The sequence below is a fragment of the Cupressus sempervirens genome, chromosome 7, assembly GCF_028749045.1.
Source record: "Cupressus sempervirens isolate cs-2001-9-10 chromosome 7, ASM2874904v1, whole genome shotgun sequence".
Lineage (NCBI taxonomy): Eukaryota > Viridiplantae > Streptophyta > Pinopsida > Cupressales > Cupressaceae > Cupressus > Cupressus sempervirens.
Window position 1 is genome coordinate 397,801,245 of NC_143124.1, and position 72,089 is coordinate 397,873,333.

Consider the following 72,089-nt stretch of genomic DNA (forward strand, 5'->3'; position numbering starts at 1 on the left):
TGTGTGTGTGTGTGTGTGTGTGTGTGTGTGAGAGAGAGAGAGAGAGAGAGAGAGAGAGAGAGAGAGAGAGAGAGAGAGAGAGAGAGAGAGAGAGAGAGAGAGAGAGAGAGAGAACTCTTATCTACCTATTTGATCCATGTTTGGGAAATAATGGCTACTTATTTTAGATATTGTTCAATTCAAATGGATGACAAAAAAAACATTGATTTCATAGAATTATTTCTATTCCATGACATTATATATCTCTTCAATACCTTTCCAACTCATTTTGAATAGAGTCAATCAGACTCTAGATGTGAAAGTTACAGCCTCTAGAGTAGAACCCATTTTTACTTCTTGAAAACCTAATCAAGTTTTGAAGAACTTGATTGCGTAATAAGACTTGATTGGGTTTTGAATGTAATGTTTTTATTTTCATAACTTGATTGGGTTATTTTAACATTTATAACCCAATTGAGTTTTTTTATTTTATATATTTTGGCCAGGCTTGGTTACCAAGCTTGGCCACTTTTCAATTTTTAAATAGCCTAATTGTGTTATTGACACTTTTTGTGTTTTTTTGGTGGTATTCACTTTTTTGTACACCATCTTGATACACTCACCCTCTTGTTGATGATTTTACTAGGATCACATGGGTATAATTTCTTATAGATAAATTTGAATAATTTGATAAGTTTAGATGTTTAAGAATAGAGTTGAAAATGAATTTGGATTAAAGATTAAGTGTTTAAGATTAGACAGAGGTGGAGGATTTACTTTGAATGAGTTTAATTTTTTTTTGTGAAGTACCTAGCATTAAAATATAGATTTCAACCCCTAAGACACTTGAGGAAAATGGTATAGAAGAGAGGAGAAATATGTTAGTCATAGAGGCAACAAGAGCTATAATGCTTGAGAATAATGTCTCAAAGAGAGTTTGGAAAGAAGAAGTTAACATAACAATATATACAATGAAAAAAATGAAGTTTAGACAAAATAATGTAGAAAACAATTTATATTTAAAGAAATTGAAAATGGTTTATTTATTATTGTATTCTTTGTGGATGATATAATTTTTGGAGGTGATCATGATGCAAGTGAGAAATTTATTGGTTAAATGAAGAAGGAATTTGAGATGAAAATTATTGGTGAGATAAAGTATTTTTTAGGTCTACAAATTTTGCAGAATAGGGAAGGTGGTATGGATGACAAAAAAGTACAAGAAGGAGAGCATTTTTATTAGGAGCAATATTGGTTTCTTGGATAAGTAAGAAACAAGATTGCATTTCTTAGAGCACCAAAAAGGTAGAGTATATAGCAAGAGAAAATAACTATAATTAGATCATGTGGATGAAGCAGATGTTGATAGATATTGGAGTTGAATTTATACACCCTATTATTATACATTTGTTGATCTCTAAGCCTTGTTTTCTATTAGTGTCTAACACTTAGTAATTTCCTAAGAAGTGTTGGTTGGTCATCACTATGACTGAGCCATCTAGAGAAGCTGAGCTACATGGACTTGTTTATATTTAACTACATGTTGAGCAAGTCAAAGGTTGATGAACACCCCATTAGTGACCAAGCTACTAGACATGGTGAGTGAAACATATGGAGATCAAGAAATGTAAAGATAGATTATGTTGAGTGAGTTAGTATATGTTGAACCTATATATGTCAAGCCTATAAAAGCTAAGAGAAAACATGAATGTTAGTTATGACCAAGCGTCAGGACATTCAATTTATGAGTAAAAAAGTTTTGGCATATGTGTTTGTAATGGAACAAATACTTATTCAAATAATTTTAGCCAACTTCTATCGTCAATATTTATGGATTGTAGAGGCAACCAAGGATAAATTTACATATTATTTCAGAAGGCATTAATCCCAAGAAAGGAAGATTGACCAATCAAAAAATCAAAAGGGCTAAACCAAAAAAGAATGTATTCTTGATCATTGATCATGTTCTAGAACCTTCCATGATTGTCTATTTAAAAAGGGATCAAAACCTAAATTAATATATAAGAGAAAGAGTAAGAAGGAATTTGAGGGATGATCATGAATGTGCAAAAAAAGGATAAGGATAGAGTGAGCAAGGCTAATTTTTTATATATAGATTAGACATAAAAACCTAGTAGTGTAAGGAAGAACATAGAAAATTAGAAAGCAAGATTAGATTTAGACATTGAACAGAGGAGATCTATAATAAGCTACATAGAGAAGACCAAAGGATAAGGTATTAAGACATTCTAACCAATGTATTAGGGAAAAACTCTTAACAAATTGGTTTTAATAGACCTTGTTAAATCTCCTAACAAACTACTTACTTCATGGTAAGTTTAAATCCTCTAATCAAGGTATACTTAAAATTCTTGTATTGATTTTAACCAAAAAACCCCTCATAGAGTAGATCATCAGAAGTGATCAAATTGTATCCCTAATAAGAAATTTTTTTTGTTGCACCAGTAAATATTTGTGAGTGTCATTCACACCCCAGTTTTACCTTTACCTTGGAAGGTTTCTAGGTTACCAAAATCTTTGAGTTACATGTTGCTATTTTCATGGATGACATGCATAATTAGATTCATTTTGGTTTTATAGTTCATGATTATATGATATCTGATCTAAGATATGTGATGGATTAGGAGTGAATTTAGTTAATCTATTTTTTTTTAAGGATCTAAAATTTCTATAGATCCTAATTCACCCTTACAAGAATTTTCCTTGGAGAAAAATTCACCCACGATTAAGGAACTCAAACACAAGCACAATAGCAAACCAACAAGGTATGATCAGAATAATAATATTCACAATTGATTTATTGTTATTCAATATTCTATGATATCAAGTAAACTAGGAGAGCCTATATATAAAAGCCTCTAGAATGCATAGGAGTCAACAACATGATAAGTCATACAACCAGGCACATGTCCACTAGATGTAGATTATCCTCCATTAAGCATAGTAGTAAGTGTGATGATGAGAGGATAAACCTACAAAGGTGTAGCATGCAAGATAATGTTGTAGACACCATGTGCTAAATTAGGAGTGTGAATAACTAAGTTGTCTACATGAAAACTCAGTTAATTATGCAAAATCCTGTGTTGTAGACATTATGTGCCAAAATAGATTTTCTTACTTCTATGTTGTCAACATGACAACTCATAAAAGTACACAAACTCCTAAGTGTCTCACCAAAAAAATAATAAAATAATGCATTAACCTAAGTAATCTTAAGTAAGTGTAAATAGTGAATAATTATTTACACCAACACACCCCCTTAAATGAAACTTAGGGGAATGCCCTTAAGCTTATGAAAACTAGGATGAAATGCATAGTGGGTCCTAGCTACTAGGCCATTTTAGGTACCCATCTACATAATGAAATGTAATCTCTCATAAAGCAAAGAAAGAGGGAAAACCTCATGGGAAAAACTCTCCCCCAAAAAGAGATAAAAATACAAGATGCATGGATGGATGGAGTAATCAAAACCCCCCCATTATGACATACATCAAGTATATGGGTATGTGCAGGATCATGGTGTACCAAACTATGGCCTTAAGTGGCAGTGAAAAACCAGCAAATCAGGGTTATGTCAACTTGACACATAATTTTAAAGTGGTTCTAGACTTTATATCAATAAGTTATAAGAAAATAATCGGTAGGAAATTGAATCTAGTTTCTAAACTACAAGGCCTTATCTGGAGAAAAAATTATTTGATTTGTCAAAAGTTTGGATTTTAATGTAGTACTACAAAAATTTCAGGGCAAAAATAAAAAGTAGGTGTATGTCTGACCACCTTAATCATAATCAAATGATAATATTTTTAAATATAATTTTATATTAAAAAGTAGACTCATGCCTGGATGTGACACATATTTTTGGCAATTTTTATTCCAAATAAATAATTAATTATGAATTTTCTACTATACTATTTTCAGAATTACAAAACTCCCATGTCTGGCCACCTTAACTAGTTCAAAAAAAATCAAAATTAAGTTTTTAAATTTTTTTTCTTATACTAGTCAAAGAATAGAATGTGACACATCTTTTGGATTTCACAAATCTTATACGGTTTGAAAGTTATAGCTATTTTTCAACCAGTCTATCAATCAGCACTTTGTAGCTAACTCCATTAGAAAATAAGTAATAATTACTTACTGAACTTGTAATTTAACAAAACTTACATTTATTAAAAGCTAAGAACATTCTTAAGAAACCCTTTTCATTACATCAAATTTTGGTTCAAAAAAAGTCATCAGCTACATGCTTAAAGTAAAAAACACATAAGAACATGCCAAAAACACATTTTCGGGATGTTTTAAAGATGACCATATAAGGTTGATATTGAAAGATATAGTAGGAATTATAAAGGTATTAATTGTTTTCATTTGGTATCAGGATGGGTGGGAAAAAAGTGGAAATAGATTTTGAAATTCTTTGAGGCATTTCAAAACTACATATTTTTCAGATCGCCACTTTTTGGCACACCATGATCCTACACATACCCATATACAAAAGAGAAGAATGAGAAGGATAAAACCCCATAAGAGGAAAAAGCTCCTCCCATAAAAGAGAAGAATAAGGAGACAAGGTAGTCCCCCCCTAAAATGTAGTGTGCCAAGTAGTGAGAAATGCTCCAAGGTACAAGTTGATCCATGAGCACTGAATAATGTTCCTTGTCTTTGGAAGAAACAATGGAAAAGGTAAAAGTGTGGTGCTTCCCCTATGTGTAGAAAGAATCTCTATGATGAATGGTGTCTCTAAAACCTACGTAGTTGTCCCCATGTTAATGATGATGGTCACTGCTTCCAATACTGCTAAGAAGAATGAGTGTAGATCTAGCAAGGATAGATGTAGAACATGGTCCAATGAACAAAGTGTCTCCTAAAATGATAAAGAGACCTCCTACAATTGCTATACATAAGGATCCATAATCATATCAACCTGTGGAGGTCGATCATGTAGAGAATGGACATGAGGGTCAGAGTGAGCTCTCATAACAACTAGAGAAGGATCTGCTTCATCAAAGAGAAGCTATATATCATCAAAGAAGTCTCCCAAGTCTACTATGTGTGAATCTACAAATAAACTTGAAATGTCTACCAAGAAGTTATCCATTGATGTTGGAGTTGGAAGAAAAGGTGTACTCTACTATGCTATATCAATCACTATGGAAATGGATGAATTATTCACCTCAACAAAGAGAAGACAAATATCATTGATGATTTCTCCTACATCGTCAATGTGATATTCCATGAATAGCTCTACAATATCTTGAAGGAAGTCAGCCCATGGAGCTAAAGTAGGAAGACATAGTTTTTTTGCTACACTAAATTTGAAGCGTCTATGGCTAGAAATATATTAGTAGTAGCAACAGGAGCATCTGGAGGTTTGATCTCATTTGGAGAGGATGCAGCTACAACTAGAGGTAAAAGATCTTTTGTTAATAAAGGAATGTGTGGGTCTCCATACAGCTCCCAAAGATAGATCTAATAATCATATAAATTAGATGACTTCATTTCATCAAGTGAATCATTGATCTCCATATTCGTATAGAGAAAGAGTGTATGAAAAATGAGGGAACTAGTGTCACTATCATATGAAAGTCCTTTCACATATGACAATGCATCATATTGACTAAGATAAGTGATAACCAATTGACTCCATTGTTGATAGTTTTGTGGTGTCAAGGTAATTAAATCTTCCTCTTCCATGATGAACTAATCAATGTAACCCCCAAAATTTAAAAAAGAATAAAAGAAACACCCCCTACCCCCACAATGTATGATTCATACACTTTATAGGTAGTGCATGTAAAATTGCCAATTTAGTGACTATTTTTGAAAGTAATATTTTTGTCCATAGAACCTATAATCTGATTGTAGATCTAGAAAGTAGTAAAAAAAAATGGAACTTGATTATGTGTCCAGATGAGCTCATACTAAGCATTTGAAGTGGCAAAAATTAGGATTTGCAAGTTTCAAAAAAATTTAGGAACAGAGATCTCAAACAACCTACACCAATGTGTAGATCACAAAATTCTACTCCAAAACAAAAAAAATTCTCACAAAAAGGAGTCTATATGAGGGAGATATCATTGTTTGAAAATTGATGCTATAATTATTTTTCCTGAATCACTGCCATCATGCCTCCAAAAATCAAATGGCTCTAGATTTTGCCTCAGATGTCTGATTTGGATGAAACAAAATCTGATTTGGGGGTTTTTTGACCTTCTAAATGTGATGCAAATATCTGATTTGCACCAAAAAGCTTCAATCTCCACTTCTAAAAAATCTCTCCTATAGGCCCAATGGCCAATTTTTCCAAAAAAAATAATTCAGATCCAAAAAAAATTGTAGAGATGTAGATGAAAAAAAATGTAGATCTAAAAATTGAATACAAAGATCTGAAATGATCATACCAAATTTGCAAATTGAGCCTTTGTGTTGCCAATTTGCAAAAAAAAAATTGCCTCAATTTTGACTATGGCCCAACATAGGAAAATTTATAGTCAATTTACTAAATCAACATTCTGGAGGCACTAGAAAGGTCTGCTTTGGCTCTAGATGCTCCTAATGATTGTGATATTGTGGACCTAGATTAAGTTGCTAAAGCAAGAATGATCTTGAACAAATATGTGAAGAGAATCTCCCCAAGCTCTGATACCATGTAAGAATTTTCCTTAGGACAAAATTCACTTAACATCAAGGAACTCAAGAACAAGCACAACAATATAACAACAAGGTATGATCAGAATAGCAATATTCACAATTGATTTATTTTTATTCAATATTCTATGATATCAAGTACACTAGGAGTGCTTGTATATAAAGGCCTCTGGAATGCTTCTAAAATGCTTAGGAGTCAACAACATGATAAGTCATACAACCATGCATATGTTCACTAGATGTGGATTATCATCCATTAAGCATACGATTAAGTGTAATGATGAGAGCATAAGCCTACAAAGGTGTAGCACACAAAATAATGTTGTAGACACCATGTGCTAAATTTGGAGTGCGAATAACTATGTTGTCTACATGACAACTCAATTAATTATGCAAACTCCAGTGTTGTAGACACCATGTGTTGAATTAGAGTTTCTTACTTCTATGTTGTCAACATGACAACTCATAAAAGTATGCAAACTCCTAAGTGTCTGACCAAATAAATAATAAAATAATGCATTAACTTAAGTAAACTTAAGTGTAAATAGTGAATAATTATTTACACCAACAACACACCCCCCCTCCCCCAGTATCTTGTATCCCAATAAGACTTCCAACAATTTGTATTAGAGCCTTGTTCTCATGGAACAAGTTTAATAGCTTGAGATTTTAGATCTTGTAGATGGAGGCTTAAAAAATTGGGAAAGACTATTGAGAATAAGGTGACTGACATCCATCTTGTAGTGAACAAAATTGAAACAACAAGAGAAGAATTGAAGAAGTCATTAAACAAAAGAAGAGAGTTGGATATTCAACAAAATGACACACTTTATAAAAAGTTGATACTCAAGGATTGTTTGACAATGGAAATTCTAGTGAAAGTGATGCATTAATAGAAGATCTAATAGAGAAGAACAACATATTGAGTGAAGAAGTCAGATGATTAAAAAGAGAGCATGAAATACAATCTATAAGGATATGTGAGGTAACTAAGAAGAACAATAAAGTTGAAGAAGACAAAGTTATGGTTGAAGAAGAAAAAAGACAAATAGCTATCTAACTTGAAGAAAGGTGATCTGATGTGCAAAAGATTACAAATACAAAGCTAGATATGATGAATCAACTACTACATGCAAATCAGGAGCTAAGTAGGAAAGACATTAAAATCACAAATATAAGATCACAAAGTGAACAACTAAGGAATTAGTTGAGATCTAAGAAAGAATTTCTAGAGAGGATGAATAAACCAAGTGAAGTTATAAGATACTTTGAAGAACTGATGAGTTCACCAAGGTCATCTAGTGATACTTCTAGTCTAAGGCATATAAATCATCCTTGATCTAATAAGGAATGAGAGTCATCCAAGAGTGGAGAGTGAAGAAATGGAAATTCAAAAGGAAAATCTACATGCTACAATTATGGAACCTTAGACACACAAAAAAATTTGTAGAAGAAAGAATGGTATGCAAAATCTTTAACCTAAGTTTACTAGGAACTATTTTAATTGCAAGAAACAAGGACACCAAGCACATGAATGCAAGTCAAGGGAAAGTGATACACCTACTACACCTAGATTTGAAGAACAATGCTACATCTATAAAAAAAATATGGTTATAGAGCTTAATAATAGTAGAATTCACCTAACTTTTTTTGATAAAATTTGGTTTAATTTTCTACTAAGATTGGTTGAAAGTTCAATAATTGGTCTTGTTGATATTTTTCCCATAGAAAATTTGACTAGTTTCTACTTAACTCACAATTTCTACATAGAGTTTGGTCAAAAGTGGTCTCAACAATTGGTCCAAATGTCACTTCTTATTGGTCAAAATTTCAACACACCTGATGTTAAACTTTCCATAAGCATGACAAACCCATGGGACCAGGATGCCAAATGCAAGATGTTTTTTTATCAGTTCTCATCAAAATTTAGATGAATAGTAGTAAAACTACCCACAAGCATGAAAAAACCATGTGACTAGGATGCCAAGCCTATGATGGTTGTTTTCTTGACTTGTTTAAAAACAAATAAATGAAATGGGGCATGCCCTCATCAGCAGGGGGCCTGCCCAATATTCTTTTGTCATGATATATGTGTGAATATTCTCATGGTGTTTTTGAGTGCTAGTTGCATCCTACACCATCTCATACGAGGTTGTGCAAGGATGGGACAAGTTGTGCATAAAGAATATGTTTCTTTTCCCAAGTTATGCAGAAGAGGAATAATGAAGCTATCATATATTCTATAGGTTCTATGAGATAAATAGCTCTAAATATTTGTTTACTTGATGGTATAATGGATGAATCAATAGGAACCTAGTAAGTTTGATGGTATTACAAGATGTTCTACATTAGCTACACAAGATAATGGGGCACGGGACTAAACAGTTCCTTTGCTAGCTCTAAAGAGAAAACACTACACTAAGTTTTGATGAATCAATAAATGGTCATAGCCGAACACACTAACTACACTAACTATTACATATTTCCCTTATGTAAAAGTTCTATATCACTTTTCCCACAAATTGGATTATGAATAGAGAGAAACAAATTATGGATCTAAGTCAATGAATTCCACAACTAGATTATATTCATTACAACCATAGTTAACTAGAGATGTAGATATATTACATGGCTATAGTGGTTCCATTAGAAATGCCAGTATAAAGACCTCAATAATATATATATATATATATATATATATATATATATATATATATATATATATATATATATATATATATATATATATATATATATATATATATATATATATATATATATATATATATATATATATATATATATATATATATATATAGACACACACACACACACACACACACACACACACACACACACACACACACACACACACACACACACACACACACACACACACACACACACACACACACACACACACACACACCATTTTTGGAGACTATGGGATAATAACTTAATTAAGTTTCCATGCAAACTAATCGTGCTTGTGAAAGGAGCCTTACCAAAATTATAATTTTTAGATCTTAATAGGATTTATATAAGTTTAGAGTCATCATACAAAAAAAAGTACAAGTTAAGATGTTACTAGCATTGTTCACTAGAGAAATTCATCTTTGTACTCTTGGCTATGCTATCCCACATTTTCCACATCACAACCCTCCTACCCTCATAAGTCACTAGGAAATGGCCCTTTGTAGTACTAGTCAAGCTCACTAGATTTGTCATTTTTTGAATAGGAAGAACAAATCATGATAATGTTGATGGAGGTTAGCCATTTCCTCACAATAGTTGGCATGAAAGGATTATCCATACATAAGGATAGCTTCCAGGATGAACTTGTTATCTTAATAGCCATTTCCAAGAACAAAAACCAAGGAAGAACGAAAAAACAAAAGATCATATAAGGAAAAATAAAGATCTTGAAAAATATAGTATGCCCCATCATTGGGAATGAGTGTTGACTTTATTAATCAATCCTCAGTAGTAGTTCTCTAACCACAAGCCAAATTTTTTTAGTGGTCTATAGGGTGTGGTTCCATTTTACCCATTTTTATTTTTTTTAAAAGTTTGTTGGAATAGAAAAGAAATATTTTGTATCTATTCCATTATACTAGGAGAATCTTGAATGTCATACTAGGCCAAAGGGAACATCCTTTTGGTATTATAAATCCAATCATAAATACTAATTCCTTGATCATTTGGAAACATTATACTAATCACATAAATAAATGAAATTTTGAACTCCATGAACAAAAATGAAAGCATGCACAAATAATTAGACCTTGTGATAACATACAAAAAAAATTCACCATTGATATAACTCACAATTGCATTAAAAAAAAAGTAATATTAGATTCAAATTTCCAGTCCTTTGGAAAACCTGGTCTTTCACTCCTTCAAAGCAATCCAAATGAAAATGCTCACAATATTCTAGTTTGCTCCTATCTTTAAATACTAATTTAACTAAAAATAAACTTTAATAATTTAATTTAAAAAGAATCATTATCACCAATAAGGACTTAATGGAAGATAAATTTTAATTGATTATATGCACTTTTATTAGAATTAATTAGCTAAATAAATAAACCCACTTCAATCCCAAAGGTGGAATACAAGATATACAAATTTATACCACACACTCACAATGAACATGTGCAGAAGTTCCTATTTAAGCTAAAATATCAATACATGGTTCATTAGAAGGAATACTTTTCTAGTCTATAATAGTTGACAATAATTTTACCGCTCAAGTCCATCTCTAGGTTGCACTTGGACAATGTTGTCTTCTTAGAGAGACCTAATTCGTTTGTCAACATGGAATTAATGAAGTTTAACCTAGGTTACACAGGAATGGGGGTACTTGGGTACATAGGGTGGCTATTTTTCAAAATAGGTGATGAAGGTACTTGGGTATGTCAATATTTTTTTTTAATATAATTTAATATTTATAGAAAATCTGAAAAAATGTGTCATGACAATGGTTTTTCAAAACAAGAACAGTGATAGAATTTTTGCAAATGTAATGTATTGCTTTTAGTTTTAGATTCGCAATATCTTTGTAAAAAATAGTAATAATATATGTTAAATATTTAGATGATTAACAAAAAAGGAATATTTTAAGCATGAACAAGAAGATCATAAATCATATAAGTTAGAACAATGACATATTGCCAATGATAAACTTCTGACTTGAACAATGATATACTTTATTGTAATTTAGTATCATATCAAATTTTTAAACCAATTACATTTTGAATTAATCTTGATAAACAACAAGCTGATCCAATCACCAAAAAAATTTAAAAATATTAATCAAGGTCCCAAACAATGATGCTCTCCACTAAGTACCCAATACTTGGGGTATGTGGCTACAATGTCCATGCAACCTCTAGAGTTTAACTGAAATAAAATAAAAAATGATGATGAAAATAGATTTAACAATTATTTCCTTAGTTACTTTGCATGACTCCAAAGTATTACTAATATTTTATAGTTGATCACATTCCTAATAGAAAAGATCATAAAATTATATAGCATTACATTAATATTAACTCATAAACATTGTCAACTAGGAGCCTAATTGATGAAATAAACTTACAAAGAGACAAATTCAAATCTTAAATAAAATAATTAGGTTAGGTTGAGGTTTGAACTACTAGGTGAATTTAGTAGAAAATCTACTCCCAAATCAAACATATATATTCAAAAATATAGTTTAATTTCTATGGATTGTAAAACAAGAGTTTTGTGTGCATTTGAGCAAGGCAATGAGAAATGCCTTAAACAATGAACATAATTGTTAGGAATTATAGGAGTTATATATTATTCCAATACACTTGACCTTAGTAAATGAACATAGACATAATTTTATTGTTCTTTCTTTTCAAACACTTTCTTTTATTTTGTCTGTGTGGACACTAAAATATGAGTTTGCAGTTTGTAATCATATCAACCATTAGGAATACTAATCATATTGTGTTTTATATGTTGAACAATTGTGATCTATTTGGAAGTATTTCATGGTGATATACATTCCTCACTTAGAGTAGATTTTATTTCAAGTTGTTAAGTATAAATTTCTTTGAATTATGAATGCATCATTGAGTAACTCGATCATAGACCAAAGCAATAGCCGATTTGGCAGTTAAATGCAATTAACTTCAATCTATACATGATCTTTGATTTACATCCATACATGAGATTAATGAAATTTTATTGATTTTAAAATCATTTGAGGACACCTTGAAAGCTTTCACTAGGTAAGGGGAGTAGATAACAAGACTACATCTATTATAATCCAAGTTTATTCACTCCTTGCATCCTTATATAGAAGTACTAGTTTATATTCACAAGTTCAAGTTGTATTTTTTAAGTTAGAAGTTCAAGTATATTTTCAATGCACAATGTAAAGCCATATTAATCAAATTTAAGTAAAAATATACCAATAAATCTTACCTATTTCCTTTTCAATGTTCCTGATATGTCCCATCAATTGTGGAAGGTAAGCTTGACTTAATCTAACAATAATTACAAAAATTACCATAATACCAATAAAGATAATCATTGTACAATTAAAGAAAAGATATATGGTATTTCTTAATGTCATAATGTTTATATACAAATAATTTAATCTCAATGTCAAACGGTAGACTTGATCTCTGCAATAGGAACTATGCATATTTGATGCATTCAAGAAGAGAATACTTACACAAAATGAAGCTAAATCATGTCAAAAAAGTTGAATATTGGCCCTTATATTTTTTTATTTGATATTTTCTTGATAATGACACATTAAAAATGAACTTATGAGAAAATGCCTAGAACAAATGAAATTGATTAATTAATGAAGGTATCTTTGTCTAAGCTTCACCTGGTTTCGAGAATACTTTAACATTCTATACTTAACAAGGCCAACCACATGAAGGTGGAAGCTCATCTAGCCTCACCCCCCTCTCCCTAACATCACTCCAAATTCCTCATCAACATCTACTTACATACTTTATTCATTCATTCATCCATTTATGAACTATAACATCCAATCAATACAATCATATAACATTGCTTAATATGACATAAAATTCATTAATATGCAACAATAATCATTAATTCATTATCACATAAAAATATTCATTAACATGATATAAAATCAAATATTTATATGAAAATTTCATAAATAATCCATTAAAACAATGCTCTTTCATTATCCAACAAAATTTATCAAACAAGGTTTATATCAAAGAACATTAAAAAAAAATTCTTTTTTTGTTTTTTTCCCTAGATATCTTAAGAAAAAGGCTGATAGGAACATCAATATCTTCCTCATTCTCCTCCTCTTGTGGTTGTCATGTCAAATTATGATGCTTCTTCCTGTTTTAAGGGGCATGAGGCTACTATACTAAAGGGGGTATGTTCCAATAACAAGTAAATGGGTTAAATTCAAATAGTATTTCATTAACCAGTAGAATCATAACATGTATTTTTATTTACTTGACAATGTGACATCATATACAATAAAATTTTGATTAACCACCACATCAACATGCCAAACACTAGGAACATGCTCCACTCATTCACCATGATGTTCAACATGCTCTAAAATATTTAGAAAAAGGTTACACCAATTGCAATTGAAGATGTTAAATTCTATCAATAATTATGCAATTCATTTCCAATAGAAATTAATTCCTCCACCATTGTCATGCACATCATGGCCTTTAGCATGTGTAGGCTCTATGATAGGATTTGAAGGCTACAACGAAATATCATGCACATTGTTATCATTGTTTGATATAAAATAGAAATAGTCAACTTATGTTTAAATTAACACCAAAAATGAAATTTATCAACTATTCAATTTGATTTACTTTTAATTTGACCAATTTACCCATCTGTCATCTAGTGCACAAGATTCTTTGGTATGGATTTGGGATTCTTGGCATAGGCATGTAGCCATGACTTTATAGTCTTTCTTCAAGGAAAATTTTTTCCCTTTATCCATGGGCTCTATATTAAATTCTTTGGCTTGCATTTTTAGCTTAATATCATTAGTTTTGCATGTATGATTTGATTAAACAATTTTTTTTGCAACCTTATATTAAAAAAAATTGAAATGAAATTTCATTGCTTCTACTTACAAGTTGAGAGTGAAGTTTCATATAGCCACCAGAGTCAAGTTTGTGTTGGCCAACCTTTTTTACTCTCACTTCTATAACTTTTGATGTATCCTACAATCTATAAAAAGATTGATACATGTTAGATTATATAAATACAAAGATCACTAATTAGTGCATGATTACATTCTACTTAATACTATCATAACATAACTTCTTTTTCCATCTTTTGGTTGAATTCCTTTACCCTTTACCCTTTTATCTTTTTCATCTTCCATTATTTCATTCCACTCCATTGATGGAATCATAGGAGGATGCTCATACTTTGAGTTATCTTTTAGAGCCCTTGTGCATTGGTCTCTTACAATCTTTATATGTTTTCATTCTTTTTAAAGAATTAGGGCACTATCACAATTATTATTTCCAAAGAGGTCCTCTAAAGATTTATTGAGCTTATTTTTTAAGTAAGGACCCTACTAATTCTACCTTTTTTGAAAAAGCAAAATTGTTAGATTTTTTTTTTAAAACTAAAACTACATAACTTTAATATAGTACAATAAAAGGAAGAAAATAAAAATATTGTACCAATGATATGAAGTTGCGTACCTTTTTTTGGAACACTTTAGAATGACTAAGAGGGAGGCTGAATAAATCCAAGGTCCAAATGTACAAATAAAACTTTTTAGTACTTAACATATATATATATCTATATATATATCTATATGTATATATATATATATATATATATATATATATATATAGATATATATATATATATATATATAAGCATATCATGGATGCATCCATTAGAACATCCAACACCTTAACTTAGTAGGTCATTGTCCTAGGTCAAAATAACTTTGTAGAAATGTAAGCATGAAATACAAAAAACTCATTCATACAATTTGACAAAAGGATTTTATGTGGAAACCTAATTTGGGAAAAATCACTAGTAACATGCTACAAATTTTCACTCTTTTGTAGTGATGTGGGTTGTTAAAGTCCAATCTTGTTAAAGGTTACAATACACACAGTTAAATGTGACCTAGTTAAAGGATCTCAATCACCCTATTAGGAGTGGGACTTGTTAGAGGAATTTAGAACATTCCATTAGAATGTCACCCAATTAAAGGATTTACAAATGACTATTAGGTCAACCTTAATCCAAAGGATTTTCCCAAATTGATATAGTTGTTAGAATATAACATCATGACTTGATCTAATAATAAAGCACAACTCACTTACATATTATAGATCTCTAGTTCAATCCTCCATTCTACTTGGCATTCATACTCTTCATCACTAATTACTTGTTCACCCTTCAATTCACCCTTCAATCCCTCAACCTCTTAAGTCTTCTTTCTTTGCATGCCAATTGCAGAATCTTCTATTTGGCCACCATATGAAGCAACACCCTAGACTTCTTGTCTCTTTCAAGAACATGAAAATTATTGCTTCTAGTCTATTATCTCTATAAATAGATAATTTAGGTCTTTTCTTGTTTAGCCACAATCATCCTTTCAAGGGTTAGGTAAGATTCAATGAATCTACCCACTTTTCATTTTAGTTCCTTCCAGAAACTTCTTCTATAATCCTTGTTGAATTTGCCTAAATTTTTTAAATCTTAAATTATATGCCACTAGCTCATCATAGAAATATTCCACACACTTCACACAATTCAATAAATCAACTTTGTTAGACTAGATTCATCAAATCTTCAATTAAACTCTTTGTACTATCACTTGGCATCCATACTGTTCACTCAACAATAATAGTGTTCTAATGCTCAGCCAACACTTGGTTTTTTGACATCAACTAAGTCTTCCTTGCTCAATTACCACTATTATTTACCTCATGCTTGACACATACTATATTTTTTTGACACTTGAGACATAATGAAATCTCCTCAACCTGAACTAAGTTTGCTTGGCTTATATTGTTTTCTCATCTAGGCTTGATAGACACTTTTTATGAAAACTCTTCTTCTAGGCCTAGCTTAAGTAATCATTTACTTTAGCCTTAAGTAGATAAATAATAGATAATATCATACATGTATTACTTGGTCTTAGTGCTCCTTTTATACACCAAATAACTGAACCTTTATCTAGGTACTCTTGTTATCTTTCTTTTCAAATCATCTTCATCAATCAAAAAACTGATAACATTACACCAAAAAGAAGTTTTCTTACTAGAAAGTAGCAAGTTTGACATCATTAACAAAATAATGATTGTTCTATGATAAAACCCCTTTGACTAGGTCAAGAAATAGAGACAATTATCTAGAAATCCAAATTGTAAGGAACTTCTTTCCTTGAATTCCTCTCTTTTTTATTATCGATTATGACTTATGAATATGACAATAATGTACTTGATAGTATGTGATTTATATTATTATTATTTGTTAGTAGCAAAAGGTAAATAGAGATCAGTGCTATATCTGATATGACATGAAGGATTATGCAAATTGATCTTTATTGAAGAGAATGAGCCTTGGCTAGTATAAAAATAGAGAATATGCTTGTCAAACTTATTCTATAATTGCTTATTGAAATTAGATTAATGTTTCAATTTTATTCCTTAATTGTATGCAATTAGATAATGTCACCTGTGGTGATCAATTACTAATAACTATATCTGATCTGATCGCTATAATATATGCAGTGATGATTAATTTTTTTCTTATAGTAATGATATTGTTGTCTTAGCTAGCAGGTTAAATACTTGCAACATTTGATATCAATATCATGTTAATGGAAATAGAGCTATTGTATATAACCTTGGAGCATTATTTTGGTGTCGTGTTTGATATATCTTCTATTATTGTTTGGAACCAATGCTATGTCTAATGTAAATTTACGTGCTTGCAACCTATTTGTGCTTGATAATGCAGGAGCTCAATGAGAGAAAAAAATTGTTGGATTAATAAAAAGAAGTATTTGACTTGATTCATTGTATAATACTGGTACTTTTTAAATATAGCAACTATTATGCTCGATGCATGAAGTCTATACTGCACAAGTATAAAATTAATTCTTAATTCCCTATATTTATTCCATAGAGCTCCTCCTATTCATTAGACATTCCTCTACTGCCTCCTTTTCTTTCCATGTATTGGTAGTAAGATCGTGTTTGAAGATTATCTACCCATGCACTTAGTTCTGTCCAAGTACTATGCCACCACATTTGGTGATTCCTACATTAAGGTGATGTCTGACATTGAAGTATAATTTAAGAGTCTTTGTCTTGTTTGATGGTGTTCACTGAGTGTATTGGTTCACCTACCATTTTGTTCACTCTAGTAAAACTCTCTCCTTGCCTTGTTAGGGATCATCCTTCCCTTGCTATATATACTGCCTTTGGATACTCATATGAGTGAAGAGAAAATAGGTCGCAACTCTTAGTCACACTTGTATTAATTATTTTTTATTTTTTGTATTATTAATAATAGATTCGTTAATAATAATCTATTTAATTATTAACAATAGTGCATTAAATAATTATCATTTATCTATTAATATTTATATTTTCATTATACTATATTATATTTTAAATTTAATATAGTAATGTAGTATATTATATTTACTATAATCATCCTTTATTAAAATATTTCTTCTTGTTATTATTATAATATATTTAATAATACTAATATTATTATAATATTATTATCATATTCTTGTTAATTATTCCTTCTCATCTACTGACATATTATAATAATATTTTAACATAATTATCATAATATTATGTTCTTTTTAAAGAATAATTATATCTTTGACTCATTATATTATTGAATTTTATCGAAAAAATAGGGGACATGATAGTCCACCCTTACCAAAATTACTTGTCCTCAAGCAATTCAATATTCTCTCCTTAAGATTTGATCGTTCGTCTTGCAACAACAATGTTAAATTGGGATTAGCTATTTTTAAATATAAATTTAAGTATCACAAGATTAGATTTTAAACTACTAAAATCAATTTAAGAGAGGAACTTATCTTTATATATTGTGTGCTTCACGATCCTTCCTTTGCCTTTCTTTGACCCATGACAAGTCTTGATTAGTAATTTTCATAAGTATTGGTAGAGACTTCATCTCCTCTGAATTCTTATGGATACCCTTTTTTCTTTTCTTCAAAATCCTTAAGGAAGACTTTATCTTTCCTTTAGGCCTCAATGAGTATCATTTTGGGAAGTACTCATCTCTATGATCCCTAGGAGAGACATTATCTCATCTGAGGTCACTAGGGATATCCCTTTAGAATTATCCCTCTCTATTTAATCCTTAGGAGAGACTTTATCTCATCCTAAGGCCTCTATGGGTATCCCTTTAGGATTACCCATCTCTATAATCCTTGAGAAAGACTTTATCTCTCCCTAAGGCCTTTTTGGATATCCCTTTAGGATTATCCCTTTTTTCTCCTTACGAGAGACTTTATCTCATCCTAAGCCTTTATGGATATCCCTTTAGGAGTATCCATCTCTATGGACAACAAGAAGACTTTATCTCATCTTAAGTCACTAAGGATATCCCTTTAGGAGTATCCTTCTCTATTTAATCCATAGGAGAGACTTTATCTCATCCTAAGGACTTTTAGGGTATCCCTTTAAGGTTACCCATTTCTATAAACCTTGGGAGAGACTTTATCCCTTCCCAAGTATTTAGAAGTGTATGATCTTTGTAGTTCTATACAAGGAATATTTGAGTATAAATAAAATTGAAGACTTGTATTAATATAATTATTACAGATTCTCATAATTAATTTCTAGGTATAGCTACTACTAAAGTTGTATAATCCCTTCCAATCTTCTCTATTGTTGATTACTAATTCTATTTTTGAATTCATGCATCAAGTGGAATCTCTTCAAAAGACCATCGACTCTCTTCTTCATTTTGTGCTTGGATACTATTCAAATTTCCCAGATCATGTCTTGCTTTCTTATGCAATTCTTCTATTTCTCTCTCGGATGTTGCTTTTATTGTATTAATTTGATTTCTCATTCTACACTTGTGACCTGATGCCCATGGTTCTTTACACCTAAAACATAAGCCTTTCTTCATTATGTCCTCTTTTTCCTTGAGATCATCCTTCCCTTATCATTGGTGCCCAACAGTCCATGGTCCTTTGCAAAAATAACATTCTTTTTCTTTATGATTTTTTCTTGAGTTATTGTCTATATGTTCTATCCTTGCTAAAGAATTCTTAGATCTTTCCTTTAAATGATTGGATTCTACCATTTTTTCTTTTCGAATGACTTCTTCCAAGTTTGTCAATTCATGCAGCTTAATAGAGTGTTTGGTGGAGTCCTTTAATCCTTCTATAAATATATGAGTGAGTCTCTTTTGGGAAAGGTCTAGAACCATAACTGATAACTCTTGAAATTTATGAGCATAGCCTTCTACTATTCCAATTTGTTTCAGTTGAGTTAGTTCTTGAAAATACCATTCAGTGTCCTTATCATCAAATTTGTTCATGAACTTTTGGGAGAATTCTTCATAGGATTTTATATCTTTATGTCCCAATGAGATACGTCCATGGGTCCACCAATCATGTATTTCTCCCTCCATATGTACTATAGAAAATTGTAGGGCATCTTCCTCCATCATGGGATTTAGAATGAAAAATGTGTTTAGTTTCTCCAACCACTGGTACGGTGTAATCTTTCCTAAACCATTAAAATGTGGAAGCTTTATTTTATTAATTTTATGTCTAAGTTCTTCATTTACTATTCTTCTAGATGTCTCCTTTCATTTTTCTTCACAAAATTCTCTTAATGATATCACTTCTCTAATGTTAGGCTCTAGAGAAGCATATGCCCTCGCAATATCTTTCGTACTAGTCAAGGGTTGCTTGACCCCTTCCTCCTATTTTAGATTTACTCTTCTAGGTAGTAATGTAGGTTAGGGTAGGCTGGAATTTGAGGTTACATTGTTATTTTCATAATGAACTAAATTAGTTTCTCTTCCTATGATAGGTTGACTTCTCAAATTATTGATCGAATTTCCCATGTTCTGTAATGCTTTCAGAAGGGCTTGATTTGATTTTTCCATGAGGTTTAACATGTTTTGATTGGTTTGGTGGGTTTGCTCCATATAAGATCTTACTTAATTTTTCAAATCATTCATTGTGGTTTTACTTGTTCTTCTTTCATAATTTTCCATAAGCCTTCACTCACAGGATGGCATGATTATGCTCTGATACCACTATGATAAACCCCCTTTGACTAGGTCAAGAAATAGAGACAATTATCTAGAAATCCAAATTTTAAGGAACTTCTTTCCTTGAATTCCTCTCTTTTTTTATTATCAATTATGACTTATGAATATGACAATAATGTAACTAATAGTATGTGATTGATATTATTATTATTTCTTAGTAGCAACAGGTAAATAGAGATCAGTGCTATATCTGATACGACACAAAGGATTATGTAAATTGATCTTTATTGAAGAGAATGAGCCTTGTCTAGTATAACAATAGAGAATATGCTTGTCAAACTTATTCTATTATTTCTTATTGCAACTAGATTGATGTTTCAATTTTATTCCTTAATTGTATGCAATTATATAATGTCACCTGTGGTGATCAATTATCAATAACTATATCTGATCTGATCATTATAATATATGCAGTGATGATTGATTTGTTTCTTATAGCAATGATGTTGCTATCTCAGCTATGGGGTTAAATACTTGCAACATTTGATATCAATTTCATGTTAATGGAAATAGAGTTGTTGTATATAACCTTGCAACATTATTTTGGTGTTGTGTCTGATATATCTACTATTATTATTTGTAATCAATGTTTTGTCTAATGTAAATTTATGTACTTGCAACTAGTTTGTTCCTGATAATGTAGGAGCGCAATGAGAGAAAAAACTTATTGGATTAATAAAAAGAAGTATCTGACTTGATCTACTATATAATACTGGTACTTTTTAAATATACAAACTATTATGCTCAATAAAGAAAATAATGAAACTGAAAGAAAATAACATGAAAATAAATTACTTGAAATTGAAATTCCTAAATGGACATAAGTTATATAACACAACACGTTGCGAGTTAAACCTTCGATGAAATTGGTAGGAAACCAATGAAAATAGGAGTAGCACTTCCTAGAATCCACTAATGAAATTGTTAGTGAGGATCTTTAACAAATCAAATGATATTTCACTCTTCATCAAATTGCAAGGCCATGGAAAGTGCGCTCATGTGAGACAAAAAGCTATGTAGACACAATCGGGTGATCTCTTCTCAAGCTCGTTACTTCAGTAGAATTCATATATCTGTAGCAAAAACCAGAACTAAAAGATCACACAACTAGAAACAACATAATAAACCTTTGGCTCAATCACAATCTCATGAATAACATTCACAAAAATATGACACATTCAGGCAAGAATAACTACACTTTGAATACTAGCACCAAAAGCATAATTTTATTGTATAATAACAGTGACCCTTGTTACATTTTACAATGGGGTATTTATAAGAAATTATCTCTTGAATTTGTGCTAAGAGTGAGAGATATCTTCATGCAATAAAATGTTTTTAAAACATTAAAACAAAATAAATATATACAAACTAACAATCTAACTAGTGCTTAGAAGGACTCAATCCATATTGTATTCATTTATTGGATGCATGAGCCCTTTACATGTCAAAAAAAGTGAAAGCATGAGAGAGAAAGTAGGAGGAAGCCATCAGTCAAAGTGAAAGTGCATGGAGGTGCCAAAAATAGAAGCTAGCCCTTCACTAGGCATGTGTCAAAGTTAACTTGCCATCAAAATGCATTCTCGATGCATGGAAAGTGCTATTTTTGGAACTAGCAGTCATCTATCGATGTGCCTCTGAATTGTGAAGCTATGGACTTGTAGAGTTGTGGAATTGTAGACTTGCAAAGCTTCATGAAAATGCAGAGCTATGGACCTACAGAGCTACAGATCTCAACTGGGTCAAAATCTCAAAATTTTACTAAATGTCAAAATTGAAATTCTGGCATCTAGGTTTTTTTCGTCTTCACCCCAAAGCTATGTTTGGATGTTTTCCCTTGAATTTTTCTATCATCACAATAATCTTAGCTACATCTAGAAGATCCAAAGCCTCATACTTATCCTTAACCTTCTGCCTATAGTTGTCCACCTCAATTTGAGTCTCTACAAAATCTTTAAGTTCGGTGTCCAACTCTAACAGTGCTTCCTCTGTCCTGAAGGCTTTTCTATTGTCTTCATCATTGGATGTTTCCTCTAAAGTCTTCTTGAAATTTTTCATGACTACCTCAATTGGCAATAGCTTCTCTTGTTCTTCATCTTCAAAAATGTCCAAGCATGCATCACTGTACAACTTTTCTGCTTCCAAAATTTTCTCTCTAGCTTGGTCCTTGAGCCTTTGTATCTCATTATGTAATGTTTCCATCACTTTATTTATATTTGGAATCTTCTCTATCCAATCATCTATCATATCTAACTCTTCTCTAGTGCATACATCAATCAAAATGCAATACTTATACCCTTTTATGGATTGTAAAGTTTGCAAATCTTTGCTCCATGCCAGTACCTCATCCATGATACTAAAGTCCTACCTCAAAATTTCCATGATCTTATCCATGTTCTATTACATAGCATGTAACAACTTCAAACTTCCTATGATTATAGTAACACCTTTATCCTCAAGGTTGTCTCACCAATGCTGAAAAGCTTTTAAAAATGGATTGAGCCGTACACCTTCCCCTTCTGTAAGAATGGTATTCAAAGTCTCCTCAAGGAATTTAGGATCAAGAGGACCAATAACTTCAGCTAGATATCCCTTTAGGATGTCAACTTGCCTTTGAAGTGTTCTGATTTTAATCTCATCCTATTCAATGTGGTTGAGAACCTCTTTGACTCCCATAGTCATCATCTATTGAGATGTATCCTACATAGGCTTTCCCAACATAATATCTTTCAATTCATAGTCCTCAAGACTAACAACTTCTACATCTGTACCTTCAGGAGGGTGAGCCACTTGTGCAAACAAGTCCTAGTCTTGTGTAGTAGTGATGAATGCAAATGGTGTTGCATCATGTAATGGAGACTCAGGCTTGTTCAAGATCTCTACAATATCACAAATGTCATCCTTTGAAGCACGAAACTGATGCTTGGCACTTCTCATTATTTCTTTCTGAAGCCATCTTGGGATATGTCTCTCTACAACCTTGGCTCTAGATGATGAAGGGGTATGTTCAACTACCTCCTTCCCTTTATCACTCTTGTTTGGAATCTCCTATTTTGAGGACTCCTCTTTTGTAGTCTCAGTCTTTATAGATCCTATAGTTTGATCCTCGACTTCCTAAGAAGGCTATTGTGCACATTCTACTATCTGTGCCTCTTTTGATGGCTCATCAAAAACCCTTGGTTTTGGTTGCTCTTGTAATGATGGTTCCTTGTGAACATGTTCCTCTTCTAAACTTGGAGGTGGAGGAGTTACTAAACCCTTATCTACCATCATGACCTATGGTGGAGATAGAGGAGTGAGATTAGGACCCTATGTCTCTGGTGGCATCTACATCCAATCTTGTTGTTAGAGTTCACCTATAGGGGTATCTTTGATCTTATCCCCAACTAACTCCATACCCATAGGCATGAAATCAAAATCTAGGATGGAGAGAATATCTTCACCTTGCTCCCTTTGCTCATTCACCCATTATTGCACTTCATCTTCTGAAGAAGAGAGTTCTATAATTTCTACTTGGGTGGATGGTGCAGTATTCGTGGCACTCTTCCTTCTCTCCAATTCTGTGGCTTTTGCCAACCGAGTTCTCCTTTGTAGAGGCACTTGTTCCTCCTCCTCATCTAATTCTATTTCTTCCTCACCAGTTTCTTCCTTTAGAATGGTTTTAGGAACTAATGGATTAGACACTAATCTCTTATTAAATCTTTGCCTCTTGTTCATCCTAACCTTGATCCTCTTTTGTCTCTTCAAAACTGTAGGAGAAGCAGACTCTTCTTACACAAGAGGAATATAAGTCTCTAGAGTGTCTCCCTCTTCAGGTTGGCTTGGCAAAATAGGAGGCAACTAAGGTTCATCTTGGATTTGAGAGGCTCCAATACTTTGGGATTCTTGTTAGCTCTATTCATGCTACCAAGAAGACACATGTTCTATAACCTATTCTATATAAATCTTTTGAGGAGAAGTTCTCTTCCTCTTTCCCTTCCTTCTAGGAGGGGGATAATATCCCACTAGGTGATCAAGCTAATAGACTATCTTTGGCTTAATAGGAGACTAGAGTGCAAAGATAAGAACTGTGACTTTCCTTGCCTTACCCCTTTCTAGGCAAGCACGTGCATGGAAGATTATAGTATCAAGAACTAGATCAAGTGGAAAGGGTTTCTTGTTCCAACTCTTTATCATTCAAATGACATGTCTCACTTGATGATTGATATCATCTCCTTCTTCTCTATCAACTTTTTCATTTAGAATTGGTCTCTCACCAACCTTATCTATATTGAATAGGGGATCCAATAGTTCCTTGGAGTCCTATAGCCTTATCTCATCAAGGATTGTCAAATGGAGAGCTTTTTCTACTAGATACAAAGTCATCCTACAATAGTCTCTAATGTGGACATCGTAGTCATTTATGGAATTCATCCAATGATCTTCAATGACATCCACATGTTAGAACTCCTTTCCTACTAGGTTTTCCACTTTACCAACATTGTCAAAGAATGGACGAGGAGAGTTATACTCTTCAAGAGGGTAGTTCTCCCATTCCCACTCAAAAGTTGAGACATCCTACTTTCTCTTCACCTGATATGCTCCTACTACAAAAGGCCAATCCCAACAAGGTCTTTATTGTCTATTGATCCTCTCATAAGCTAAACTAATTTGCTAGGATATTTCCATTAGGACCAACTTGTCACTTGGGTACCTTGGGAGTTTCTTTGGATTGATAGATGCACCACCTACCTAATGAAGGCATCATTTAAAATCATGTACTCTTTGTTCTATGGTGAGAGCTTCTTCTTCACCAACTAAGGATAAACTATATATGACCATGCATTAGGGTCCTACATACTACCCTTCTTGTACAACCTGGGATAGTTGGTTGCCCTCACTGCAAGTAGGTACACCACATAATAAGTCATATAGAACTTCTTCTTGTCCTTTGGCATCCTCAGTTGCTCATACAAGTTTTTACTAAGTGTGGTGGCCCAATCGAGTGGCATCTTCACATGTCTGATGGTCTCAATGAAGTTGATCATGAAAGGAGCAAGATAACGTACTGCAAGTAAGCCCATGGCTCTACTTAGGAGAATAATAGAGTATCCAATGTCATCCTTCATGTATCCCCATGTCATATCCACTTTTCTGATTGTCTTTCCCTGAGGTGGCTTCTTAATGAAGTATAAGGAATGTATGATGTCGATGGCCTCCTGGTGGTGTTCTTTATACCATCTCTCAGCTGCTTCATAGGAGAGTTAGATGAACTGATTGGCTCTAGGCAAATGAAAAACTCTCTTGATGTTGTCAGATCACAAATCTAAAACCACTTCTCTAGTGACACTCTTAACTACCTTCTCATCAAGAAAAAAATGCTGAGATAAGGTCATGATCAACTTACCTAACTGTATCGACATAGGATGTGATGCTTCATTCACTAATCTGAATCAGATCAATGCAGACACCAATGTTGACCTTTGTGTCAGATTGTTGCATACTCTTAGGAATTCTCCTAAGTCTATGTATCTAAGGTTAGTATCTTTGATCTCAGCGTACTCATCATGTAATCTTGATTTTGGGGTCATGCCTTGAAATTTCTAAACAACTAGTTTCACTACTAATCTGAATGTGGATGCCACATGATTGTGTTACTTGTGCATCACAAGAAAAAGAAAACATGATCAATCATTGGATAGCGAGAAAAATGTAAGCAAGGAAAAAAAAAATTCCCCTTGTGGACTTATTCATTTGTTATTTTTGGTTTGAAATTTTTTTCTTATTATTATTATTTTTTTTTTAAATTAATTTTTTTAATATATTATTTTGAATTTTTTTATTTTTATTTTTTTGGATTTTCAAAGAAAAATGCAAAAAGAAATAACTTTTAAAAAAAGCAATTGGAAAAGTGGGCAAGGGCGACAAAGCTTTGGCACTGCATGGGGCAAGAGCGCCAATGCACAGGCATGAGCACCGCATTGACACAGGAGCAAGTGCTACTTTGAGCACCACTCAGACATGGGTGTGGGTGCCATGCTAAGTGCCACGCAAGCATGGGCATGGATGTGGGTTCTGTGTTGAATGTCGTGCTTGTATGGGCATCATGTAGGCACCACTATAGGCACCATGCTGAGCGTTGTGGAGGCACAGTGTGCACGGACCCATGAGGGCATGCCACACAAAAGATAGGGAGGTTTTGGTTACCTCTCCCTCCTTCAACCTCTCATGAGAAAAATGAAATGAGATAAGGGGGAGGGAGGGTTATATAGCCCTCTCTCTTCCTCACATGCAAAATGCAAAGCGTGTTGTGCCTCGATGTGTGCACACAGGGGTGAAGGGAGGTGAGAATTTTTTCTTTTTTTTGTTAAATTTTTTTTTAAAAAATATGTTTTTTGTGTTTTTTGACTATTTCCCCTTTTTTTGTGATTTTTTCAACCTTTTTGATTTTTTTGTATTTTTTCAAATTTTTGACGCAACTTATAAACTAATTTTCTCTTTTTCGACTCCCGAACTTAAAGTTTGGGAGTCAAAAAAAAGTAGGGGGTCCCATTCCTGGTGAGGAATGGGGCATGTGTTTTGAATACCACAACAAATAGCCCCAAAAAAAGGAAGAAATGACCAAGGTATTTCTTCATCAGCAAAAATTCCTTCGATGTGTGTCAAACACCAACCAAGCTTTGAACATCTTGAGCATTTTTCAGATGACTCTTCAGTCAAAATCTTAAAACTTGAAACTTTGTAGCTCAATGTGTGCATTGTGTATTCATTTCCTTTTGACGTGCCAAGATGCAGTCAATCAAAGTTTTCTAACAACTTGAGACAGTCTTCCACTCCTCCTAGCTCATTCATTCAGGATCTCCACAAAGGCTTTTTATCAATCAATTACCTGACCAGATGAGAGAATCAGTTCAAGGGCTCTTGGCAAGATGTCACATTCTTTTGAATTTCTAGCTTTTTGAATAATCACTCCATGTCATTCAAAATGTTATATATTTGATAGAACGATACTTTGAATACAAGATACTCCATTTTGAGAGTGTATCTTTTGCCATTTTAGATCTTTGGAATCCTTCAGACTTAACATCATATTATTCTCTCTCTTTTTTCTATATCCTGACTACGCATAGACTGTGTAGTTAAACATCGGTGCCATTTCTCAAATTTGATCTCTTGTGACCATCCCTAGTATTTCTCTTTTAGAACTTTTAGGAAAACTCTCATGCCAAATCAATGATCTTAGTAACCTCTCGAGGAGACCCTTCTTGTTTGAACTTAGTTGAAATTTGGATTGTCCCTTGCCATTTTTGACTTCAAATCAACAACACCTAAAATAATCAAATCTTTAAATTTATAAAGTGTTGAGAACCTAGTGGTCTAGGCCTTTGATTTTTAGACTAAAAATCTCCTATTTCCACAAGAAATATCCATCACTTGGTTGGTATAAGACACACAATTGTCTAAATGTTTTGACCGAGAAATACCTCTTCCTAAAAATGGAACCAAGAAGTGGTTAGTGAAATCTTAAGAGATAATCTCAAGTACACCTTACCCCCTTAGGACTGATGCAACTTTGAAAAGAAACACACGACTAAAAGAAAACACACAACATGAAAAAAAACACACTTACAAAAATAAACACATTTGCAAGAATGAAAATCTAAGCTAAATGTGAAAATTAAATCTAACTAATTTTTTTTTTTTAGGCCTCAAAATAATGCTTCAAAAATTGCACGTTTACGAGCAAGGGAAGAAATCCCCCTATAAGGAATTGAGCCTAAAAGTGTTTTCTCCTTGGATCTCCATGATTTGATAAGGACCTATCCACAAGTGTTCAAACTTGGTATGACTACTTGGCTTTTCTTTTTCCTTATCCCAAAGTGGAACAAGGTCAGAAATCTTGAATGATTTGATCATGGCCCTCTTGTTGAACCATCTTTTTACAACCACTTGATGTTTAGCCATGTGCTCTAATGCAATTTTTCATTTCTCATCCATTTCTAGGAGATTCATCAATCTTATTTAAACTTTGTCAGCATCTTCAACATACCCACTCATGAATTTCAAAACCAAAATTTTGAGATTGAGTGGGAACACTGGTTCTTGTCAATAAATAAGAAAATATGGAGAAGTCCCTGAGACATTTTTTATTCTCACTCAATTTGTCCATAGGGCATATTTCAGTTGTGTATGCCAATCCCTAGGATTCTCCTTCAACAATCATTTTATTACTATGATCAAGTTCTTGTTTGTAGATTCCACTACCCCATTTCCTTGCGGGTAGTAATTTGAAGAGAACTTGATAATGTCCTTGTTTTCAAATTCCCATTAGGTCAAGAATGTAGATGCAAAAGTAGATCCATTATTACACATAAGGGCAAATGACATTCCAAACTTGGTAACAATGTGTTCTTCTAGAAATTTAGTCACTACCTTAGCAGTGCAATTTCTGAATGTTTCTGCCTCTGTCGATCGTGTACAATAATCCGTAGCTATAAGGATGAATGCATGTATAGTTGATGATAATGGATTGACTGGACCTATGAAATCCAATCTTCACTTTGTGAAGGGGTGCACCTCATACACTAGTTGTAATGACATTACTGGGTGCCTCTCTTTGTTAGCACTAGTTTGGCATATATGACAAGAACACACGTGCTCAAAAGTATCTTTGAATATCGATGGCCAAAAATAACCTAATCTCATAATCATGTGAGTTGTTGCTTCTATTGAACCATGTCCTATACCATACTTGTCATGGAAATTTTCCAAGACATCCTTAGCTTCTTTACGTCCTAAGCATTTCAGATAGAACCCTTCGCAGTTTCTTTTATACAACTTGTTATCAAGTAACATGTAAGACTCGCATTTCATCTTTAGTCCCCTATGTTGTGAACTATTCATCCATTTGGGGAATTGATCTTCTAAGATATAATAAACAATGTCTTGGTACCACACATCTATCACCACACCTTGGTTGATATCAACTTGTGATACAACCATCTTCTTTTGATCATCTTCATCCATTTCATCGTTGAACTTGTATTCCTTTTCATTTCCATCTTGGTTATCAGATATCATTTTTGACAACCCTTGACCTTTGACTAATCTCATAGATTGAATCTCGAGATCAAATTCTTGAAGTATGGCCATCCACTTTCCTCTCCTTTCACCAAGTTCATTTTGCATCAAAAGCATCTTTACTACTGGATTAGGTACAATTGCATACACCTTACTTCTAAGTATGTAGTGAAAAAACTTCTTTACTACCTTGATCAACTCAAAGGACTATTTATCAAGATTTGAACATTTCAATTCTACATTCTTCAAAGGACAACTCATGAAAGCAATTGGTCTCTCATCTTCCTTCTCTCTATTTTGTGTTAGGATCCATGTGCAAGAGTGTTCATAAGAAAAGGAATAGATCTTGAAAGGTAACTCATAATCCAGACTTACCAAAAATGGGGCCATGGAGATAGAAACCTTTATATCTTCAAAAGATTTCTTAATTTTTGGGGACCATTCTATTTTAGCTCCTTTCTTGAGCAAATTATTAAGGAGATGAACTATCTTTGCAAATCCACTTATGAATTTTTGCACAAAGTTTATCTTTCCAAAGAAAGGCTTCAATTCCTTTCGATTGTGTGGAGGTGCTAACTTCAAAATAAACTCAACTCTATCTAGATCAATGGGGATTCTGGCTTCAAAAATGACCTATCCTAGTAGTTTTCCTTTAGTAACACTGAATGAACATTTCTTGGGATTGAGGGATATTTTGTATTTACGACATCTATTGAATACTTTCTTTAGATCAGCAATATGGGTACTTCAATATTTTGAAAAGATAGTCAAGTCATCTATATAGATGACTATACACCTATTTATTAATCCTTTGAAAGCTTCATCCATTGCTCATTGAAATGTAGCTCCCGCATTAATCAATCTAAAAGGCATCCTTCTGTAAGAAAACATTCCCCACTTGGTTGTGAAAGAAGTCTTTAGCCTATCTTCTTCATCAACCATCACCTGATTATATCCTGAATAACGATCCAAGAATGACATCATCTTTGAACCATTAAAAATTTGCAACACCTCATCTAGTGAGGAAGTTATCCTTCTATGATGCTAGATTCAAGTTACTAAAGTCAACACAAAGATGAATCTCTCCTATCTTCTTCTGTATGGGAACCAAATTGGCCACCCATGTGGAATGACAGATAGGAAATATGATCTTAGCATCTAGTATTTTTTTTACTTCTTTCATAATCAATGGTTAGATGATTGGATTTACTGGTCTCTATCTTTGTCAAAATGGCTTTGCATCAAGTTTCAACAGGATGTCATGTGTGATAATCACAGGATCATAAGTCTTCAGCTCTTTATAGCTCCAAGAAATGACATCCTTATACTCGATGAGTAATTTGAGTAGCTACACACTTTTCCTATCTATACCATTCTTGGTTCTTCATCAATACCCAAATTGTATGAATCACATTCCTCGATTTCCTTTTCTTGAGTTTCCTTTCTATTGAGTTCAAATTCATCATGATCAAAGATGCATTCAAGTTTAACCATCCCTTTTGGAATAGTGTTAGTTTTTAAATTTAGAATCCCATCTTCATCTTCAAGTCCATCATCTTTAGGTCTGTCATCTAATGTATCATCAATTTCTTGTCCCTCAAAATGATGACTACACATGATAAACTCAAGTATATGTTGATCATCTTGAAAGACCTAAAAGTTTGTAATATTATTAGGGATGGATGGAATAGTGACCAATTCTACTGAAGATCTTTTCAACTTGGTTCTTTCAACTAGTTGCAATTCACTAGCTGAGATGGCAAGAGCACCCGCTACCATGTTCTTTCTCCTTGGAATAGATTTGATGTTTAAGGCCTCAAAGTCATCCAATATGCCCCATACCCTTTTCCTATAAGCAAGTAATCTTTTGTCATTGCAAGAATATATGAATTTTACGTGTCGTATAACCAATTGGGAATGCCCCTTGATTTTAAGAGCTATGAATCCTTTTTTGAGTGCAAAGAGGAGTCCTTAGATTAATGCCTTATATTATTCACCATTGTTGGTACATCTAAATTGCAATCAATATGTGGCATAGAAAGATCTACCTTTTGGGTTGATTAATTTGATACCCACAGTGGCTCCCATCTTGCACCTAGAACCATCAAAGCGAAGTGTCCAAATTGCATTTTCCCTAGGTTTTCTGACTTTATGCTTATTCATCCATAACTTATCTTTCACTTGAGCCTTGAATGATTTTTTCTTAGGAACCCATTGTAACTTTCCTCATGTAGGGCTTAATGAGTCCCCTTCATAACCTATAGATAGAGGAAGTGTGTGTTTTTCTTGTTTACCCTAAATTTCCCCTATCACCTCTTTGATTTCCTTAACTTTAGGTTTAGAATGAATGACTACTAAAGTCCATCCTTTACCTTTCATATATTGTCTTCTTCTTTGAACTTTAATTATCCTTGGAGGAGGAGAAGAAAAACCTCCACCATCTAAAGAGGTATCACTGTATGATACATTTAGATCTTCACTTTCTTCTTCAATCTTTTCAACAAGGTTGGATGAATTCACTGAATCTTGATTTTTTGATAGTTCATCTATTGAGGTCTTTGTATCCTTTCTTTCCATCATGTGGTTCAATACCTTTGCAACTACTGCTTGACATGATGAACATTCAAATTCAGAGTGACTAACTTTGTGTAAACAAAAAAATCCTGGAAGGACGAGGATGTTGGGGTTAGCTTCTTCTCCTAAACATTCTAAATTAGTCACCATACTTTCTATGAACTATGTCATAGTTTCAATTTTGGATACGAGCACCTTAGTTTCTTCATTTTGATATTGAGGTGTATTGTTTTGAACCATATTCAATACCATCACTTTTTAAAAACACAAATCTAATTGTAAGAATATTATCTCATTTGGGGCATTGTAATCTGTAATTATATTGTTTTCAATTTGGGGTCAAAATCTATCTTGATTTGATTTTTCAATCATTTCCATGGAAACCAAAATTCAATGAAGGCCATAGAGAACCATCCTTTGAGACATTTTGTCCATTCTCTACTTAGAAGTAATCCATATGTTTTTGGGATATCAAATACATGTATGTCAATAATATCCTAGATCTGAGGATCAACTGTTAACTGTATCCACACATATTTCAATACTCAAATGAATTTTACCTCTATTTTATCCAACTGTATCACCACTCAGTTAGAGGGTTGAGGGCTAACTCCTAGCCTTTGGGCTATTGATAATGGTATTATGTTACATGAAGCTCTTGACTCAATGAGGAAATTGTGAAGATTCTTCCCATATATCCTTATGCTCAACAAAAATGGGGGTACCTCAACTTTGTCCTTGAACATAGTGGGCATCGCTTTTGCAACATTTACTTGTTGTGGCACCCTCTTTTGAGGGACAACATTCATATTGTGGGAAACCTTTTTATTATCCAATGTCTTCATGAGCACTTCTCTTTGCTATGAACAATTCTGCAACATGTTGAACATGGACATATTGGCTTTAGTTTTCTTTAGATCTTCTACTGCATTGTACTTTTTAGTAGACCAAGTGGGGTTCTTCAGTATTGTTGGTATGTTCACTTGATTCTAATACTGTTGTCCTCCTTGGGCTAGTCTTACCAGTGGTGGATTGTTATTTGCTCTTGGATCGGGTGGAGTTGGTTGCAAACTAGGAGGAATTCCATTTGTCAAGGGATCCTTTCTATTTCTAAGATTGTATGTATTTTGATTGTCATTTCAGAAGGAAAACATCTCATCATGTTGAAGGTTGGGGTCTTGACTAAATGGGAATGAGAATTCCTCATTTTCTTGTTGTTCCACTTGTGTATTCTTTGTAGAATCATAAGATTCCAATAGCATCGCATTGAATTGAACAAGAGGAGGATTTTCATTTAGTTGTGAGTCTTGATTCACCTCTTAATTACCATTATAGTAAAAACCATCATTGCTAGGCACATTTTGGCTATCATCATAGTGATTGATATTAGCATATTGAATTTTTCTGTTGTTGTTATCAGCAAGAATGCTTCTATTATTTGGCCGAGTGTTCCATTTTTTATTTTTCCTCTAGAAGCCATTCTTGCGATCCGAAGGATTGAAGTTGTTTCCTCCACCATTGTTGTTTCCTCCATTGTTGTTGTTACTATTATTGTTGAATTTCCTATTGTAATTCTGACCAAAATTGTTGTTGTAGGGGTCAGCATTATTCCTTTGGAAGTTGTTATTTTGTCCTTGTGTCAATCTAACATGTGTCAGCTCGTTGTTCATTTGTGACATGGTCTTCTTCATTTGACCAACTTCTGAAAGAAAAGAATGTTGTCTACTTCCACAGGAACCATTTCTTTCTATTCAAAGAAAGCTATTTTTGGGGGCTCATATGCTAGATACGTTATCACTTGAGTTTTTGGAGCGGGTACCTACTGTAATGGAATTGGATTCATAGGTATGAACTAGCTAGGCACGGTGGGTGCTCCCATAGGGTATTTTGGCATCATAGGGGCTGCTTGTGTTGGAAGCATCATTCCTCCTCCATTAGGATTGGCTTGCTCCATAAACATGATCACTTTTGCAAAGACTTTGTCTAATGTGTCAATATTTGCTGCAGGAAGTCTTCTTAGAAAGATTGCAGTAAGAGGGTCCATAGCATTTAAATAAATCTGAATAGTGGCTTCAATGAGTATGGTATATGGAATTTCAAAATTATGGTAGGCCATATGAAAGTGATTGTTGAAGCATGAAACTATCTCAGCTGGGTCCCTTTTGATTGATATGAATTGTTGATGTATCACAGCTAGATTGATGAATGTTTTGAATTGTTCCAAAAACAATTTTTTGAATGTATCCCAATCTCCAATGCACCCAGGTGGAAAATTGACATACCAATTGAAGGAAATTTCCCCCAAAGAGTATGGAAATAGATGAAGAACCATGTCCTCATTAGCCACTTGCTTTCTATTGCAAATTTCCTTGAAAACTTTGACATGATCCTCAGTAGTTCATGTTTCACCATAGATGAATCTTGGGAAAAACTTCTTGGGATTCTTTGGGAGGTCATGGAGTGCACCTCTCAAGTTTATTGGTGAGTCTACAACATTTACAAAAAAGGCCATGTGAGAATTTGGTGGACCTAATGGTGGTTTTTGGGGAGTACCTATCAGAGTAGGTGGTGGTTCACTAGGTGGTTGGAGTGGAGGTGGAGTTGAAGAAGATGATGAAAGTTCAAAAGGGAGTGGTTGAACTCGGGATGTTCTCTTGTCACTATGTGGTTTACGAAAGTGGGTAAGCTCGAGAAATTCATGTGTACTTGGGGTAGACCTTAATTCTCTCTAAAATGGGGATTTTGGATCAATATCCTCTAGCTTCCATCAAATTTTGGAGAAAAGTGCACCTCTACAGAAGTATCCTTTCTCATTGTTCTGGATTTTGTGCACCATAGAGTTTTGAAGACCTATGGATCTGTGGACTTGCAAACCTATGGACCTACGACCTACGGACCTATTGAGCTGCCTATCTGAATTTCTAAAAAAATTAGAAGTATTTTCTAAACTTGTATGGAATGCAGTTTATTGCAAGGGTGCCAAAAACTTTTGAAACTTTGTCAAATTTTCTTCATTTTTAGGAGTATGTTCTTTGGTTTGTGGCCCTCCTTCTAGCACCACTTATGTTTGGGTGTTTGTTTTGCATGAGGTCAATGAAAAGAATCCATTACATAATTCCTCTCTTGAAAAGAAAATCTTTTTAAGGATCCACTCCAAGGTTTAGTATTTGTCTTGTGACATACCAAAATCCGCTTAGTAGAAGATAAATGTGAGTGTTCACAAGGAGGCCTTTGCTGGTACCAAAGACTCTTTTATCTCAAAATCAAAGTAAATCTATTTGCTGTCTCAAAATATCACACCAAAAGAGAACAATATTTTTATATATTTTTAATTTTTAATTTTTTTGATTTTCAAAAAAAGAAAAATGCAAAAAGAAATAACATAAACAAAAAGCGGTTGGAAAAGTGAGTGCGGGCATCAAAGCACTACCATCGCATGGGGCACGAGTGCCAATGCACAAGCGTGCGCATGTCACGCAAGCACCGCATAGATGTAGGCATGAATGTTGTGCTAACATGGGTGTAGGTGCTACTTTGAGTGCCACTTGGACTTAGGCACGAGTGTGAGTGCAGTGTAGGTGCCACTAAGGGCATTGTGTGTGCACCATGCTAAACATTGCACTGGCACAGGCACATGCGTCACACAAGCACCACTAAAGGCACTGTGCCAACACTATGCTGGATGCCACGTAGGTGCAGGCTCTGCATAGGTGCCACTAAGGGTGTTGCGCTAAGCATCACGGAGGCACAACACACATGCCCATGAAGGAGTGCAGTGCAAAAGAGAGGGGGGGTTTTGTTTACCTCTCCCTCTTTCAACCTCCCGTGAGAAAAATGAAATGAGACAAGGGGTGGGGAGGGTTATATAGCCCTCTCTCTCCCTCACGTGTAAAATGAAAAGCATGTTGTGCCTCAGTGCATGCACACACGAGGGTGAAGGGAGGTGAGAATTTTTATTTTTTCTATTAATGTTTAAAAAAAAAAAAAATTAATGTTTTTTGTGTTTTTTTTACTATTTCCTCTTTTTTGTGATTTTTTCAACCTTTTTAATTTTTTTGTGTTTTTTTGAATTTTTGATGCAACTTATAAACTAATTTTCTCTTTTTTGACTCCTAAATTTTGAGTCTGGGAGTCGAAAAAATGTAGAGGGTCCCCATTCTTGGTGAGGAATGGGGTGTATGTTGTGAATACCACAACAATATTTTCACAATAAAGTACCACAGGTTTACTAATTTCCTCCATTCCTTTGAGTAACTATTTGATCCATAACACATTTATACAATTCACTGTAGTTTCCACATATTTAGTTTTAGTAGTAGATTGAGATATACAATTTTGTTTCTTACTGGTCCAGGGGACCAATCTCTTTCCTAAGAAAAATGCTTCACCACTTGCACTCTTTCTATCATTAATATTTCCATCCCATCAACATCTATATAGGTACTTAATTCAAACTTATCATTCTCCTTGTAGTATAGACCATAGTCTTTTGTTCCTTTCAAGTATCTCATGATCCTTTTAACATCCATCAAATTATTCTCCTTAGGATTTGTAGAAAACCTTACAACAATCCCAACAGCTACTCCAATGTCAGGTCTGCTACAAACTACATATTGCAATTTTCCAATCATAGACTTGTATAATGTTTGATTTACTTTAGTAGAATTATCAGTCTTTTATAGTTTGTGTCCTATCACCATAGGAGTACTAATAGGTTTTAAATCTTCCATATCAAAAGCTTTCAATATTTCTTTCACATACTTAGACTAAGTGATGTAAATACCATATTTATATGATATACTTGCAAACCAACAAATAAATTTATCTCTCCAAACATAGACATCTCAAATTCATTCTTCATTTCATTTGCAAATGTCTTACACAATGCATTTTGTCCTCAAATATGATATATGTATATGTGAAATTTGGGCTCAGATCCTCACATACACTTCAACATAGTCATTACCTAAGAGATCATCCTAGAATAAACATTGAATTGTTCATTTGAGTAATCCAATAGTATGACCTGTTACCTTCTAACTAGAAGGATTTTGCCTTTGCTCTCAAATTGAGAAGCAGGCAACCAGACCTCTAGTATGAAGGATTTATACAACTATATGATAGTGCAATTAATCTATATGAGGTTCAATTTAATGTAATAACAGAAAAAAATTTATGCTAAATGAGTGTATTTTAATCTAATATGATATTAATGCTAGACAATTATTAAAGATATAAAAGTAATAACCAAGTGAGTAATTATTATGACACTAGTTCAATGCAATTCAATTCCCCTCCTTTAATGAGAAATTGGAGGCCTCTTAAATAGCATTCCCAAAATCAACCAATGATTGAGATCAATTAGAATGAACGATCGAGATCTAACATGAGATTCAGTTAGGATGGAAGATTCCCTATGTAGGTGAGGTTAACTAACTCAGATCTTGAGTATGATAAAGAGTTAACTAAATTTCACCTAAGTGTGACAACAAGTTGATTAGGTCAGTTCCAATTCGAGAGATATATCACTTAGAATTCTCATTCCTAGACTAAAGAAAATATTTGAACAGATTATTTAATTTAATAAAACAAGATATGACCTCATAAATGCATATTTTTAATTAATTAAGTAATTAAACCCAATAACTAAAATGATGATATTATTAAATTAAATACATTTAATTCCTTTGTACATTAGCTAAAGAAGTAATTTAATTTAATCAAACTATGAATACTTATAGTTAAATTAAACTAAATCAATAAGTTTAATGCAACTAATTTGAGTCAATAATTAGGAACTAAATAAATAGTGTGATTAATACAGATTAAGATTTTCTACATATGACACTTAGGTCAAGTAGCAAGTATCAGAATCAAAATTGTCTAGTAAAATAGGACTTAGGGATAATCAAATAGACCAGAATTGGTTAGCATGGCAATGTGCCAATTTTGGGGTATTACATTTGCCCCTCTTTGAATGAATGTGTGAGCAACACATTCGATTCAAAGAAATCAGAAGTATGAAGCATAGATAAAGAAATGAGATTGGTTCTAAAATCGATAACACAAAGACCAATTCACAAGATTTTCAAGGTTATCTCTAGAATGAAGCTTAACCTCAGGGGATCTAGATAGAACACCTAAATACCAAGATGTGATGAGATTGGTTCCAAAATTGATGACATAGGGACCAATTGATAAGCTTTTTAAGGTTATCTCTAGAATGAAGCTTAACCTTAGGGGATCCAGATGGAAAACCTAGATATTGAAATGTGATAGAGTGAAGATTATCAAATTTCATAGAATTGTTCCCAGAATGAGACTCAATCCTTAGGAGTTAGATTTTAGATTGTCCTGATACCTATCCATAAAAAGATGACAAGATTAATCATGATTCATAGAATCATCCCCAAAATGAGGCTTGATCCTCAGGAGTCAGGGTTTAGACTATCCTAATACCTATCCATTGAATAATGAGCAAAAGCAAGAGCCTAGAATTATCCCCAGAACAAGGCTTAATTCTCAGAAAAAGTTAGGATTATCTCCAGAATGAAACTTAACCCTCATCAAGAATTTGGAATTATCTCTAGAATGAAGCCTAATCCCATAGAGTCTAGATAGAACACTTGAATATTGGTCCATAAAAGATAAAAACACCTATCAAGAGTCATAGAATCATCCCCAGAACAAGGCTTGATCTTGAAGAGTCAAGGTTTAGACTGTCCTGATACCTATACATCAAATGTTGACAAGACTATTATAAGATTTATTAGCTAATTGAAAAATGAAATAGATGGAATATAGTGCCAGATAGAGGGAAACAAGATGCCCTGAGTGATGAGGATATAAGATTTAGACTGAGTTACAACCAGTTGTCAAAAATTCAATGTTGTAATCATCTTGCCCCCTTGGGAGTAAAATCAAAAGATGAGACACCAAAAATATGATGTAGAGAAGTATATGAAGAGATAGTGAAGAAATATGAGAGTCACAAGAATATAGAAGAGATAAGAATAATTAGAAGAAATTTTGGAGTCAATTTGAAGTGATTTCGAGGTCCAAAAGACCAAGTTTGAGTATAGTTGACTTTTTCTAGAAATATTGGAAAATTTGAAGCAAATGTGATTTGAAAAGATTCCCAAATGCATAACGTATCAGGGAAAAGGGATTGCACAAGTTTTCAATCGTGTCGGTCCCAAAATTTAAAAATATGTTTTTGAGCTGTCTAAGTGTGTCAAATTTAGAGCAGACAAATTAGCTGGGGGTGGTTTTTACGCCGAATGGAGCACTTTGAAAATTTTGGTCAAAACCTATATAAGGGCCCAAAGGGTCATTTTAAAATGATTTGCACTTTTGTCTTTTGTGAAGAAGAGAGCTTCGAGGAGAAAATGGTGGTCCCTATGTAGAGAAATTGATTTGAGCTTTCCCAACAACACAACAAGCCAATGGACTATGTGCATCCAATGAATAGTCAATAACCTTGCTTTGCATTTAATTTTTCATGCTTTTTGAGGTACTTTAGCATATTATAGGGAAATTTGAAGTCTTTTTGTGTCAATTCTCATGTGATAATGTCTCTCCTCGCACGAGACTAATCTCTTCGCATGTGAAGAAGTACCAGACATGTACTTCTTCACCTAGTATATTGTGTTCTTGCATGAAGATGTGCAATCTTGCATGAGCACATAAGATTTCATGTGAAATTCTAGTGTGAAATATAAGTTTACTAGTTTTAGATTTGATTTTTCATTGTAATTTTGCACTTTCTTTCATCTTATTTGTTTAGTGGAGACTAATCATTTTCATGTTGTGTTTGTGTGTAGGTTGCATTTCCTGATGTTAGATTTCAATTCCACTACCTGTCGCATGGAGCTTTATTGCAGTGGCTTGATGATGTTGATATGGCACATATTGATAGACTGGGATTATCTTATCTTTGCCAAATTCCATGAGTGTTGGTGAATTGTGGTTTTTTAACTACAATGGTGGAGCATTTCCATTCAAAGATGAACACTTTCCACCTACCTTAAGGAGAGATGACTATCACACCAGAGGACATCTATTAATACTCCAAATACCATTCCACAAATCATGGGTGGTTTATGATATAGTTTTGCAAATGGGAATGGAGGCATTAAGGGTTGTTTTGAGGAGGATTTGATCATGGGTAGAGCCATTATAGGGGAGAAGCTAGTACACACCTACATACATACACACAGATTGCCATCGGTGTTGGGTATATTCATTAACTATTTCTTGATGTCTGATAGATACTAGCATGGATTGGAGTGTGGATGGGGCCAAATGCTTATAGATGATGTTAGAGATCCTAGAGAGATATGGGTGGGGTCAATGTATCCTCGCTCACATGTTCCATGAGATGCATGAGATAGTTTACCATGAGAGGAAGAACATGGCTACTGGGGTCTATGTTCTTCAAATATGGGCATGGGAGCACTTTCCATTTACTAGACCCATTTTTTAATATGAGCAACAACCTATGGAGCCTTACATTTGTAGATTTAGAGGCTAGCTTACCCAAAAAACTCTAGGGAAGATTGAACAATGGACAGGCTATCTAGATGACTTGGTAGTAGTGGTGTGGCAAACATAGAGAGAGACAAAGGATTGGGATGATGCACCCTAGGAGTCGGGACACGTTCACCTCTTGGCCACTAATAGGTCACTCTGTATAGATTGTGGAGAGATTCCCATTGACTTTCATATGGTGACCGTATGGGAAACTACAAGACATATCATAGGAGTATCGTTCATATGTGTGACTAATGATAGATTTGGACCATGAATGGTCTCTTAGATTAGACCCAAGTAGGAGGATGATTGATGTGCACAACTTGGTTATGACACAGTGGAACTACCTGCCAATGGTAGTAGATGGAGGGATGAATCCTACATATTAAGCCCATTTTGTAAGTCATCCTTTTCCATGATTTACAAATCCAATGGGGATGACCACACTGATTTAGCAAGTATAGGCACTATAGGGACCACCATAGCAACAACAATAGGAGAGAGTGAGAGATAGGACATGCCAGATGCCCATTCCTCCATGATAGATGAGAGTGGACCTAGATACTATAGGAGTGGATTAGGTCAGAGGCAACCTTGAGGTGAGATGGGTTCCTTGGGAGCCATTGGAGGAGATGCACAGACGCCTCACCCAAAGGTAGAGAAGCTAGTAGAGTAGGCCAAGTAGGAAGATGAGGAGATGTAGGACTAACTTGCTATAGGAACCTAGTGTGGAGATATCCTGATATAGACTCAGGAGGCCCTAAGGAGATCTAGAGAGTATATACAGATCGTGTAGTGATAGCTAGGAGAGCTACAAATATAGGTGGCTATTAGAGACTCCCAAATCATAGAATGAGAGCATGAGATCCATGGGCTATAAGAGAAGTTAGAGAAAGAGGCTTAGAGATCAGAGCAGCAATAGGACAAGATCTAGCTATAGTTAGCTAGGGTAGCTTAATATTTTGTATCATACATAGCAGTTGTGCTAGATGAGGTTGAGCAGGTGCCTCGATTTCCATTATATGCCTGAGAGTCAGGGGGAGGATGACCTACAGTGAGAATGGATATGACTCCTCCTCCTCCTCCTCTACCACCAACAAGAGGTGAGGGGGAAGGAGAGAGATAGATTCATTTTACTAAAATTTTGATCAGGTTGTGTATCGATTGGTGTGCCAGCACTATTTTGTATCATTTTTGAGATTGATAGTGCTCGAGTAGTGTCCAATTTTGCACCGATGTACACTTTTGATATATATATATATATATATATATATATATATATATGAGATTTTTGGTTTGAGTACCATTTGCATTTTTCATCTCTCTATCTTTGTAGTTTGTTGTACATGAGATGTTTTATGCTATGATTATGAATGCAAATATGATGTGATGTATGGATGAAAATTTGATATAATGTATGAATGTAGTGTAGATATGATGAATCATGAAATTATGTATGAAATGCAAAATGTGAACAAACTAACATCTCATGTAATGTTCCATTTCTGTTGATAGTGAAAGGTATTCCATAAAGATCGAGAGGATGAACCAAAGGACTGAACACTTGTGTAGTCATGAAGAAGCATGATACTTTAATGAAGCCAACAATCCCTCATCACAAAGGATGCAAGTGAATTAGTCATCAAACCATATGCCTATGCAATGAAACCCTATGCTAGATGCAACCCTAGGATAGATGCAACCCTAGGTCTAGTTACCAAGCTTTGACAATTATCATCACTAAGCATATAGTGAAACCCCAGATGTTATACAATTCCCATTGCTATTACAATCATAGGAATATGAATAGGACATATGTTCTAGTTTTTTCAGTATTAAATCTAAGCATTTGAAGAAAAAGAAGCTTGAATGACCAGAACATTTGTCCCTTTTAATGTAGCAAGTTAACATAAGCATCAAATCATAAATGCTAGGATGAACATAATGTTTGTTGCATGCAAATAGACTAGACACATGAGAGATCCTTCTTATGAAAAGTAATCAGTAAGTATTTTATTTGCAATGACGCTTGCATTCATAACCTGAGACAAAAGTATGCTATCTATACTCACAGTCACCCATACGTTCACTTAGTAGGAAGAGTATCAGTATTTACTGTAGCATAAGGAGTTCACTCCAACAAGTAAAGAGAAGAAAAAACCTTAATGAAGAGTCCATATAAAAGGATTTGAGGTACACACAACCATCCAATATGAGATGGAAGCTCTTATAGTGGACACCCCTTTTATTTGGATGCTTCAGATCATTGGAAGTAAACCACAAACAAAAAGTAAAGAAAAGATCATGCCAGTCCTTACTTATCTAGGTAGAAATGACATCATCTAGTTTCTTAAAGAGAGATGATAAAGTGAAAGCAAAAAAAGAAAAGAAAAGCTCAACATATCCCAAACAAATTCATCATTTTGAGTTTAGGTTTTTTTTTTTTTGGGCTATAGGATTGATTTCAAGTGTCAATGTTTAGAATATATATGAAAGAAATATCTTTAGTAGGGTGACAAGAGTAGATAGACATAGTTAGAACAACTAGTGATTGAAGTTAAAGAGGAATCTTCAATAAGAAGAACCTTGGTAGGAAACTGAGTGATAGCAGATAGATGCAGTTAGAACAATTGTTAACTAATGTGAGAGAGATCTTCCATAAGAGGAATCTCAAAAAGTGACACTAGCAATAGTAGCTAGACATAGTTAGAACAACTAGTGGTTGACACTTAAGAGATTGTCCATGAGAGGAATCTCTAAAAGTGACACAAGTGACAGTAGGTAGATGCAAGTAGGACAATTGGTGATTGATACAAAAGAGATTACTATGACACTGTAGGGTGTTGATCCTAAGTTATGACAAGATTCAATCCATGGATACATGAGCAAAAGTAGCAAAGTAAAGTAGGAAAGCAACTATATAGGAGCTAGAAGATGCACTACAAGATATAGTATTGGGGAACAAGAAGCACCTATTTACCAAGTTTTCACCTTCTTTGTAGGAATTCTTTTTTGCTACCATGATGCCTATTTTCTAGGTTTTCATAAATGGTACTTTTTTGTTTTTCAATTTTTTTGTATTTTTTTGAATATTTCCATTTTTTTGGTATTACCAAGGCACCCAGTGCTAGGTTTTCACCAAGATAATAGATTTTTTCAAGACTTTTTGCAATTTTTAATTTTCTTCAAGATATTTAAGATATATACAAATAGCTTCTGGAATAAGATCATGTGTAATAGAAAGTGTTGATGGGCCCTTGAGCACCTCTCCCTTGACTATAGAAAGTTTGTAAGCACCAGATCCAAACACTACATTGATTATGTAAGGACCAAGCTAGTTGGGTTTGAACTTCCCTTTTTGGACCCATTGTTGTTGATTCTTAGGGTTTTCTCTTAGGATGAGATCACCCAATTGGAAGTGATGTGGCTTAACTTTCTTATTGTAGCTTCTAGACATACATTGTTGATAAGCTTGAAGATGATCACATGCCACTTGTTGATGTTCATCTAACAATACTAGCTCTTTAAGTCAAGATATTCTATAGTCATCATCAGTAATGAGGCCCTTCAAGGAGATTCTCAAAGTAGGAATCTCAACCTCAATTGGAAGCACAACATCCACTCCATATATTAAAGCAAAGGGCATTGTATCCTTTGGAGTTCTGATACTTGTTCTATATGCTCATAAAGTTGGATTAATCTGAAGGTGCCAATCCCTTTGAAATTTGTTAACTATGCAATGCAAGATCTTAAGGATCACCTTGTTAGATGCCTTTTCCTGACCATTACCCAGGGGGTAATAGATAGAAGACCATAATTCTTAACTTTTCGCATAACTCCTTAAAATTTTTGTTTTTAAACTATCCTCCATTGTTAGTAATAATGGAGGAAGGTATACCATACTTGCATATGGTATAATTCATGATGAAAAAAGCTACAGTTTTGCCATTTTCTATAGAGAGAGGGACTGCCTCTACCTACTTATTGAAGTAGTTTGTAGTTGTAATAATAAAATTGTGTCCATTTGAAGAAGATGGGTGAATCTAACCCACAAGATCAAAGGCCCATTGTTGGAATGGCCACAACATGATAGATGAAATTAGCTCCTTGGCTAGAGCATAAATTAGATTCCCATGGAGCTAGCATTGTTTGCAAGACTTGGCATATTTGATTTTCTCTTGCTCCATATTTGACCAATGGTAACTAGATCTAATAAGTTTATGAGCTAGTGTCAAGCCATTGGAGTGAGATCTGTAAATGTCCTTGTAGATGTTGATTAATGCATATTTGGACTGATCAGATTCTACACACCTAAGGAGTGTTCCATCCAAACCTCTCCTAAGCAAGTCATCACCAATAATAACATACCATGAAGCATTGTGGATAAGGTGACATTTTTCATTCTAGGTAAGAGCATCCAAAATGGTTTGGTCACACAAATAGAAGTATATATGGTGATAGTGGGATGAGTCATGCCCTAAAATAGAATAGATCATCTAAGATTTAGGCAAATTATAGGCAAGGTAGACTAACATTTCTACCAAGAACTCATGTAAAAGATCATTCTCTAGTATCTGTAACATGGAAGCAAGAGTAGCCATGGCATCAACCACTTTGTTATTTGCCTAAGGAATTTGCTAAAAAGTGATATGAGAAAATTATTTCTTTAGGTCATCCACCATGTGTTTATAAGGGATCAATTTCTCATCCTTTGTCTGATACACATTTTTGACCTAGCTGATTATGAGCTAGGAGTCACCATATGTGTTTAACTCATCCACTCTCCATTCAACTGTAATTGAGCTTCATATTCTACAATATTGTTGGTACAAGGGAAAATAATCTTGTACAACTTAGGTAGTGAATACTTTTTTCATGTTATGAACAACAACCTAGCACTAGATCCCTATTGTCTAAAGGAACCATCGAAGAACATCACAAAGTTTGATGTGTGAGTGTCAAAATTGATTCATCAGTTAAATCAATGTTTAGTGCAAGGAGATTCTACATTGGTGCCTCTACTAACTAATCATCAATTTCTTGTCCTTTGATAGCCTTCCATTCAACATATTGAATGTCAAACTCACTCAAGATCATGACCCACTTAGCCAATCTCCTTGTTAGAGCTGCCTTGCTAAGTAAGTACTTTAGTGGATCAATTTAAGAAATTAGTCATTTAGTATGGGAAAGCATGTAGTGTCTCAAATTTTAGGAAGAAAAGACAAGTGCCAAGCAAGCCTTCTCAATTATACTATAATTCATTTCATAGGAGATCAGCATGGGACTTACATAGGAAATAACTCTTTCTTTGTTTTCATTGTCTCCTTGAGCTAGCAAGATGCCAAGAGAAGTTACTATTGCTGAGATGTACAAAATAAGAAGCTTCCCATGAATAGGAGGCATCAAGTCCATGGATTAGCAAGGTATTTCATTATGTTAGAATTTGATCACAATCTTGGCTCCAACTGTATTTCACACATTTATGTAGAGTCTTGGTAAAAGGTTGTTACCTATCTGCTAGCTATGAGATGAATTTGCAAATGGATTTAAGTCTTCCTTGTAAGCCTCTCATCTAACTAATATTATGGGGTGGAGGCATGTCCATGATTACTTGAACTTTCTCTAGATTAACCTTGATTCCTTTTGCAGACACAATGTAACCAAATAATTTCCTAGATGTTACATCAAATGCATATTTCTTGGGATTAAGTCTCAGACTAAATTTCTCCATATGATCTAGATGGGTCCCAAATCTTGACGGTGAGTGTTGGATTTTTTTCTCTTAACTAGATTATCATCCACATAGTCTTTCATTGTTTTATGCATCATGTCACGAAAAATTGTAGTAACTACTCTCTAATATGTAGCACCAACATTTTTCAAGCCAAATGAAATCACTTTCTAATAGAAATTTCCCCATGCACAAGTGAAGGCAGTCTTTTTTAGATCTTTTGGTGCAATTTTGATCTAATTATAACTAGAGAATCCATCCATAAGTGAGTACATTTCATATCCTACTATCATGTCCACTATCATATCAATGTTAGGGAGTGGGAAATCATCCTTTGGACATGCTAAGTTCATATCTTAGAAATCTATACAGACTCTAATAGATTTTTCATGCTTGGAGACTAGAACAATGTACATTTGATATCCATTTAGCGTAATTAATAGCATGTTTGAGTATGTCCATGCAAATTTTACCTTTTTCTCTTGGAAGAAAGCAATGAATTCCTCTTTTTCTTCTGGAGATAGTGATAGTTCAAGATGTATCATGTGAGGCTATTCCTCTATTCCCAAGTTGATTTTCTATGTTGGTTCTATCAACAATAATGATCTTTCTTGAAAATTACTAAGAAGTGCATCAAATATCTCATTTGTAGGCACCTCAGAGAGGTTTTCATCCTTGGATACATCTTTTATTTTTACCATTTTAGGTTTCAATATTTCCACAATGTGGTTTTCACCATTAGACCTTTTATTTCTTTTCTTTTTGATTGTATGAATAAGATATTTGATGTTATCTTTAGTCATGTTGATGATTTGTTTGCTGGTGGAAGACGTTACTGGTTCAATAACATTTAAGTAGCAGGTAAGAGCATAGTCATTCTAGAATGTAGGTACTTCACTAGATGCAATGGAATTATAGTCTATGAGCTTGGGATGGGCGAGTGAAAGAGATGTGAAGGGTTCAATTTCATTAATGGTATAATCATTAAATGCTTGGACAAGCAATTCAAGACCTAGAGTAGCTTTGTCCACAAGTGTGTTTGAATTCCTTTGAGAACTAACATAATTAATTGAAGACTTGAATACACTAGTTGGATAAGACTCATCTAACCTAACCCTAGATGATTCACCTAATTCAAGGAGATTTTCATAGACATGAACATGATCTATATCTTTATATCTAGTTTCTTCTAAGAGAGTCAAATTCATATTCCCAATAATTTGTGCTACATGGTGACATACTTTAGAATTCCCTAACAGTGATGAGAAAAAACTCTCCTTCATCATCTAGATATTTACAAAGGTACTCAATGTGTAAAGCATCACTTGACTCTCCTTGTTCTTGTTGGGTATGTTGTGAATTGGTAGTATCATTAGAAGAATCACTATCACCATCCATGGTACTAACATGTGGTACAAAGTCATCTGGTTCTTAGAAGAATTTAGCCAAATCATCAGGAATTGGATAAGGATAAGGAGCCTAATCATCAAAATTATCTCCATGGTCATTAGATTCAGCTTGTCACTCATGTTCAGATGAACTCTCAAGTTCTATTAAAAATTTGTTAAGCCCTAGATGGAAGGGAATCTTCTTGAAGCCTAGACTAGATGTATCTCAATTTCTCCTAGTTATCACTTTGATAGGATTAATCAAACCATTTTTGTTGCATCCAATAGGAACTATCACCTTGTATCCAAAGTGTTTCATGAGTTTAAGACTTGGACCATACCTTTTAGGATTAATTTCATGAGACTATTCTATGAGATCTACTATAGTCTTCTCTTTGTATAGCCATGCAACAATAGCTCTATTTTTAGCTTCCTCCTTAAGAGGTATAGTAGCTTTGACAAAGGTACCATCATACCTAGTTTGGGGTGTCAGCACAAATGGTCTCTTTTCTTCAGATGGTCTCCCATAATGATGGGGAGACTCAGGAAGAGATGTCAGAGACAAAACTGGTTCTATGTGATATTCACCCATTCTAGTTTCTTTCAGCTTGAGTGACTACTCAATTTGTTTTAGCTTATTATCATGATAGTCTGTAGATTCTCTATTAGGAGGTACAAAATTTTAGCATATTTTAGCATGTTATATGTATAGCTAGTACTTGTAGGTATGGTGACTTTAGAGCCATGAAATGGGAATTTTACACATTGGTGGTAAGTGGAAGGAACAACTCACATCTCATGTATCCATGGCCTTCCTAGAAAAATATTGTAAGGTAAGGGAATTTCGAGGACCTGACAAGTGACATCTCTTTCTATAGGACCAATGTGGAGAGGCAACACTATAAGGCCTAAATATTTTCACTCAAATTCATAATATGCTTTGATCATTATCTTGTGATGGGGATAAATGGACTCTTCAGAATAGTCCAATTGTCTAAGCAAAGTAGCAGAGACAATGTTCAAACTAGCTCCATTATCAATGAGCACATGATGAACACATTTCTGGTGTATCATGACCTCAATGTGTAGAGGTTGATTATGTGGATGACTTAGTGAATTTTCATCCTCCTTAGAGAAGGACATATAGTAAGGTGAGGTTAGATGACCTACCATAGATTGGAACCTCTCAAGATCAAGACCTTGAGGTGTATTTGCCTCAGTGAAGGCTTTGTCAAGAATCTCCCTATGAGCAGCCATGATTTTAAGAAGTTCAAATATCATGATTTGAGCATTAGTTGGTTGTAATTGATCAAGGATACTTTAGCTAGTAGCCATAGAAGTTATTGCAAGTTTTGTTCCTTTTCCAGGTAGACTAGCAAGAGGTTTATCTTTGTGTTTTTCTAGATCATGAGCAAAAGGTGTAGGACCTTTGAGTACCAACTTAGCACGGGAATGTGTAACATCATTGGAACAAGATTATGATGGTTCATTGTTAGATGTATTGGAAGTAGTACCCCTAAAGACAAATGGTGTCTTAGGTTTAGTTTTGTCTTTTTTTCCCTTGATAGTGATAACATCATAATACTCTGCATCCATTGGTTCAACCCTGTGGACTATCTCATCATCATCATTAGAGTACATATAGTTGATCTTCTTATGAGATTTATGTTTTGAGTTTTATTCTTTTTCACAAGATGGGAATGGCTCCTTAAAAGCCTTGTGATTTGTGTTCTTGTTATGTCCATTCTCAATAATGTTGCCATCATCAATTAGGTCTTGGACTTTGTGACACAAGTTGATGCAACTATTAGTTTTGTGACCTTTGTTTTGGTGATATTTGAAAAATGTGGTTTTATTCCACCATGGTGGTCATGGTTGTGGATCATAAGCATGAGAGTTGTCTAATGGAGAAATGAACTTGTTTTGTAGCTAGGTCTTGTAGAGCACATCCAAAGGTTCACCAAGAGGTGTATATTATCATTTTGGGCATGAAATCCAAGATGTGTTCTTCGGTTTGTTTCCAAAAGTCTTATTTTTAGAAAGAGATTTCTCAAAATTCTTGGATTCTTTGAGATTATCTATAAGATTGAAGGTTGCCTTAGCAGGTTTAGGAGTAATCTTGTCAATAACTCCTTCATGCACAACCTCTCAGTTTTTGTTCACAAACTTGGATTTGTCCTTGTTAGAGGTAGATCCTTGTTTGGTGTCATTTTGAAGGGTTAGTTCACCCTTTTTGACCATGAACTCCTCTATCTGAATAGCTTGTGTGACTATGTCTTCGAAGGTGTGTGAACCTTGAAGTTGAACTCTATACCCAAAGTTAGGTAGGAGATTATCAGTGGAGATGTCAAGCTTTTCAATTTCAAGAATCTTGCATGAATATTTGGTCTAAAGTTATCTCAATCTCTGAAAGAATGTGAGAAAAGGTTCCCCAACTTTCTGTTTAAGGTTACACAAGTTTCAAATGTTAACCAAGAATTTTATGTTGTGAGAGTATTGTTGGACAAACAAGTTAGCAATCTCATTGAATGTTTTGATACCAATAGGCAAGTGTGAAAACCACTCCATAGCCTGACTACCTAGACTTATTAGGAATAGATACATGAGGTATTTTTTATTATGATCTTGGGGATTGGTAGTTTCAAAGTATGTATCATACTTAGGTAACTCAACTCCTCTTGGAAAAGAAGGCATGTCTATACTCTTGTCAAAAGGAAAAAGACAAAGAGCATCCAAGGTGTATGTTTTCATAGGTTTTTCTTTATCACACATCATTTAAACCATCTATTCTTGCATGATCTTTAGTTGTTTTTTAGTTTAGATGTTTCAATTTTCTCTTTAGGTGTAATGATAGTTTCAACATTAAAGTGATGAGGTAGCTTGGCTCCCTCTTAAGAAAGTTTGAGAAAGTATTTCTCTTTCTCTTTGTTACAAAAGATTTCCATGACTTTTTGGAAGTTTTTGTCTTTACAACATTTTTCAATGTGTTCAAGAAGTATTTCTACCTCCTCATAAATCTTATCAGTAAATGGTTACTTATGTTTTTTATTCCTATTTTGATCTTGGTCTCTACTATGTTCTCCATGTTTGCTTTCTTGATCGGCCATTTTAGGAATGTGATAAGTTTTAGTGTATGTTGGTTGGAAAGGTCCCTTGAATAAGAATTTAGATGTGTTGTTGGGAGATATATGACCTTTGCTAGTTTTAGGATTCTCTTGATACAAGGGGTTCTTGGTTTGATGTAAGTTTATACAAAATGTTCTTTGAACATGAGGTGATCTGACAAGTGAAGGAGATCATGAAGACTCCTCACTAGATTAACTAGAGATAGACTATGTGTAAACTAGAAACTGACCTTTACCATTATTATGACCCCTAGCTCTACCTTTCTAAGTCTAAGGGGATAAAACATGTTTTCACTTCTTGTTGCCATAGTCATAGACAAGGACATAAAGCAAAAACCTAGACAAGGACCACACTAGAACATAGTCTCAAAAAGGAAAGATACGAGTGTTGTATACTTAGGTATGAGTCATCTAAGTAATGGCTAGAATAGCCAAAGATTATGACTTTTGTAAGACAAAGTATGACAAATACAAAAGGAAAAGGACACTTGATAGACAAGAGACGAGACTAGTTTGAGCGTAGGTCACAAGTTTTTAGCTAAGCAAGAAGCCACTATTTGACACTATTTGTAGACAGAAAAGAGGTAAAATATTATAGATAATAGATCAAACTTGGAGTGCAAATAGGTTTGGCATAGCAATCTGATAGTTTTAGGACAAGATCCCATGCAAAGATTCTTAGGAAACTATGCAAAGAAACTCAAATAAAGATGTGAAGATTCAAAACAACAATTTTGGAACAGTTTTCACACATGAGGACTTGCACAAAACTGTGTGAGGAGTTGAAAAATTTACAAAAGGATAAGATTCTGACATAAAAAGGTAGTATTTGCAAGATCTCATGTGGAGATTTTTAGAGGACCATGCAGGGACTTGGATAGAGTCATGCAAATAAGTGCCAACTAAAAAGCTTCTTGCACAAAATTTTGCAAAATTGGGCATGAGAAAGTAGACCAAACTAACAACTAAGAAAGAATTTTGAAGTGATTTTCCAAGTTTTAGATAGTTTTGGATAGATTTTTGATTGTTTTGACAGATTTGAGATAGGTAGCAAGATGGTTTTGTAGTTGTTGAACAACATTTTGGTTTTGAACAAAAAAACTTATTTTCAGATAGACATGGGAAGCAAGCAGTAGTCACAAACAATCTAATTGAGGACAAAGCAACTTAGAGAGATGGGGGAGTCTTGAACTTTAGTTTCTTTGATAGGTTTAAAAAAGTTTAAAGACTCAATAAAAAACATGATTTATCCCTATAACCAAAAATGGTAGAGGAATTAAAAACCTTTATCCCACAACTTATATGCATGTGTTCACCTCACACAGCCATGTCACCCCACTAGAGGGCACCCATGTTTTTGGTATATTCAAAGGGCTCAATAACATATACACTGAATGAACACCCTTTTAGCAAGGATCAAGTGCATATACCACCTTGTAATGCCTAGGTACATGCCTATGGTGAGTATCTATAGGAGAGATTCTTCCCCCTCCTTGCACAAAGATTATGCCCCCCTTTTGAGGTGAACTAGATAAAAAATAATTAAGAGGTTTTTACTTGAATTCCATTCATACTAACCCCTGGTGGCTTTGCAAGTGAAGTTGAGGCTAGTACCCCACACCAACATCTGAAAGTGCACACACTTGACTAGCAAGACTAGGGTTAGTGCTGGTTAGTGCAACAAACATAGCCTCTTCTTGATATGAAATATTGGAATGAAGAAGAGGAAATTAATATTTATTTGGAGTCTTTCACTCGACAAAGCTTCTTTATTATAGTGAGTTGGAATCTTTGGCAAAAGGAGTATGCTCACTCAGGTCATTCCCAGAGGTTGGATCACTCTGGCAGGCCCTCTAAGGGTTGACTTAGACAGGTCGTTCAGATCTAAGGGTTTGAGTTTTTGTTTTCCCTCAAGCAAAAAGAGCATACTCCTCTACCTCATCACCTTGACCAAATACATGAGACATGTTAATCACCGAGTTAGCTTAATCAATCAAAACTTTTCCTTTCTTAATATTTTGATTCCCTAAAAGGAAATCATCATCCCTTCATAGAAAAGACTCATAATAGAGAACCACTAACTTGCTTGCCTCCCTCAAGTGCCTTCTTTCAAAGGCTTCTAGGTTTTTAATTTACTCTTGGGCATCACTTCCACATAGTAAAGAGCATACTCCCCTATTCCCCTATCATGCACCCTAAAAAGTTCACAAACCCTAATTATACTATGTGTGAAAAGAAAAAAGAAGACATGACATTTTGAGTATGTTTGAAATAATTCTTTGACATGCACATGTTTGACAAGTGTCCTACAATCACATAGTTAGTACATGTTTGAAGTGTTTAAATAAGGGTTTCTTCATCAAATGTCCTACAAATGACTATTAAGCTATAGAAAAAATAGAAATATGAATGAAAAATGATCCAAAGAAAATTGTTGGTCAAACATAATGATAAACTAAATTCTGGAAAACTATTTTTTGCATGTGCTTTTGCAAAATTTTGTGCAAAATAATGCATAAGCCTACATGAGAAAATGATGTGTATCATGTGAGAAACAACGCATTTATGCACTTTTTTGCATAAGGAAATGTGATGAAAGGGGAAAAATCCTTATTTCTTCACATGAAAATGAGATTTCTCATGTGAAAATATAGAAAATTATATGGATAAATGCAACAAGATCATTAAAAATGTAGAAAATAGAGTAAATGAGGCCAGAAATTTTGATTTCTCGGCCCCATGGTGGGAATTAGAAATGTATATGTGAAATGTGGACCTAAGATCCTCACATACACTTCAACATAGTCATTACCCAAGAGATCATCTGAGAATAAACACTAAATTATTCATCCGAGTAATGAAATAGTGCAACTTGTTGACTTCTAACAAGAAGGATTTTTTCTTTGCTCTCAGTCTAAGAAGTAGGCAACCATACCTATAGTACAAAGGATTTATGTAGCTATATGATAGTGTAATTAATCTATATGAGGTTTAGTTTAATCTAATAAAGAAGAAAAGAAAATTATGTTATATGAGTGCATTTTAATCTAATATGATATTAATACTAGACAATTATAAAAGATATGAAAGTATTAAGAAAGTGAGTAATTATACCAACATTAATTCAATGCAATTCAATTCCCCTCCTTTAATGAGGAATTGGAGGCCTCTTAAATAGCATTCCTAAAATCAACCAACGATCGAGATCAATTAGAATGAATGGTCAAGATTGAAGATGAGATTCAGTCAGGATGGAAGATTCCCTATGTAGATGAGGTAAATAACTCAGATCCTGAGTGTGATGAAGAGTTAACTGAATTTCACCTAAGTGTGAGAACAAGTTGATTAGGTCAATTCCAATTTGAGAGATAGATCACTCAGAATTCTCTTTCCTAAACTAAAGAGAAGATTTGAAGAGATTATTTAATTTAATAAAACAAGATATGACCTCATAAATGTGTAATTTTATTTAATTGAGTAATTAAATCCAATAATTAAAATGAGTACATTATTAAATTAAATATATCTAATTCTTTATACATTAGCTAAAGAAGTAATTTAATTAAATTAAAGTATGAAGACTTATAATTAAATTAAACTTAATCAAAAGGTTTAATGTAGCTAATTTGAGTTGACTCTTAGAAATTAAATAAATAGTGTGATTAATGCAGATTAGGTTTTTCTACATGTGACACTCAGGTCAAGTAGCAAGTATCAAAATCAAAATTTTCAAGTAAAATAGGACTAGGGTTGATCAAATAGACTAGAATTGGTTAACATGGAAATGTACCTATTTTGGGGTATTACAATATCATCAACAAATATTTTAGCTAGTAAAACCCCTTTACCTCCTTCTATCTTCATGTACATATTATTGTTGTCATCAATTTTCTCAAAACCAATCTTCACAAGATAGTTGTGAAGCCTTACATACCATGCTCTTGGAGCTTACTTTAAACCATATAAAGATTTGTGCAATCTACATACCATATTCTTATTTCTTGGATCAAAAAATCCCTTAGATTGTTCAATGTAAACATCCTCTTCAAGTATACCATTTAGAAATGCTAATCTCACATCCATTTGAAAAACTTTGAAACCTTTGTATGTAGAGTAAGCAAATATAGTTCTTACTCCTTCCAATCTTGCAATTGGGTAAAACGTCTCTCCATAGTCAATTCCCTCTTCTTGTGCATATCCCTTGTAAATTAATATTTCCTTATTCCTTTTGACTTCACCATTCTCATCTAGTTTGTTTCTGTACACCCACTTGGTTCCAATCACATTCTTGTTTTTTGGTTTGGGTATTAGAGTCCATGTTTTTTTCTTCTCAATCTCTTCTTTCATGGATTTACTCGTGTCTTCATTCTCTAATGCATCCTTTATTAACTTAGGCTTATGCATTCTTAAAAAACATGTATCACTTCTGAACTTATTCCTTGTCATTGGTCTGGCTTCTTTATCTCCAATAATTTATGCAGTAGGGTGATGTCTTCTGACACACTTTGAAAATCTTGGTCTTATTCTTCTTTCTACAATGGGTCTATCAACTTCATAGTCATTATGCACTTCTCTATCTGGTAACTTGACATTCCTTTCATGTACATTGATCTTAGTATCAAAATGTACCTTAGCTTCAATTTGTAACTTGGCTCCTGAAGGCAACTTGGTTCCTAAATACAACTCGGTTCTTGAATGCAACTCAATTTTTTGAATGCAAATCAATTCCTAAATACAACTTAACATCCATTGTATGTGACTCAGTAGTCATTGATACATTTTTTTTTTTTTTACAACTTTTTCTCAGCTTCATCAACATTCATGTCTTCATAGTAGTACATGAAGGTTTTTTAGTTTTTAGGTTCCTTCTTTGGTTCATGTTCATGCACTTCTATATATTCATTAAATTTCACATTTGAACTTTCCAAAACTTTGTTAGTGTTAGTATTTAAGCACTTATTAGCTTTACTTCTTGTGGAATAGCCTAGGAATATACCTTCTTCACTTTTAGCATCAAATTTACCATTTCTATTGTCCTTAGGAATGTAACACTTACTTCCAAATACCTTAAAATATTTTAATTTGGGTGAGGATCTCTACCATAGTTCAAAAGGTGTACAATTTTTACCTTTCTTAACTTGTACTTGGATCAAGGTATAGATACAGTTATGCTTACAAATTCTCCCTAGTAATTCAAAGCAACATTCTTCTCAATCATCAGTGTTCTAACACAATCCATTATAGATATGTTCCTCCTTTCAACAACCCCATTTTGTGGAGGGGTCCTAGGTGCAAAATTTTTTCTTTTAGTTCCTCGATCATTATAGAATATCTCAAAATCATTTGATGTAAATTCTCTACCTCTGTCAAATCTTAGACATTTCAAGCTTTTACCAGTCTCCTTTTCAACTCTTTCCAAGTACCACTTAAACATTTAAAAAAAATTATATTTTTATTTCAAAAACATAACTATCATTATCCTAGAATAATCAACAACAAATAGGATAATGTATCTTTGTCACCTTTGTTTCTTTTCACATCAATAGGTCCACATAAATTAATATGAAGTAATTCTTGGATTTCTTTTGAAGAGTGTGTCTTACTTTTAAAACTAGATTTTGTCATCTTGCCTAACTGACATTATTTTCAAATCACATTATCAAGTTTCTTTAGTTTTGGAAAAACCTCTCACTCTTTTCATGTTACTGATACTGACTAAGTTATCAAAGTTAACATGACATAATCTCATGTGCCTTAACCATACTTCATCAAATTCTACAACAAGATAAGTAGCATCATTCATTTCAAGATAAAACATATTACCTCTACTCTGATATCCATTTCCAATTAGTTTTCCATCAATTTCATAGATCTTAGCCTTCTTGTTATCAAATTTAACTTTACAACCTAAACTATTCAATTGTGACACACTCAAAAAGCTATAGTCAATTCCTTCTACATAGTAATCATTGTTCCACATGATCATTTTTGTCATTTTTATTGATCCTTTACCTTTTGTCAAATAGGATGCATCATTGCCAAATATAACACTATTTCCATTATAATACTCAAAAAAAATGAACTTACTTTTATCTCCAGTCATGTGATGTGAACATCCACTATCAATCATCCCTCTATCACTTTTGTTTACATAAGATATTAATGTAGTTGCCTAATCTTCATCAAAATCACCTTTCATAGAAACAAACACAACTTCATCATCATGGTCATCATATCCATCTTTTGATTCCTCTTCAACAATGTAGCAAGCCTTCTTTCCTTTATCTTAATAGTCTTTTCTATTCTCATCTCTGTTACCTCTATATTTATTTCCATTTTTATTGTTCTTCTTCTCTAGACACCTTGCAACATATGACCAACCTCATGACAATTGAAAAACATGATAGGTAACTTACCTTTGTATTTCCCTTTGCCTCTATGAAATCTCCTATCCAACAATACTTCAAGCTATTCTACATCATCTTCATCGATATTCTTGTCACTAGAAACATGTTTGACCTTTTTCTTCTTCTTATCTTTAGGTTTTGTCAGTGTCAATTTAGCTTTGAAAGTAGATTCAACATTTTTAGTTTTGAAATTATCAAAATTAAGAATTTCAAAAGTAGTGAGTCTACCCATCAATCCTTCAAGGGTTAGATTACTACTAGGAACACTCCTTAGTTCTTGTATGGAAGAGACTCTAATAGCATAGATAGACAATAGGGTTCTCAATACTTTGTTGCTCATAGTCTCATCTTCAACAATACCATTTTCTCCCCTTATAGCATTCACAAAATCTTTGATTCTTGTACAATACTGGACTATAGTCTCACCTTCTTTCATTCTCATGTCATCAAAATTTCCTCTTAGACTTTCAACTTTGGTTCTTAGAACATTCTTCTCTCCTCCATAGATCATCTCTATAGTATCCCATATCTTCTTAGTAGAATTTCATACTTTGATTTCATCAAATTTTGAATAGCTTAGAGAGGATGCAAGCTATAACATTGCATGATTGTGTTCTTTCTTCTTTTTCAGATCATCAACAATAGGGGCTCCAATGGGATCAATATGCTTAGTTTTAATGGTAGATTGTACATAATCTCAAAAACCTCCTAGATGTAGCTTCACCAAAATTTGTCATATATGAAAGTTTTCCTTGTTTAGTTTGGGCACCTCCTTTCTATACATCTTGGTCTTTATCTTTTAGTAACTTCAAACTATTTCCTTACAAGCACAAATGCTTTCATACAAATTGTTGGAATACTTTAGATTAACTAGAGGAGGGGGCTGAATTAGTTATCCAAGGTCTAAATGTACAAATAAAAAATTTTAGTACTTAAAAAATTTATATCCATAAACCATATCATGCAAGCATCCATTAGAACATCTAACACCTTAAAGTAATAGGTCAATATCCTAGGTCAAAATAACTTTGTAGAAATGTAAGCATGAAATACTGTAAACTCATTCACACAATTTGATGTAAGGATTTTACATGGAAACCCAATTTTAGAAAAATCACTAGTAACATGCTACCAATTTTCACTCTTCTAAAGTGATGCCTTATTAAAGGCCAACCCTATTAAAGGTTACAATACACACTATTAAATGTGACCTAGTTAAAGGATTTCAATCACCCTATTAAGAGTGAGCCTTGTTATAAGACTTTAGAACATTCCATTAGAGTTTCACCTAGTTAAACGATTTAAGAATGACTATTAGGTCAACCTTAATCCAAAGGATTTATCTAGACTGATACATTTGTTAGAAAGTAGCAATAGAACTTGATTTGATAATAAAGCACAAGTCACTTGTAGATTACAAATCTTTGGTTTAGTCCTCCATTATACTTAGCATTCATACTCTTCATCATTGATTTCTTGTTCACCCTTCAAGCCTTTAACATCTTAAGCCTTCTTTCTTTGCATGTCAATTGTAGACTCTTCTATTTGGCCACCATATGAAGCAACACCCTAGACTTCTTGTCTCCTTTGTTTCTCACACATGACAACTATTAATTTTGGCCTACTATCTCTATAAATAGAGAATTTAGGTATTTTTCCATTTAATCACAATCATTCTTTCTAGCATTAGGTAAAATTCAATGAATCTACCCGATATTCATTTTAGTCCCTTTTAGAAACTTCTTCTACAATCCTCTTTGAGTTTTCCTCAAAATGGTTTATCTTGAATTCTATGCCACCAGCTCATCATAGAAATCTTCCACATAATTCACACAATTTAAGAAATCAACTTTGTTAGCTTATATTCATCAAATCTTCAATTAAAATCTTTTTACAATCACTTGACATCCATAATATTCACTCGACAATAACAATCTTTTATTGCTCGGTTCACACTGGGTTGCTTGACATCAACTAAGTCTTGCTTGCTTGGTCACCACTATTATTTACTTGATGCTTGACACATACTATATTTTTTTGACACTTAGCACATACTAAATTTTACTCAGCCTGAACTAAGTTTGCTTGGCTTATAATATTTTCTCGGCTAGGCTTGACAGACACTTTTTATGAAAATTCTTCTTCTAGGATTAGCTTAAGTAACTATTTACTTTATCTTTAAGTAGATTGATAATATATAATATCATCAATGTCTTACTTGGTCTTAGTGCTCCTTTTATACACCAAATAACTCAACCTTTCTCTAGGTACTCTTGTTATCTTATCATTTCAAATCCTCTTCATCAATCAAGCAAATGATAGCATTAGACCAAAAAGAAGTTTTCTTACCAGCAAGTAGTAGGTTTGACATCATTGAAAAAATAATTATTGTTCCATGATAGGTTTCACACTTCCAACAATCTCTTTTTAACACCTTTTATGTATTGTGGACCCAAATAGCTTCAATGTCATTTCAAAAAGAGTCTCATTAAAAACATCATGGGATTATCAGTCCAAAATGAGTTATGTATAAGTAAACTATATCTACATTGTAAATAATAACAATTTTAAAGAACTTGGAAGCTTAGGTAATTTTAATGAAATTATATTTTTCTTGTTCAACAACAATGACCCCCAATGAACTAGTACTAGTAGTATGGGCTAATGCAGGAAATAGTGGTATGTTATCAATAGTATTCTTGTATTAGTTGTAGGTGCATCTATTAGTGCACAAAATAGTTCCATGAGTATGAAATGCACCTAATAAAAAAATTAAATGTATGATTAACACATAAAAATATAGAAAAACAAGGTCTTACCAACTATACTTGGTATAGACAAAAATTTTGCAAGCTCCTTATTGCCAATAATGTAGTTGGTAATATCAGAGTGGTGATTAAAGGAGGAGTCTACACTTCATCTTGAGATGAAGAATACATTGTTAGAAAAGACATTTGAAATGGATATATTTCAAATTGGGTACTAGAAGCATCCCAAACATAAGTTGAGTCAATAATGCATGCAAAGGTTAAATGAATGGTTAAAGGTTTAAGGATTATTTACATGAAGGTTGTGTGCTATAACCCTCACCATGTTGGCTAGGTTTCATAGGTGTCAAAAAAATCCTATAAGAAGAACACATACATATTGTAGATCATGATCCATAAGATAATATAAAATATAAACATTTATTAAACTTTTGCTATTGCTTAAGATTAATTATTGCTTACCTTTATACAATTGACTCTATGTATCAATTCATCTTTGAGTGCCTCTATCTCCTCAATTTTTTTTTGTTCCAGGAAAAGGGTAAGAATTTATTTACTATATTTATTTATCATCTAACTAGCCATGAAGATGGGGTCAGTGCTACATTCAATGTCATGTAAAAATGCCACCTATATTTTAAAATTGCATTTGATATGCTACCAATTTTGCTTTTCCCTATCAATAAGTATCAAGATGTGACATCAATATTAGTAAAATTTTATCAAAATAACTCCAAAGCCATAAAGAAAAGAACACAAAAATATAACATTTTGTTTCTATATAATTTGTACAATTACACTAATTAAGGTTTACCTTTTCTAAAGAAGGGAGGAACATCCCTGCCTCTACCTTATGGTGGATCCATGTTGCCCTATGACAAAGATTAGTAATTCTTAGAAATCAATAGTTAAATGAAAGTGATAGACTTAGCAAAAAAACTTATTAATAAAATAGTAGATTGTATATTGGATTCATTAATTGGAGGTAATTGTTTTAAATGTTATACTTACCAGTCCCATTATAGTGATTTTTTTTTTCTATCTACATGACTCAAATTTTAATATATTAGAAGCTCTTCCCCTACACTTATTTATTTTATTGCACAAAAAAGAACATGATTTTCCTCATGTGCCTCAAATATACAATTGTGTCACTTATTAGTTGATATAGGTCAAGAACTAATTATAGAACCTGCAATATTCTTTGTTACTTTTGGCCTTCCATCAATGTAAATAGTGAGCCTTTTACTTTGATCATTTTATTTGCATTGTATATAATTTTTTGACAATGTATACCTATGCATACTATTTTAGTATTACACAAACTGCATCTAATTATTATAATTGTAACAATGACCTACATACTCCATCAATTCAATAACTTTATTATAACTGAACTTTATGCCAATCATGGAAAATATGCCCAAATGCCATATTGAAGATGGAGCTATACAATATATCCTTTTGTTAATGGAAAAATTAGTGTTAATCAGAGGCAGATCCTTGGGTACCCATTCTTTCTAAAGATGTGTATACCTAAAGGGAACCGTCCTGTCACCTTCAGTCTCATTATCATAAGAACATGACCTGCCCCCCCCTGCCCCCCCACCCCAAAAAAAGTAAAGATTGCATTTTTTTATTGAATTTTCCTCTAATCCTTTGACCTTTAGTTGATCTCCCTATTTTATACCTACTAAATGTCTCACTTTTTTCTTCTATTCCCACATTTTTCTCAACCGAGGAAGATAGATCATACAAATACCTATTTGGCAGTACCTATAATCCATCAAATGAGAGATGTAGTAAGATCTCTATATTTTTCCAGATGAGGGTAATGTTGACAAAGATGGAAAAGAGAAGGAAACCAAATAATAAATTTGATGTTTGATTAAAGTCGAGATTGATAGTAAAGAGAAGACACACAAAGTATAAAGGGTATCTATAGGGTCTATTGACTTATACCTATTGATTCATGTCACTGTGCATGATCCTAGTCAAACACATTAAATTTCTTACATATGTAAATTATTTATCTTAAGTACAAGATGTGTATGCTCCAAATTACATAGAAGATAAAAATTACATGATGCATTCATCACAATCATTGTATATTTCTTAATTCTTTACCTCTACTTTATGTGTGGTAGTTATGCAAAATAATTGTATAAATTCCATGACATTAGAGTTAAACACATAATAAATTAGTTATAAAAACATACAATTCAATAAAATTTATTTGAATAAATCAATATCTCATATGTGACATTGATCATACCTCGACATAAATTTCATTGATCATATCATTGATCATCATCTTCATCCATGTCATCATGATGACTATCATCATCATCACCATCATTGTATTTGTCACCTTGATCATCTTCATCATTTTCATTATCATCACAACAAACACTACCACCATATTCATTTCCATCATCATCATCATCTTTGTCACCATTATCATGATCATGATCATCATAAACATCATCACCTTTATCATCACCATCTTTATTTCCATGATCATAATCATCATCACCGTCACCATCATTGTTAGCATCACCATAATCTTCTTGTTTTTGTTCTTGTTCTTGTTCTTGTTCTTCTTCATCATTGTGTAACAGTCATTTATGATCATCATTTACCTCATCTTCTAATTCTTTAGTATCTTCTTCTTCCATCACATTATAATTTATCGGCCTTCCTCTTGAATCATGTCTAACATCAAAGGACCAATCTAGTTTATGTGGAACGCCAAAGTAAAACAGTTTCTCACATTGGTTTGGAAGAACATAGGGATCATCTCCAACTAGCTCAAATGACCTTGTATTGATCATTGTAAATCCACTATAATGTTCAATAAAAGTCCTATTAGGATCATTTTGATTCAGCTATTACCTATACCATTTGACAACAAATAGAACTAATTTGAATGAATTAAAGTTACACTCAAGTATATCATCCAAAATTTCATAGTATTTATTTCAAAATTGTTGAGGATGTATTCCATTTATAGATGAAATATTAGCAACCTCAAAGACTGCGCTCAATCCAGAATCACAATTTTTCTTCATGTTGTCTAACTTTTAATGCAAAATTTATGGCCATGGTAGTACATAGCTTTGTGGTGTTTGATATAGAATTATTCAAACATGTCAAAATTATTTACATCGATCTATGAATTGATATTAAACATATGGGTCATGATTAGTAAACTTATAGGTACCTTTCTACCTCTTAAACCACATGCTAGATCAAGTAACATTGGTGTAACTTTGGGATCTCCATTATGATGAGATTCTTTAACAAATGATACAATAGGATCCCATGTTAATGAGAGACTATTTTCTTGAGATTGTTGAATCCATACTGTAATCCAATCAAGATTTTTTTCAATATACAAATCTAGTGCATCCCATTCATGACCGACTATAAAGAAAAAAAAATACCACTTAGAAACAACTTATATTAAATATTTATAAGAATTAATAAATTATAATAACACCTTATAATTACCTCTCACTTTTCTCAATATACCTTTCCCAATCAAGAACTCCACTTTTAATTTGTTAATAAAGTTGAGATCCCAAATGTGATCTACATGAATATTTGTTGCAAACTTGGGAAGATATTCACTAATGTACACCATGATTTGATATACCATATATCCCTCCACCATAAAACCCTTAGGATGTGCTCTTTGTCAAACCAAGCCCTTCATAAACTTCAAGTGCCTCAACCATCCACATTGACCTAGTTTGTATAGCTCCACACAATTCAATCTCCTCAACTTGATGACGTATGAGGTAGTGTTCTTATGCATTGAAAAAAGATGAAGGTAGAAACTAGAGTGTCATCACTGCCTCTCATGTTTACAATTTGTACCTTGTCTATTTTGATTCAAGAGATACTTGATACTCTTATTATATTTACTTTGAGATAACCCAAGGGTAAGATGTTATACTTTGATTCAGTACCATAGATGCTTTACTACTATGTTTTTTAGTTTATCATATTTGCATGTTGATGCTATTTTGAGATGACATCAGATCTATGATGATATCTTGTTTTATGGTAATTAGACATTTTTTTGATTATGTTATGGGATGGATTTTATGCTATGATGATTTACTTCAATCATGTATCTATATGCTTTTTGTAAATGTGAGTGGTGTAAATGGATTAATAAGTTATTTAATGCATTAATTTCTTTGGCTATTATATTATATGCAATTGCACTTGATCATGTGTTTTAATATATAGGATTTATATCCCTGGCAGTGGCATGTGAAGTTAGTGATTCAGCTATTGATATTTTACCAATGTCATCATTGTATGGTTGATGTATCCTTATTTAATTTTTTAAAATTAAAACCTTTCAGTGATTAGTAAATCCGAACTCATCTGCATTATGTGATTAAACTAGTGAGTGTGTCTGTGCATTTAGAGTTTCACTCTGTCGTGAAAGTGTTAAGTGATTTTCTATGATTTTGGGTTTACAGGTTTTAAATCTTTTATTATTTAATTTTTAGCAGATTTTCCTTAAGTGAATTCTTATTATCGAGAATAACCTATTTCCATTTGGGTCAATTTAGAGTCTAGCTTTTATAGTTGGCTATTTTCCCTAATCAACTATTCACTCAAAAAGTGAATAATTATTAAAAAGGTGATTTTATTATTCACTTCTCACTTTTTGAAATAGAAAATTTGAGAGCTTTTTGAGATTCCTCTTTTGAAGGATTTGAATTTTGTTCATTCTGGGAGCTAGGAGCATGGGTTTTTTACAAGGTTAGTCTCATTGGATCTGGCTCGTGGATTTTATGCTTTGTTATCACTTTCAGTAGATTTGGTAGGTTATTTATTTTATTGCATGGGTTTCAGTTTCTGCCCCTTTGTTCTCAGATAGGGCCTTCCTGTTTTATTGTTTTTACTCTGTTTCAGCTTCTATTTCTCGTAGCAGTATGTTAGGAGGCTAAGAACTAGTGTTCCCCTTTGTTTCTATTTGTTGGTTCTGCTTAGTTGGTTGGGTATGAATGTTTTCCTTGTTTTCAGGATGGAGGTTTGGGATTTTGAGCCATTATGCTAACCATTTTTCCATACAGTGTTTGAATTCATTTTTTTTTGGATTTTTGAGGTTTTTGCACCCAAGGGCCAAATGGGTTTTAATTCTAGAATTTTTCCAAGGTTTGGGATTTTTACCACATTTTGCATGCTACCCTATTTTCTTGGGTTTTCTTGGCATGATGTGGTTCATTGACCTGGATGATCCGTTTGGATATCGGTCAGACTACTATTGAATTTTTATGTTGTATTGGGATGTGTGTTGCATTTGTCCTCCCAAGTCTATTTTTAGTTGAGTGACTTTCTACTTGTGTTCTCATCCAATCTTTGTGTTTGATCTTCATGGTGGTGGTGTGCCACACATGAGTACATGCACATACATTTTTTGGGTGACCTACGGGACCTGATCTTCCATAGTACTTCTAAAAGTTATGATCATTGGGGCTGGGTTGAGAATTTACATGCCTATGGGCACTCATTGTTGGATGAGCATGGGTAGGGTAGGGTAGCATATAGAGGGGGCTTCTATCTCTGTAACCCAGTGCCTATTTCTCGAGGTTTGGTATGCGGAAGCTTTGTAAAGAAGTGATAACTAAATTTAAACATTGGGTGGTAATAAAACTTAAAGATAATAAAATGATTCAAGATGTGTTCCTTCCTTTGGGAAGTGGAGAGCTACCAGTACTAGCTTGGGCTTGTCAATTCCAAGAGACTTTCCATGATGTTAGACCCTACTTAATAGCCCATTGAGATGTCTAACCAAGACCTATATTTTATGCATTATTTTTATCTTGGATTTAATCATCATACTAATCGGAATGTGTGTTGGACATGGATGGTTTCTTTGCATTTGTTTTTAGTTGGATCATTATCTCCATCAGTATAGTGGGTGTGGACCTATGGGTGCCACATAGTTGGTAGGTGTAGCTACCTATACCACTGCTAGGGACCAATGTACAGAGACAGTCTTTCATCCTAGTGTGACCGTTGTTGGATATGTTCACTTGGTACTTTAGGTTCTAGAATATGCTTTCTTATAATTTATGCTTTCGTTGGGATGCTTGTATATCATGTTTAGATGATGTTAGATTTGAGGCATTTCTTTATTATGATGAATAGCATGTGATAGGTGATGTTATCTTCTTGTAGGATTATCTTATGCTTTATTCTATTATGTTATATTTCCTTATGCTTATGTTGTAGCATGTTTAGTAGTGATGTCCCTATTATGATGGTATTGATGATCTGATCAGTGACTTGGGATGTTACGCACGAGGGATGGCTAGAGCCCATGATGGTCTTATGATGCCATTGACAGTTGGGAGGAATCGCATACTTAGCTTGTTTTTACGTCTCATTGCGATGTTATTTCCATATACTGCAATGTTTCCTTTCTATTCCTTAACTTCAATGTATGATTAGAAGGTTAGATATTATTTCTATCTTTTTGTCTTTTAGTTATGATTTGAGTGTTCTTCCCTTGAAATGTGGATCTGGTATTCCCTAGTGTGGAGGAACTTTATTTTTAGATTTCTTAGCTTTTTCCTACTTTTTGTTCTTGCGTGTTGATTTGGGATCTCACATGAGGATGCATGTCTTCGCATGTCATGCCACTTACTCAAATACTTGTCCTACTTTCTAGGATAATTGGCTCAGGGTTATGAGTTGGACTCAAGAACTATCTCCCCTCTTTACCATTGAGATACTGTGATAGGGCATGTTGATCCTGCCAATTTAGGGAAGTCGATGCTTGGTACCTAGAATCTACATAAAATTTGAGCATATACATATACATTAAAAAATCTAAACTAAAAAAACAATGGTGGAGAGTGGTGCATCGTGTAGATCCTGACTATCAAGTGACTATGACTTGTAGGGTCTCTTCGTGTGGCTTGACATTTTCTCGCACAAAACCCTACACCAATCTTGGGGTGTCTTGGTAGTATAGCCAGGAAATTCTTCATGTGAAAGTGCACTTCTTCATGCGGCTTGATGCACTTCTTTCTATGGAATTCTGGCAGAGAATGTTCTCACGTGGAAAATAGGGGCTATTTAGGCTTGTTAGAGAAAAGTTTGAAAGTTGGTTTTGGATACCCTTTTGGTTTTTCACCTTCCTAGTTGAAAACATATTTCCTAAGGGCTTTAAAAAATATTGTTTAAGTATAAGTTGACATATATTTAATTCCTTATACTTAATATATATTTTAATATATGCGAAGAATCTTTTGAGATAGGTTCTAGACCTCTATGAGCTAAGATAAAAATTCTAGGAAATTTTAGGGCTTCAGAAATTCAAACTTATCCAAATTTTAGGGCTTTTGGATTTTAGACTTAGCGAATTTTTTAGGAGTCAACTTTTATCTTTTAGCTTGGTGGATCTCTTATGTTTTCTTGTTATGTTTTTGGTCAGTGGTGACATTTGGAGATCCGTTGGTGATGGATATTGTTAGTCTTCTATTGTGATCTTTGTGATCTGTGTATGTTGTTTTCATGTGCACTTATACTTTTTTAAATTTTTTTTTATCTTGCTTATATTTCATCCTTGTTTCCAAGGATCTCCGGGTAGGGCATTACAAACACTTTTGCATTTCATACATAAGATAGGGAGTTTTTCTCTTCCAATATTTTAGATCTATTTTATAAATTTATTTAGGTGATAGCCACCTAAAAGAGATTCAACATGATAGAACATATAAACATGATTTTAGAAAAAAATAAAATTATAAATTACATAAAAATTAAAGCAAGTCATAAATATAATATTTGTACAACAAATATAAGAAATAACTCTTCTAATCTAATTTATTTTCTAAGATCATATATTAATTGTTTAACAATGTTGTCAAACTAGTGTGGGAGGGATAGAGGTAGGATGTTCTATAATAATTAAAAATTATATTTTTAATATATTATAAAATAATACAATAAAAAATACATGTAATTTTATAAATATATTGTACATAGAGAACATGACTTACTTTGACAAAGTTATGTCAATCATGTGTTTTCAACTCTGGCCCAAAATCACCTTTCTTTGATACAAGACTACTAATATTTGCAGCAACTCCTGTGGCATATATATATGACTTCTTTTAATGCATCACTTTGCTACTCTATTAAAAATCAAGGGAGGGTACTTTTATTTATGTAGTCTCCATTTCTATTTGATTAAATGTCCAAAATAACCTTTCTTTGATATGAGACTATTGATATTTGGAGCAAATCCTATGGCATACTTTTATGTGTGTGTGTGTGTGTGTGTGTGTGTGTGTGTGTGTGTGACTTATTTTAATGCATCACTTTGTTGCTGTATTAAAAACCAAGGGAGGGCACTCGTATTTATGCAATCTCCATTTCTATTTGATTAAATGCCCAAAATCACCTTTCTTTGATACAAGACTACTGATATTTGTAGAAAATCCTATGGCATATATATATATATATATATATATATATATATATATATATATATATATATATATATATATATATATATATATATATATATATATATATATATATATATATATATATATATATATATATATATATATGACTTCTTTTAATGCATCACTTTGCTGCTCTATTAAAAAACCAAGGGAGGGCACTCATATTTATGTGATCTCCATCTCTATTTGTTTAAATGCAATTTTTTAGTGCATGATTGGATTCGTGAAATTCATTACAAATTTTGAAAAAAAATTCTTTGTCACACTTTCCATCCAATATTTTCCATAGTGTCTTTGTTACATTCTTTCCAATATGCATAGCATCAAACAAACACACAATTAGGTGATCCTTGTAGTACAAAAACCTACTAAATTGACTAGGATAACTTTTTATTCCTTTAGGAAGTTGGTCATTGATGCCTTAACGACCTTCACAAGCATCAATTACATCATTACTAAATTAAAGACAATATCAAAATATAAATTTTAAACAAATATCATCAGATGGAATGACATTACCTCGATTAGGGTAAACTTTAAGAAAGCCACCTCCAAAAAAAGATATAAAATATTGGCGTATCTTTCATTATTTTGAAAAACCAAAATTATTTATATTGGTGAAACTCTCAATTTTTTATTCTAAATATGATTAATTTTGGCGATTATTTTTGAATCATAATTTTTTTTGTATAAAATATTGACAAATCTCAATAATAATAGGAAGTTCATTAATCACCATGGAATATTAAAAATCAAAATTGAACTTTTTTTTACCTTGCAGAATGTTATGAGAATCATTACATATACTTTAAATCAATAGTGAATAATAAATATTGGTGATATATCCCTAAATTAACTAATAATTATGATAATTATTGGTCAGTTCAATTTAATTTCTCCAATAGTATATTATAAATAGGTAACTCAAATCTATTCATGTAACAAATATTGCGGCGAATATTTGAGTTTAAATTTTTCAATAAAATAAATTATCGAGCGATTTTAAATATTCTAGAACTAAATTTTATAAAACTATGGCAATTTAGGTTGTATCAAATCTTAAATTATTAGCCAAATTACTAGCCAAAATTCTAAAATCAACCAATTTACGAATATTAGCCACTAAATTATTTCCTAACCTCGATGATTTACTCTATTGTATTTGAACTTTCATAGGCAAGATGTCATTCTTTGTGGCCTTGATGTTATCTCTTCTTTCCTGTTGAAAAGATGTTTTTTAGTAATTCAATGCTTATGACTATTGTGGATAAATTTCTTAAACTCATTGAATACCTTCTTTCCTAAACTTCTCGAAGATGAGATTTCATATTTAGACCAAAAATTGGACATACAAATTTTCCCTTTGTCTAAAGACCTAAAAGATCATGTACAATTGGATTAAATGTGTTAATTTTCATATTTACAATTATCATGTACAACTTAATCATGCAAAAATAATAATCTCAACAACATTATGAATGCTATCTTTTTAAGACAAGAGGAAGATGCTTTGATATGGAAATATAATTCTAATGGGTTATTTTCTGTGTCTTCAATGTATGTTAATTCTTTTGAAGATCATCAAGAGCCTTGTTGGGACAAATCTTGGTTTAAAGGTATGACTCCCAAAGCTAACATATTTTTTTGGATTCATTTGTAGGATAAAATTCTGACTATAGATAATTTGTTGAAGAGAGGGTTTAACATTGTCAATAGATATTATCCTTGTAAGGAAATAGATGAATCGGTTAACCATATGACTATTCATTGATCTTATACTAGAATATTATGGAAAAAGGTTTGTGGCTTGTTGAATATCACTTGGGTTTTTCCCCCTTACTATTCAATATTTTTTCAATAGTTGGAAGTCTCCCTCTACTAATACTTTGGTTATGAGGTTGTGAGATTTTATTATCCTGTTTCTTTGTTGGGGAGTTTGGAAGGAACAAAACGATAGGGTGTTTAGGGGTAAGGAAACTAATCTAGGACAACTGTTCTGCAAGATTAATAATATGGCGTCTAAGAATATTAGATCTTGCAGAAAAGGGAACCAACCTCAGGATGCTTGGGAGGAATTAGTGTTTTAGAATTGGAATTTGGATTGTCTTAGTTTGGTGCAAAATAGTCTTAACCTCAAAGATTTGGCAAGATGGGATTGTCCTCCAAAGGATTGGTATAAGATTAACTTTTATGAGGCTCTAAAGGGAAACCCAAGAATATTAATGGGGATAGAGTGGGTGGAATAGTCATTCCTATTAGGGTTCAAACTAACCATGTGGTGGAAGTAAGTGTGGCCCTCTATGGTCTTAGCCATGTTGAAAGTTTGAATTTGAGTAAGATATGGCTTGAGGGGGATTCCCTTAATATAATTAATTTCTTAATAAAGTTACTTAGCCTTCTTAGACTATTAATAATATTATAGGTAAGGCCATTGAACTTATAAATTCCTTTGAAAATTGTGTTGTCACTCACAACTATAGAGAAACTAATCAAGTTGTTGACTAAGTGGCTAATGTGGCATGCAAGAGTGATGAAAAGATAATTTGGAATCAAAGTGATATTATTCCTATCAAGGGGATTTTATTGATGAGCATGACAAAGCTAGAAGTAAACAAAAATGTTTCATTAATGATGAATATGCCATCAAGGACTAATAATGATATGGAAAGGATTGAGAAGCAATGGGTTATTATGAGAAAGATAGTGTATTTTTATTCAATACCACACAGATTTTGGGTCTTTTTTCCCACTAAAATCCTTGGCTATAATGTCAACTCTCGTATTTTTGTGTAGTGGGTTTGTTTGAGAAATGAGAGACATTATTTTAGTGTGAAGAAGATGGGAGGAAGGATAAAGAGAATTGAATTGGTAAGCTACAAAGAGTGAGATTTGGGACATTCTAGAGAAAGGGAATTTTGCAGGATATATGGAAAAATTGAAAGGCAATAACCATACCATTACCTAGCAATTTTTCAAAACATGGAAAGATGGGAGTATACTGGCAGGTAATCAAAAGATGGATATTTTTGAAGATATTATTACTGAAGCAACAAGACTAGATATGAAGGGTATTAACATCTAATGGGACAAAAAGCTTTTAGATTGAGTAGTTGAAGAGTTTGTGGAATCGAGTAAGGAATGCAATAGGCTGGTAAAAATTAGTAACTCTTACTTTAGCCTTGGCTCCATTTCTCACCCTTGGAGATTTGTTATATTTTTGGTGATAGAGTATATTAATTTAGATTGCCACTTCACTAAGATTTATGGTCACCATTTTATGTTGGTTAACAATTTTAGGCATAGGGTTGGAATACATTTACCCTTTTACCTTAGGCAGTCTTTGGGTAATACTATTTTAGCCATCCAAAATGATCTTGAGGTGATCATGCCTATCATGGGGGCTTAATGGTTTTAGTAATGAACCTTTTGAAATCCAAAAAAGTGGATAGGTCCTAGCAGAGCAAGAAATCTTTAGATTATGAGATGAAGGGAAGTGAACTAGAGGAAGAATTTGATGAG